The sequence below is a fragment of the Staurois parvus genome, unplaced genomic scaffold, assembly GCF_062004578.1.
Source record: "Staurois parvus isolate SC_StPar_1 unplaced genomic scaffold, SC_StPar_1.0 ptg000604l, whole genome shotgun sequence".
Lineage (NCBI taxonomy): Eukaryota > Metazoa > Chordata > Amphibia > Anura > Ranidae > Staurois > Staurois parvus.
In genome coordinates, this window is record NW_028318400.1 from 660,106 (window position 1) to 732,194 (window position 72,089).

The following is a 72,089-nucleotide window of genomic DNA, read 5'->3' on the forward strand; positions in this document are numbered from 1 at the left end:
CCCGGCCAGCTGACTCTTCGACCCTGGGTCAGGGAGCCCGGGAGCGCCAGGAGACCCACCCTGCATCCCTGGGACGAAGTCTAGAGAGAAAAATCGAGGTACAGAGTTGGAAGCCCAGAGGAATCCCCCCCAGGACAGAGCTGCTGTGAAGACCTTCCACCCAAGCTTGGAGCCATCATCCTGGGAAGAGAAGGGTGAGTGAGAGCTGCTGGGGGTCTATTGTATAGTGGACTCCTGAGTGACATTGGGGAACAAGGGGTTAAGGAGGAGAGGGGAGGATTCCCTGGGTTCAGAAAAGAAGAGTCCCATGTGCCCCTAGGAGAGCACAAGCAAACTCAGTAAACCTGTCTGGATCACAAACCATAGAGGAGAGGTACAACCCCAACTAGAGAATATAGAAGACAAAAGACTTATAGAGGATATGAAGAATAAAGGTCCTAAGGCAGCAGGGCTCAAAGGGTCTCAACCAGGCACGATAAAGAAATTTACATCATATGAAAACATTACGCCAGAAAGGGCCCAAGGCGCAAGCGCTAAAGGGGAAATGGACACTAACTTAGGAAACAGTCCGAGACTATCACTGGGTATGAACAGCAGTTGTAGCCAACAAATAGCGGATGGCTTGGGAAAAAAAGAACTTGATGGTGAACTACAAGTACCGAAGATAGAAATGTTTCAAAGTTTGGAGAAAACGATAAAACATGAAATGACAGCTATTCGAAACGATTTAGGGCATCTGCTAACAAGAATGGAAGAAACACAGGAGAAAGTTAAAACCCAGGCCCAAACTATAGATAATCTAAGGAAAAAAATAACCCATTTGGAGAAAACCCAGAAAAAATTGTCCTATAGGATGGAAATTCAAGAAAATAAAGAAAGAAGGTCTAACCTTAGGGTACGAAGAATTCCAGAGTCTGCAAAAGGGGAAACATTATATGAACTAGTTAAAAAAATCTTAAACTCCATAAGAGACAGACCTGAAACAGAAGTGATTGAACTGGATGGAGTGTTCAGAACAGGAAAGTTCAAACAAGATACTGAGAGGGAAAGACCGAGAGATATAGTTGTCCAGCTCCAGAAATTTGGGGTCAAAAATGAGATTTGGAAGAAGATCAAGGGAAGACCGTTAATTAAGTATGGAGATTTGACTATTCAAATTTTTGCGGATTTAACATCAGAGACTCTATGGAGAAGGAGATCCCTGAGACCCCTGTTAGGGCAAATGAGAAAACAGAACGTCCAATATAGATGGGGTACTTCAGTATCTCTAATCGGCTGGGAGGGGTTGTGGGGCTAATATTCTGCAAGCCATTCGGGCCTAATAGGAGGAGACGAATTAGAAGAGAGATAGACAAAATCAAGAAGGATGGAAGAAATACAGTTTATAACATATAATGTGAATGGGTTGAATTGTCCTGGGAAAAGATTTAAGTTGTTTAAAGAGCTACATCACAGGGCAACGTCAGTGGTATTTTTGCAGGAGACACATTTTGAGATAGAATCAAATGTGAAACTAAAATCCAAATATTATCCAACATGGTTCTACGCTGACTCTCCAATTAAAAGAGCAAAGGGGGTGGCAATAGGATTGGCAAAGAATATGAGATTTGAGTTGGAAGATAGAAGGACTGACCCGGAAGGGAGATTCCTGTTCTTGAAAGGTAAACTACAGGGAATTGAATGTACACTAGCCAATATATATTGCCCCAACAAGAAACCTGAGATCTTTCTGAAGGGTTTGCTTAAAAAATTGATAGACTTTAAAAAAGGGCGTTTGATAATAGCAGGAGACTTAAATCTTTGTATGGACCCACAAAAGGATGCAACCTTCCTTGTGCAGAGAGAAGGGGGTAGGTCCCTGAGAGCTTTGAAGAAGGTGATCCACGAGTACCAACTGGTGGACACATGGAGAATGATGCATATGAAAGACAGAGACTATACCTTCTTCTCTAATGCACACGAGATATACTCAAGACTGGATTACATTCTAATAGATCATCAACTCATTGAAATGCTGGTTAAAATAGAAATAGAGACAAGAACTTTTTCGGACCATGCCCCAGTCGTAATGAAAATGGGATGGGGAAAAAGGTGGACGGGAGGCTTAGGATGGAGGTTAAATGAGGCCCTTCTCTTGGATGAGGATATTGTGCAGAAGATCAGGGAAGAGATTAAGGTATATTTCAAGGAGAATGAGACAGAGGAAGTATCGACAGCTACAGTATGGGAAAGTCATAAGGTATATATAAGGGGAATCTTGATTGCGATGGGAGCAAGGAAGAAAAAAGAAAGGAGAGAGTTAGTGGACTCTTAAAGGAAATCCTGGATTTGGAGCAGATACATAAGAAGAAAATAACAATAGAAACAAGACAGAAGTTAAGGGATAAAAAAGACGAATTAGAGAGAATGATGGAAGAGGAGAGGAGAAGAGTATATAACAAAGTATTAAGTGAAAGATATAGATCGGGTGATAGACCAGGAAAATACTTAATGAGAGCCCTGAATAAAAAGAAAAACAGGAATTATATAGAAAAGATAAAAAGCCCTAAGGGGGAGTTGGTCCACTCAACTAAAGAAATCATTAAAGTATTCACGGAGTATTATAGAAAGTTGTATAACATCAGCCACCAAGGTTCACCAAAAGAAATTAGAGAAGGTATTAACGAAAAAAGGATTATATATTTAAAAAATGCGGGATTGCCAAAGCTCAGTGAAACACAATTGAACTCCTTGGATGTAGAAATTTCCCAGGAAGAAATAGAAGCAGCATTAAGAAGTACAGGGGGAGGGAAAAGCCCAGGCCCGGATGGTTATACAGTTAAGTATTATAAAAAATTCTGTGAAGTACTGTTACCAAAGTTAAAGAAATATATGAATGACTTGGGAGGTGGGATGGAGGGGAGGAGGGAATTGGAGAGAGAATGCGTGAGTGGATAGGTAAATTATATAGGGAGCCCACCGCAATCATCACGGTAAATGGGGAGAGGTCGGAGTCCATTGGGATGTCCAATGGAACAAGGCAGGGATGTCCATTGTCCCCCTTGCTGTATGTATTGACATTGGAACCCCTGCTATCAATAATAAGGAATAGTGGAGCGGTAAAGGGAATACAGATAGAAAATATAGAACATAAAGTAGCGGCCTTTGCGGATGACCTACTGTTTTATGTAGGCAACCCCCGAATAACAATACCAAGTATAAAGAAGATCCTGAAGGAATACGGTGAACTATCAAATCTAAAAATTAACCCAACAAAAACAGAGATTCTGAACATTAATATACCAAAGAGCAAAAAAGAAAAGCTACAAAAAGAATTCCCCTTTATTTGGAGAGAAAAAGATATAAAATACCTAGGAATAAAACTTGCTACCTCATATAAACAACTGTATAGACTAAACTATATTTCTCTGATAAATGAGATTAAGGACGAACTAAAAAGATTAGAAGGAGGAAATCCATCATGGTTAGGACGTATAAACCTAATTAAAATGGTAATTATACCCAAAATACTCTATAGATTTCAAATGATCCCAATCAAACTCCCAGAGGCGTTTTTTAAGATAATGAGAAAAATGTTAACAAGATATATATGGAGGAATAAAAAAACAAGAATATCATATGAAACACTAAGTAGGACTAAAGAGAAAGGGGGGATGGGACTACCTGATGTCAAGAGATACTACAAAGCAGTAATGTTAGCAAGAATTTATGATTGGACTTTTAACCATAAGGGGAAAAGTTGGGTAAAAATAGAAAATGAACTGAGTGGAATTAATCTGAGTAAGATGATATGGGTTCCAGCACAATATAGAAGAATTAAAGAAAGCACAAGCACTTACACCATAAATGTTTTAAGGATATGGGATAATTTACATAAACACATGAAATGGGAATTCAACTCTGTATTAATGCCTCTTGCAAACACAGAGTTTTTCCCTCCAGGAAAAGATGAGATATCAGGGAGATGGTTTAAAAAGGAAGATATCCAATTGAGAGACGTATTGGTAGAGGGGGAATTGAGAACATTTAAAGAATTAAAAGAGATGGGAGGAGATATGTTTACTAGAATTGATGAGTGGAAATACCACCAACTAAAATGTTTTATTGGAACTCTCCCAAAACCCTTGAGATTAAAAAAGGAGTGGAATATGTTTGAAAGGCTATTAGAAACACGTAGAGATGGGAAACACGGTGTTACAAAAATGTATAGAATACTCACAGAACTAGACACAGACACAAAGTTAATCTTTATAACAAATTGGGAAAGAGATATGGAGGTGGTGATAGATGAAGATCAACAAAATAAGATATTTAGATTAGTTCACGAGAGTGTTAGTATGAGAGACGTTGAGATTAACTATAAATGTTTGACACAATGGCATATCACACCGAGCACTGAGCACAGGATGAGGGGGGAGAATTCAAAAATGTGTTGGAGAGGATGTGGGGAAGAGGGTACGGTGTTCCACTTATGGTGGCAATGTCCAAAAATTCAGGTTTTCTGGAAGACAATAGTCAAATTAATTGAAATAATAACTGGAAATGACATAGGATTAGACCCAACCATGTGTCTCCTACATAATGTTGAGACAGCAGTAAATAAATATAAAGAATCAGGTGTATGGTACTACTTAAGTGCTGCAAAAGGGTTGATTCCCAAGTTTTGGTGGAAGACAGAAGTGCCGAAGGAGGAGGATTGGATCAATAGGGTAAACAAGATTAGCAGAATGGAAAAATCTTACCATATTCAGGAAGATAGTTTGAAATTATACTATTCGCGATGGGAAAAATGGGAAAAATCAGGATTGAAAGAGAAATATAGAAAACTCTAAACTAGGAAGTTATTTGAAGTTATTGGGCCTAGAGAGATTGGAGAGCTTGCTGTGGGGAGGGAGGGAGGAAGGGGGGAAAAGGTGGCTTGGGAGGGAAGGGGAAGAAAAGAGGTAAATAGAAGGGACAAAGTAGAAATATATTGATTATTTATATGTATTGTGTCTCTTTTTATGGAATTTTTGTAATAATATGAAAAATTAATAAATATTTAAATTTAAAAAAAAATATATCAAAACAGAACTATTACCTGAAGGGATACTGTTCCCATCCATTGGCTTGTATTGACACTAAAAGAAGCTTGACCGTTGTTGTCTGTCATCAAGGTTTCATTGATTAACTTTTTATAACTTGTTAGATAAACCTTAATGCCTGGGATAGGGTCATCATTAGCATCCACCACTTTGACCTGAAAGAAGACATAATAATTAGAGGTGAGCGAATCGAACTCGGCGAAGTGGAATTCGTTTAGAATATTAGGAAAATTTCGATTCGCGACGAATCCGAAAATTAGCAGACTTCGGATGCGCGAATCAAAATTTTTCCTAAAGTGGCGGCGACATGTGCGGCAACGGAAGTCTGGGAAGGCGCGCAGACAAGGCGCGCTGACCCATAATGCATTCATTCATGACATGTGATCGCATTAGCCAATCAGCAGCCAGCCAGCCAGCACTGTGTAATGGTCGAGCTATAAATGGCGGCCATTTTAGAATTCTCCATTTGCCTCCAGTCATTCAAGAGAGGCAGAGCTGTCTGTATTGAGGGAGAGAGTTAGGGACACAGAAACGTTACTTAGGGCCAGAGAAACGTTACTTAGGGCCAGAGAAACGTTACTTAGGGACACAGAAACGTTACTTAGGGCCAGAGAAACATTACTTAGGGCCACAGAAACGTTACTTAGGGCCACAGAAACGTTACTTAGGGCCACAGAATCGTTACTTAGGGACACAGAAACGTTACTTAGGGACACAGAAACGTTACTTAGGGCCACAGAAACGTTACTTAGGGCCAGAGAATCGTTACTTAGGGCCACAGAAACGTTACTTAGGGCCACAGAATCGTTACTTAGGGCCACAGAAACGTTACTTAGGGCCACAGAAACGTTACTTAGGGCCACAGAATCGTTACTTAGGGCCACAGAAACGTTACTTAGGGCCACAGAAACGTTACTTAGGGCCACAGAATCGTTACTTAGGGCCACAGAAACGTTACTTAGGGCCACAGAAACGTTACTTAGGGCCACAGAATCGTTACTTAGGGACACAGAACCGTTACTTAGGGCCACAGAAACGTTACTTAGGGACACAGAATTGTTACTCAGGGACAGACACAGAATTGTTACTGAGGGACACAGAATTGTTACTGAGGGACACAGAATTGTTACTCAGGGACAAACACAGAATTGTTACTCAGGGACAGACACAGAATTGTTACTCAGGGACAGACACAGAATTGTTACTCAGGGACAGACACAGAATTGTTACTGAGGGACACAGAATTGTTACTCAGGGACAGACACAGAATTGTTACTCAGGGACAGACACAGAATTGTTACTCAGGGACAGACACAGAATTGTTACTGAGGGACACAGAATTGTTACTGAGGGACACAGAATTGTTACTGAGGGACACAGAATTGTTACTCAGGGACAGACACAGAATTGTTACTCAGGGACAGACACAGAATTGTTACTGAGGGACACAAAATTGTTACTGAGGGACACAGAATTGTTACTGAGGGACACAGAATTGTTACTCAGGGACATACACAGAATTGTTACTCAGGGACAGACACAGAATTGTTACTCAGGGAAAGACACAGAATTGTTACTCAGGGAAAGACACAGAATTGTTACTCAGGGACAGACACAGAATTGTTACTCAGGGACAGACACAGAATTCTTACTGAGGGACACAGAATTCTTACTGAGGGACACAGAATTGTTACTGAGGGACACAGAATTGTTACTGAGGGACACAGAATTGTTACTCAGGGACAGACACAGAATTGTTACTGAGGGACACAGAATTGTTACTGAGGGACACAGAATTGTTACTCAGGGACATACACAGAATTGTTACTCAGGGACAGACACAGAATTGTTACTCAGGGACAGACACAGAATTGTTACTCAGGGACAGACACAGAATTGTTACTCAGGGACAGACACAGAATTGTTACTGAGGGACACAGAATTGTTACTGAGGGACACAGAATTGTTACTGAGGTACACAGAATTGTTACTCAGGGACACAGAATTGTTACTCAGGGACAGACACAGAATTGTTACTCAGAGACAGACACAGAATTGTTACTGAGGGACACAGAATTGTTACTGAGGGACACAGAATTGTTACTGAGGGACACAGAATTGTTACTCAGGGACACAGAATTGTTACTGAGGGACACAGAATTGTTACTCAGGGACACAGAATTGTTACTCAGGGACACAGAATTGTTACTCAGGGACACAGAATTGTTACTGAGGGACACAGAATTGTTACTCAGGGACACAGAATTGTTACTCAGGGACATAGAATTGTTACTCAGGGACAGACACAGAATTGTTACTGAGGGACACAGAATTGTTACTGAGGGACACAGAATTGTTACTGAGGGACAGACACAGAATTGTTACTGAGGGACACAGAATTGTTACTGAGGGACACAGAATTGTTACTCAGGGACACAGAATTCTTACTGAGGGACACAGAATTGTTACTCAGGGACACAGAATTGTTACTCAGGGACAGACACAGAATTGTTACTGAGGGACACAGAATTGTTACTGAGGGACACAGAAATGTTACTGAGGGACACAGAATTGTTACTCAGGGACAGACACAGAATTGTTACTCAGGGACAGACACAGAATTGTTACTGAGGGACACAGAATTGTTACTGAGGGACACAGAATTGTTACTGAGGGACACAGAAGTGTTACTGAGGGACACAGAATTGTTACTCAGGGACAGACACAGAATTGTTACTCAGGGACACAGAATTGTTACTCAGGGACACATAATCGTTGAATTAAAGAGTATGTCAGACAACATGCAGAGGAGTGGCAGAGGAGGCAATGTTTTAGGAGTGAGCAGACGTGGCAGCAGAGGAAGGGGTCGAGGCAGCACTAGTCGCAGCCAGAGGCAATTGCTCCCGGTGTCATCCAGCGGTCGTGTCTCCACCGACAACCCTGCCGTCATCGATTGGTTGGCTCGGTCGTCTTCCTCTTCCCAGGTCACCTCTGACACCTACAGCCAACGGTCGGTGGGTACGTCAGACACAACCGTTAGTTGGCATGGCCCGGGAGCAAGCCCACTGAAATCACGTGTCCTCTACCTGCCCCTGTCCTTTGGTGTTCCCTCACCAAGCGAAGTATCGCATGCTGTGGGCTCAGTACCACTGTACAGTGAGGAAGAGCTAACAGAGGGCGGTCAGGAACGGGGGGAGACATCCGCCTCTTCAGCAGCCAGGCGAAGAAGTAGTGGCGAGGAGAGTGGCTCGGTAGCCGGTCTAGAGACAGGTCTGTCTCCTGACCCACACGCAGCCGAGGGGGCTAGTAGTGAGGCGGAGACCCTAATTGATGATGATGAGGCTGATCGCACTTGGCAGCCTCGTCGTCATCAGGCTATTGCTTCCGCATCATTAGGAGAAGAGGGTGGCAGCTTGGCAGCGAGCAAAACAGTCGGTGGGTTGCCCAGGAGTCAGCAGGGTCGCAGCAGTGTCAGTGGAGGCAAACGGCCACGGAGTAGAGCACCAGCTCCACTGCAGCCTACCACCACGGCCAGTAGTGGTGCCGGTGTGCACGGAGGAAGTAGCAGTCAGCCAGTGAGGAGTAGCGGGGGCAAAGTTTCCTACTCGGCGGTGTGGCAATTTTTCGTCAAGCCGCCCGAGGAAGTAAACGTAGCCGTATGTCGACTATGTGGCCAGAAAGTCAAGCGTGGCCAGGGGGCCCATGTTGGGACTACAGCGTTGCGGCAGCATATGCACCGTCGCCATTTGGTGGCCTGGGAAAACCGTGATAAAGATACGGCGGTTCTGCCTGCCCCAGCCCCCGCTCCATCACCCGCTCCGTTACTTGCTCCGTCACCGGACGTCAATCGCCCTGTATCAGCCAGTCAAGGCTTCAACACCTCTGCTGAGGGGAGTTGTCGCTCGTTGGCATCTTCCGCTCGTTCAGATACTCCTTCTCCTGCTACTCCTCTTCACGGATTCCGTCAGCAGTCTTTCTTGGAATCCGTTTCCAAGAGACAACAGTTTGCGAGCACGCACCCGACGGTGCAAAAGCTGAACGTCCTCCTGTCCAAGTTGCTGGTGCTGCAGTCCCTCCCGTTCCAAGTGGTGGACTCAGCACCTTTCCGAGAAATGATGGCTTGTGCCGTGCCGCGGTGGAGAGTGCCAAGCCGGCATTTCTTCGCCAAAAAGGCAGTGCCAGCCCTGCATTCACATGTAGAAGAGATGGTGGGCCAGTCTTTGAGCATGTCGGTCTCTGCCAAAGTGCACGGCAGCGCCGACGTGTGGAGCTGTAACTACGGTCAGGGACAGTACATGTCATTTACGGCCCACTGGGTGAACGTGGTGCCGGCACAGCCGCACCAGCAACTTGGACAGGTCACGCCGTTTTTGCCTCCACGTTTGCACGTCCTTGGTCCACAAAAGATGTCCGCCTCTACCACCTCTTCTTCCGCCGTGTCCTCAGCCGCTACCCCTGTGCCAAGTCCCATTACCCGACCGGCATATCACATGTGCAGGGCGCAACGGTGTCACGCTGTGCTGCACCTGGTATGCCTTGGCGAACGTAGTCACACAGGGGAGGAACTTCTGAGTGTAATGAACAGAGAAATCGACAGATGGCTGTCTCCGCGCAAACTGAAAATCGGAACCATGTTGACCGACAACGGAAAGAACATGGTGTCTGCTCTGCGTCAAGGAAGGTTGTGCCATGCGCCATGCATGGCTCACGTGTTCAATCTGGTTGTCAAGCGGTTCCTAAAATCCACCATCCCACTGCAAGACATCCTTAAAATGTCACGTAAACTTTGCATGCATTTCAGCCATTCCTACACCGCAAAGCACACCCTCCTTGAGCTGCAGCGGCAGAACGGAATTCCACAGCATCGCCTGATCTGCGACGTTGCAACAAGGTGGAATTCAACCCTACACATGTTAGACCGCCTTTACGAACAGCGAAAGGCCATCACCGATTTCCTGATGTTACAAGCGGATAAAGGTACTCCCCTGTGTAACTTCGATGTAAGCCATTGGCAGCTCATGCGTGACACCTGCCGCTTGCTCAGGCCCTTTGAGGAGGCCACGCTATTCGTGAGTCGGCAGGACTATGGGATGAACGACGTCATTCCTCTGTTGCACGTCCTGGAACAAATGCTGTTAACAATGGCTGGTCAGGGTGCGGTAGACGTGGCGCACAGATCTCAACGCCACATGACCCCTGTGGGGACAGGACAGGAAGAAGAGGAGGAGGTAGAGGAGGACATTTGTGCTCAGGAATTATTGAGTGAAATGGGTGGTTTTTCCACTCAGCGGACAGGAGTGGAGGAGCAGGAGCATCTGGTAGAGGAGGAGGAGGAGGAGACAGAGGACCCAGACGCACCGTGGCAGTATGTGTAGATGGAGGCAGGGAGTCCCTCGCATTCCTTGGCACAAATGGCCCATAGCATGCTCGGTTGCTTGCGTAGCGACAGCCGAATAATAACCATCGGACAGAGGGATGGCTTTTGGCTGTCCACCTTGTTGGACCCTCGCTACAGTTCAAAAATGGTGGCCTTTTTCACACCTGCTGAGAGGGAGGCCAAAATAACGTACTATAAAAAACACCTATGTAGTCAGTTGGTCTCTGCCTTTGTGCGCCAACGTCCATCCTCAGACACTGTGGGCCCTGTGCGCTCGCGTTCCGCTGCCATGGCAGCAGGGGAGGGGTGGGGTGGTAGGAGCAGTGGCAGCTCCACCAGCAGCGGCTGCCTCAGTCTGCAGTCGATGATGAGTAGCTTTCTTCACCAGCGCAGTGAGGAAACTACTAACCAGCCGCAGCAGCAGCAGCAGCAGCAGCAGCAGCATCAGGTGGACCTGGAGCAGGACCTCAAACAACAGGCTTGGGCCTACTTGGACAGCACCCTGCCAACCGAGGTAGACAATCCCCTTGACTACTGGGCAACGAAACTTGACCTTTGGCCCCAACTAGTTGAATTTGCCCTTGAAAGGCTGTCATGCCCGGCCAGTAGCGTGGCATCGGAGCGCGTGTTTAGTGCGGCAGGAGGTATTGTAACTCCGCGGAGGACACGACTGTCCACCCAAAGTTTGGAGAGACTCACGTTTGTGAAAATGAATCAGGCGTGGATTAGTCTGGATTTCAAACCACCAGTTCCTGACACAACTGACTAAATCCGCCATGAATCATGTCCCAAACATGTGCCACTTTCAGGTCTCCTCACACTGCTGGTGTGTTCCATTTTTTGTCATAGGGTGCTGGCAGATTACGGGCCTCCCATTGCTGCTGCCAGGCCCGTAATCTGCCATGGGCCCCTGTACCGCCTCCTCATGCTGCTGCCAGGTCCAGAGTCTCTCATGGGTCCCTGTACGGCCTCCCATTGCTGCTTTCTCCATCGCCACACTCTGCCATGTGCCACTTTCAGGTCTCCTCACACTGCTGGTGTGTTCCATTTTTTGTCATAGGGTGCTGGCAGATTACGGGCCTCCCATTGCTGCTGCCAGGCCCGTAATCTGCCATGGGCCCCCGTACCGCCTCCTCATGCTGCTGCCAGGTCCAGAGTCTCTCATGGGTCCCTGTACGGCCTCCCATTGCTGCTGTCTCCATCGCCACACTCTGCCATGTGCCACTTTCAGGTCTCCTCACACTGCTGGTGTGTTACATTTTTTGTCATAGGGTGCTGGCAGATTACGGGCCTCCCATTGCTGCTGCCAGGCCCGTAATCTGTCATGGGCCCCCGTACCGCCTCCTCATGCTGCTGCCAGGTCCAGAGTCTCTCATGGGTCCCTGTACGGCCTCCCATTGCTGCTGTCTCCATCGCCACACTCTGCCATGTGCCACTTTCAGGTCTCCTCACACTGCTGGTGTGTTACATTTTTTGTCATAGGGTGTTGGCAGATTACGGGCCTCACATTGCTGCTGCCAGGCCCGTAATCTGCCATGGGCCCCAGTACCGCCTCCTCATGCTGCTGCCAGGTCCAGAGTGTCTCATGGGTCCCTGTACGGCCTCCCATTGCTGCTGTCTCTATCGCCACACTCTGCCATGTGCCACTTTCAGGTCTCCTCACCCTGCTGGTGTGTTCCATTTTTTGTCATAGGGTGCTGGCAGATTACGGGCCTCCCATTGCTGCTGCCAGGCCCGTAATCTGCCATGGGCCCCAGTACCGCCTCCTCATGCTGCTGCCAGGTCCAGAGTGTCTCATGGGTCCCTGTACGGCCTCCCATTGCTGCTGTCTCCATCGCCACACTCTGCCATGTGCCACTTTCAGGTCTCCTCACACTGCTGGTGTGTTACATTTTTTATCATAGGGTGCTGGCAGATTACGGGCCTCCCATTGCTGCTGCCAGGCCCGTAATCTGCCATGGGCCCCTGTACCGCCTCCTCATGCTGCTGCCAGGTCCAGAGTCTCTCATGGGTCCCTGTACGGCCTCCCATTGCTGCTGTCTCCATCGCCACACTCTGCCATGTGCCACTTTCAGGTCTCCTCACACTGCTGGTGTGTTCCATTTTTTGTCATAGGGTGCTGGCAGATTACGGGCCTCCCATTGCTGCTGCCAGGCCCGTAATCTGCCATGGGCCCCCGTACCGCCTCCTCATGCTACTGCCAGGTCCAGAGTATCTCATGGGTCCCTGTACGGCCTCCCATTGCTGCTGTCTCCAACGCCACACTCTGCCATGTGCCACTTTCAGGTCTCCTCACACTGCTGGTGTGTTAAATTTTTTGTCATAGGGTGCTGGCAGATTACGGGCCTCCCATTGCTGCTGCCAGGCCCGTAATCTGCCATGGGCCCCTGTACCGCCTCCTCATGCTGCTGCCAGGTCCAGAGTCTCTCATGGGTCCCTGTACGGCCTCCCATTGCTGCTGTCTCCATCGCCACACTCTGCCATGTGCCACTTTCAGGTCTCCTCACACTGCTGGTGTGTTCCATTTTTTGTCATAGGGTGCTGGCAGATTACGGGCCTCCCATTGCTGCTGCCAGGCCCGTAATCTGCCATGGGCCCCTGTACCGCCTCCTCATGCTGCTGCCAGGTCCAGAGTCTCTCATGGGTCCCTGTACGGCCTCCCATTGCTGCTGTCTTCATCGCCACACTCTGCCATGTGCCACTTTCAGGTCTCCTCACACTGCTGGTGTGTTACATTTTTTGTCATAGGGTGCTGGCAGATTACGGGCCTCCCATTGCTGCTGCCAGGCCCGTAATCTGCCATGGGCCCCCGTACCGCCTCCTCATGCTGCTGCCAGGTCCAGAGTCTCTCATGGGTCCCTGTACGGCCTCCCATTGCTGCTGTCTCCATCGCCACACTCTGCCATGTGCCACTTTCAGGTCTCCTCACACTGCTGGTGTGTTACATTTTTTGTCATAGGGTGCTGGCAGATTACGGGCCTCCCATTGCTGCTGCCAGGCCCGTAATCTGCCATGGGCCCCAGTACCGCCTCCTCATGCTGCTGCCAGGTCCATAGTGTCTCATGGGTCCCTGTACGGCCTCCCATTGCTGCTGTCTCTATCGCCACATTCTCCCATGTGCCACTTTCAGGTCTCCTCACACTGCTGGTGTGTTCCATTTTTTGTCATAGGGTGCTGGCAGATTACGGGCCTCCCATTGCTGCTGCCAGGCCCGTAATCTGCCATGGGCCCCTGTACGGCCTCCTCATGCTGCTGCCAGGTCCAGAGTCTCTCATGGGTCCCTGTACGGCCTCCCATTGCTGCTGTCTTCATCGCCACACTCTGCCATGTGCCACTTTCAGGTCTCCTCACACTGCTGGTGTGTTACATTTTTTGTCATAGGGTGCTGGCAGATTACGGGCCTCCCATTGCTGCTGCCAGGCCCGTAATCTGCCATGGGCCCCCGTACCACCTCCTCATGCTGCTGCCAGGTCCAGAGTCTCTCATGGGTCCCTGTACGGCCTCCCATTGCTGCTGTCTCCATCGCCACACTCTGCCATGTGCCACTTTCAGGTCTCCTCACACTGCTGGTGTGTTACATTTTTTGTCATAGGGTGCTGGCAGATTACGGGCCTCCCATTGCTGCTGCCAGGCCCGTAATCTGCCATGGGCCCCAGTACCGCCTCCTCATGCTGCTGCCAGGTCCATAGTGTCTCATGGGTCCCTGTACGGCCTCCCATTGCTGCTGTCTCTATCGCCACATTCTCCCATGTGCCACTTTCAGGTCTCCTCACACTGCTGGTGTGTTACATTTTTTGTCATAGGGTGCTGGCAGATTACGGGCCTCCCATTGCTGCTGCCAGGCCCGTAATCTGCCATGGGCCCCAGTACCGCCTCCTCATGCTGCTGCCAGGTCCAGAGTCTCTCATGGGTCCCTGTACGGCCTCCCATTGCTGCTGTCTCCATCGCCACACTCTGCCATGTGCCACTTTCAGGTCTCCTCACACTGCTGGTGTGTTACATTTTTTGTCATAGGGTGCTGGCAGATTACGGGCCTCCCATTGCTGCTGCCAGGCCCGTAATCTGCCATGGGCCCCTGTGCCGCCTCCTCATGCTGCTGCCAGGTCCAGAGTCTCTCATGGGTCCCTGTACGGCCTCCCATTGCTGCTGTCTCCATCGCCACACTCTGCCATGTGCCACTTTCAGGTCTCCTCACACTGCTGGTGTGTTCCATTTTTTGTCATAGGGTGCTGGCAGATTACGGGCCTCCCATTGCTGCTGCCAGGCCCGTAATCTGCCATGGGCCCCTGTACCGCCTCCTCATGCTGCTGCCAGGTCCAGAGTCTCTCATGGGTCCCTGTACGGCCTCCCATTGCTGCTGTCTTCATCGCCACACTCTGCCATGTGCCACTTTCAGGTCTCCTCACACTGCTGGTGTGTTACATTTTTTGTCATAGGGTGCTGGCAGATTACGGGCCTCCCATTGCTGCTGCCAGGCCCGTAATCTGCCATGGGCCCCCGTACCGCCTCCTCATGCTGCTGCCAGGTCCAGAGTCTCTCATGGGTCCCTGTACGGCCTCCCATTGCTGCTGTCTCCATCGCCACACTCTGCCATGTGCCACTTTCAGGTCTCCTCACACTGCTGGTGTGTTACATTTTTTGTCATAGGGTGCTGGCAGATTACGGGCCTCCCATTGCTGCTGCCAGGCCCGTAATCTGCCATGGGCCCCAGTACCGCCTCCTCATGCTGCTGCCAGGTCCAGAGTCTCTCATGGGTCCCTGTACGGCCTCCCATTGCTGCTGTCTCCATCGCCACACTCTGCCATGTGCCACTTTCAGGTCTCCTCACACTGCTGGTGTGTTACATTTTTTGTCATAGGGTGCTGGCAGATTACGGGCCTCCCATTGCTGCTGCCAGGCCCGTAATCTGCCATGGGCCCCTGTGCCGCCTCCTCATGCTGCTGCCAGGTCCAGAGTCTCTCATGGGTCCCTGTACGGCCTCCCATTGCTGCTGTCTCCATCGCCACACTCTGCCATGTGCCACTTTCAGGTCTCCTCACACTGCTGGTGTGTTACATTTTTTGTCATAGGGTGCTGGCAGATTACGGGCCTCCCATTGCTGCTGCCAGGCCCGTAATCTGCCATGGGCCCCTGTACCGCCTCCTCATGCTGCTGCCAGGTCCAGAGTCTCTCATGGGTCCCTGTACGGCCTCCCATTGCTGCTGTCTCCATCGCCACACTCTGCCATGTGCCACTTTCAGGTCTCCTCACACTGCTGGTGTGTTACATATTTTGTCATAGGGTGCTGGCAGATTACGGGCCTCCCATTGCTGCTGCCAGGCCCGTAATCTGCCATGGGCCCCAGTACCGCCTCCTCATGCTGCTGCCAGGTCCAGAGTGTCTCATGGGTCCCTGTACGGCCTCCCATTGCTGCTGTCTCTATCGCCACATTCTGCCATGTGCCACTTTCAGGTCTCCTCACCCTGCTGGTGTGTTACATTTTTTGTCATAGGGTGCTGGCAGATTACGGGCCTCCCATTGCTGCTGCCAGGCCCGTAATCTGCCATGGGCCCCAGTACTGCCTCCTCATGCTGCTGCCAGGTCCAGAGTCTCTCATTGGTCCCTGTACGGCCTCCCATTGCTGCTGTCTCCATCGCCGCACTCTGCCATGTGCCACTTTCAGGTCTCCTCACACTGCTGGTGTGTTCCATTTTTTGTCATAGGGTGCTGGCAGATTACGGGCCTCCCATTGCTGCTGCCAGGCCCGTAATCTGCCATGGGCCCCTGTACCGCCTCCTCATGCTGCTGCCAGGTCCAGAGTCTCTCATGGGTCCCTGTACGGCCTCCCATTGCTGCTGTCTCCATCGCCACACTCTGCCATGTGCCACTTTCAGGTCTCCTCACACTGCTCGTGTGTTCCATTTTTTGTCATAGAGTGCTGGCAGATTACGGGCCTCACATTGCTGCTGCCAGGTCCGTAATCTGCCATGGGCCCCCGTACCGCCTCCTCATGCTGCTGCCAGGTCCAGAGTCTCTCATGGGTCCCTGTACGGCCTCCCATTGCTGCTGTCTCCATCGCCACACTCTGCCATGTGCCACTTTCAGGTCTCCTCACACTGCTGTTGTGTTACATTTTTTGTCATAGGGTGCTGGCAGATTACGGGCCTCCCATTGCTGCTGCCAGGCCCGTAATCTGCCATGGGCCCCTGTACCGCCTCCTCATGCTGCTGCCAGGTCCAGAGTCTCTCATGAGTCCCTGTACGGCCTCCCATTGCTGCTGTCACCATCGCCACACTCTGCCATGTGCCACTTTCAGGTCTCCTCACACTGCTGGTGTGTTACATTTTTTGTCATAGGGTGCTGGCAGATTACGGGCCTCCCATTGCTGCTGCCAGGCCCGTAATCTGCCATGGGCCCCTGTACCGCCTCCTCATGCTGCTGCCAGGTCCAGAGTCTCTCATGGGTCCCTGTACGGCCTCCCATTGCTGCTGTCTCCATCGCCACACTCTGCCATGTGCCACTTTCAGGTCTCCTCACACTGCTGGTGTGTTCCATTTTTTGTCATAGGGTGCTGGCAGATTACGGGCCTCCCATTGCTGCTGCCAGGCCCGTAATCTGCCATGGGCCCCCGTACCGCCTCCTCATGCTACTGCCAGGTCCAGAGTATCTCATGGGTCCCTGTACGGCCTCCCATTGCTGCTGTCTCCAACGCCACACTCTGCCATGTGCCACTTTCAGGTCTCCTCACACTGCTGGTGTGTTAAATTTTTTGTCATAGGGTGCTGGCAGATTACGGGCCTCCCATTGCTGCTGCCAGGCCCGTAATCTGCCATGGGCCCCTGTACCGCCTCCTCATGCTGCTGCCAGGTCCAGAGTCTCTCATGGGTCCCTGTACGGCCTCCCATTGCTGCTGTCTCCATCGCCACACTCTGCCATGTGCCACTTTCAGGTCTCCTCACACTGCTGGTGTGTTCCATTTTTTGTCATAGGGTGCTGGCAGATTACGGGCCTCCCATTGCTGCTGCCAGGCCCGTAATCTGCCATGGGCCCCTGTACCGCCTCCTCATGCTGCTGCCAGGTCCAGAGTCTCTCATGGGTCCCTGTACGGCCTCCCATTGCTGCTGTCTTCATCGCCACACTCTGCCATGTGCCACTTTCAGGTCTCCTCACACTGCTGGTGTGTTACATTTTTTGTCATAGGGTGCTGGCAGATTACGGGCCTCCCATTGCTGCTGCCAGGCCCGTAATCTGCCATGGGCCCCCGTACCGCCTCCTCATGCTGCTGCCAGGTCCAGAGTCTCTCATGGGTCCCTGTACGGCCTCCCATTGCTGCTGTCTCCATCGCCACACTCTGCCATGTGCCACTTTCAGGTCTCCTCACACTGCTGGTGTGTTACATTTTTTGTCATAGGGTGCTGGCAGATTACGGGCCTCCCATTGCTGCTGCCAGGCCCGTAATCTGCCATGGGCCCCAGTACCGCCTCCTCATGCTGCTGCCAGGTCCATAGTGTCTCATGGGTCCCTGTACGGCCTCCCATTGCTGCTGTCTCTATCGCCACATTCTCCCATGTGCCACTTTCAGGTCTCCTCACACTGCTGGTGTGTTCCATTTTTTGTCATAGGGTGCTGGCAGATTACGGGCCTCCCATTGCTGCTGGCAGGCCCGTAATCTGCCATGGGCCCCTGTACGGCCTCCTCATGCTGCTGCCAGGTCCAGAGTCTCTCATGGGTCCCTGTACGGCCTCCCATTGCTGCTGTCTTCATCGCCACACTCTGCCATGTGCCACTTTCAGGTCTCCTCACACTGCTGGTGTGTTACATTTTTTGTCATAGGGTGCTGGCAGATTACGGGCCTCCCATTGCTGCTGCCAGGCCCGTAATCTGCCATGGGCCCCCGTACCACCTCCTCATGCTGCTGCCAGGTCCAGAGTCTCTCATGGGTCCCTGTACGGCCTCCCATTGCTGCTGTCTCCATCGCCACACTCTGCCATGTGCCACTTTCAGGTCTCCTCACACTGCTGGTGTGTTACATTTTTTGTCATAGGGTGCTGGCAGATTACGGGCCTCCCATTGCTGCTGCCAGGCCCGTAATCTGCCATGGGCCCCAGTACCGCCTCCTCATGCTGCTGCCAGGTCCATAGTGTCTCATGGGTCCCTGTACGGCCTCCCATTGCTGCTGTCTCTATCGCCACATTCTCCCATGTGCCACTTTCAGGTCTCCTCACACTGCTGGTGTGTTACATTTTTTGTCATAGGGTGCTGGCAGATTACGGGCCTCCCATTGCTGCTGCCAGGCCCGTAATCTGCCATGGGCCCCAGTACCGCCTCCTCATGCTGCTGCCAGGTCCAGAGTCTCTCATGGGTCCCTGTACGGCCTCCCATTGCTGCTGTCTCCATCGCCACACTCTGCCATGTGCCACTTTCAGGTCTCCTCACACTGCTGGTGTGTTACATTTTTTGTCATAGGGTGCTGGCAGATTACGGGCCTCCCATTGCTGCTGCCAGGCCCGTAATCTGCCATGGGCCCCTGTGCCGCCTCCTCATGCTGCTGCCAGGTCCAGAGTCTCTCATGGGTCCCTGTACGGCCTCCCATTGCTGCTGTCTCCATCGCCACACTCTGCCATGTGCCACTTTCAGGTCTCCTCACACTGCTGGTGTGTTCCATTTTTTGTCATAGGGTGCTGGCAGATTACGGGCCTCCCATTGCTGCTGCCAGGCCCGTAATCTGCCATGGGCCCCTGTACCGCCTCCTCATGCTGCTGCCAGGTCCAGAGTCTCTCATGGGTCCCTGTACGGCCTCCCATTGCTGCTGTCTTCATCGCCACACTCTGCCATGTGCCACTTTCAGGTCTCCTCACACTGCTGGTGTGTTACATTTTTTGTCATAGGGTGCTGGCAGATTACGGGCCTCCCATTGCTGCTGCCAGGCCCGTAATCTGCCATGGGCCCCCGTACCGCCTCCTCATGCTGCTGCCAGGTCCAGAGTCTCTCATGGGTCCCTGTACGGCCTCCCATTGCTGCTGTCTCCATCGCCACACTCTGCCATGTGCCACTTTCAGGTCTCCTCACACTGCTGGTGTGTTACATTTTTTGTCATAGGGTGCTGGCAGATTACGGGCCTCCCATTGCTGCTGCCAGGCCCGTAATCTGCCATGGGCCCCAGTACCGCCTCCTCATGCTGCTGCCAGGTCCAGAGTCTCTCATGGGTCCCTGTACGGCCTCCCATTGCTGCTGTCTCCATCGCCACACTCTGCCATGTGCCACTTTCAGGTCTCCTCACACTGCTGGTGTGTTACATTTTTTGTCATAGGGTGCTGGCAGATTACGGGCCTCCCATTGCTGCTGCCAGGCCCGTAATCTGCCATGGGCCCCTGTGCCGCATCCTCATGCTGCTGCCAGGTCCAGAGTCTCTCATGGGTCCCTGTACGGCCTCCCATTGCTGCTGTCTCCATCGCCACACTCTGCCATGTGCCACTTTCAGGTCTCCTCACACTGCTGGTGTGTTACATTTTTTGTCATAGGGTGCTGGCAGATTACGGGCCTCCCATTGCTGCTGCCAGGCCCGTAATCTGCCATGGGCCCCTGTACCGCCTCCTCATGCTGCTGCCAGGTCCAGAGTCTCTCATGGGTCCCTGTACGGCCTCCCATTGCTGCTGTCTCCATCGCCACACTCTGCCATGTGCCACTTTCAGGTCTCCTCACACTGCTGTTGTGTTACATTTTTTGTCATAGGGTGCTGGCAGATTACGGGCCTCCCATTGCTGCTGCCAGGCCCGTAATCTGCCATGGGCCCCAGTACCGCCTCCTCATGCTGCTGCCAGGTCCAGAGTGTCTCATGGGTCCCTGTACGGCCTCCCATTGCTGCTGTCTCTATCGCCACATTCTGCCATGTGCCACTTTCAGGTCTCCTCACCCTGCTGGTGTGTTACATTTTTTGTCATAGGGTGCTGGCAGATTACGGGCCTCCCATTGCTGCTGCCAGGCCCGTAATCTGCCATGGGCCCCAGTACTGCCTCCTCATGCTGCTGCCAGGTCCAGAGTCTCTCATTGGTCCCTGTACGGCCTCCCATTGCTGCTGTCTCCATCGCCGCACTCTGCCATGTGCCACTTTCAGGTCTCCTCACACTGCTGGTGTGTTACATTTTTTGTCATAGGGTGCTGGCAGATTACGGGCCTCCCATTGCTGCTGCCAGGCCCGTAATCTGCCATGGGCCCCTGTACCGCCTCCTCATGCTGCTGCCAGGTCCAGAGTCTCTCATGGGTCCCTGTACGGCCTCCCATTGCTGCTGTCTCCATCGCCACACTCTGCCATGTGCCACTTTCAGGTCTCCTCACACTGCTCGTGTGTTCCATTTTTTGTCATAGAGTGCTGGCAGATTACGGGCCTCACATTGCTGCTGCCAGGTCCGTAATCTGCCATGGGCCCCCGTACCGCCTCCTCATGCTGCTGCCAGGTCCAGAGTCTCTCATGGGTCCCTGTACGGCCTCCCATTGCTGCTGTCTCCATCGCCACACTCTGCCATGTGCCACTTTCAGGTCTCCTCACACTGCTGTTGTGTTACATTTTTTGTCATAGGGTGCTGGCAGATTACGGGCCTCCCATTGCTGCTGCCAGGCCCGTAATCTGCCATGGGCCCCTGTACCGCCTCCTCATGCTGCTGCCAGGTCCAGAGTCTCTCATGAGTCCCTGTACGGCCTCCCATTGCTGCTGTCACCATCGCCACACTCTGCCATGTGCCACTTTCAGGTCTCCTCACACTGCTGGTGTGTTACATTTTTTGTCATAGGGTGCTGGCAGATTACGGGCCTCCCATTGCTGCTGCCAGGCCCGTAATCTGCCATGGGCCCCTGTACCGCCTCCTCATGCTGCTGCCAGGTCCAGAGTCTCTCATGGGTCCCTGTACGGCCTCCCATTGCTGCTGTCTCCATCGCCACACTCTGCCTTGTGCCACTTTCAGGTCTCCTCACACTGCTGGTGTGTTAAATTTTTTGTCATAGGGTGCTGGCAGATTACGGGCCTCCCATTGCTGCTGCCAGGCCCGTAATCTGCCATGGGCCCCAGTACCGCCTCCTCATGCTGCTGCCAGGTCCAGAGTGTCTCATGGGTCCCTGTACGGCCTCCCATTGCTGCTGTCTCCATCGCCACACTCTGCCATGTGCCACTTTCTGGTCTCCTCACACTGCTGGTGTGTTCCATTTTTTGTCATAGGGTGCTGGCAGATTACGGGCCTCCCATTGCTGCTGCCAGGCCCGTAATCTGCCATGGGCCCCTGTACCGCCTCCTCATGCTGCTGCCAGGTCCAGAGTCTCTCATGGGTCCCTGTACAGCCTCCCATTGCTGCTGTCTCCATCGCCACACTCTGCCATGTGCCACTTTCAGGTCTCCTCACACTGCTGGTGTGTTCCATTTTTTGTCATAGGGTGCTGGCAGATTACGGGCCTCCCATTGCTGCTGCCAGGCCCGTAATCTGCCATGGGCCCCCGTACCGCCTCCTCATGCTGCTGCCAGGTCCAGAGTCTCTCATGGGTCCCTGTACGGCCTCCCATTGCTGCTGTCTCCATCGCCACACTCTGCCATGTGCCACTTTCAGGTCTCCTCACACTACTGGTGTGTTACATTTTTTGTCATAGGGTGCTGGCAGATTACGGGCCTCCCATTGCTGCTGCCAGGCCCGTAATCTGCCATGGGCCCCAGTACCGCCTCCTCATGCTGCTGCCAGGTCCAGAGTCTCTCATGGGTCCCTGTACGGCCTCCCATTGCTGCTGTCTCCATCGCCACACTCTGCCATGTGCCACTTTCAGGTCTCCTCACACTGCTGGTGTGTTACATTTTTTGTAATAGGGTGCTGGCAGATTACGGGCCTCCCATTGCTGCTGCCAGGCCCGTAATCTGCCATGGGCCCCAGTACCGCCTCCTCATGCTGCTGCCAGGTCCAGAGTCTCTCATGGGTCCCTGTACGGCCTCCCATTGCTGCTGTCTCCATCGCCACACTCTGCCATGTGCCACTTTCAGGTCTCCTCACACTGCTGGTGTGTTACATTTTTTGTCATAGGGTGCTGGCAGATTACGGGCCTCCCATTGCTGCTGCCAGGCCCGTAATCTGCCATGGACCCCAGTACCGCCTCCTCATGCTGCTGCCAGGTCCAGATTGTCTCATGGGTCCCTGTACGGCCTCCCATTGCTGCTGTCTCCATCGCCACACTCTGCCATGTGCCACTTTCAGGTCTCCTCACACTGCTGGTGTGTTACATTTTTTGTCATAGGGTGCTGGCAGATTACGGGCCTCCCATTGCTGCTGCCAGGCCCGTAATCTGCCATGGGCCCCTGTACCGCCTCCTCATGCTGCTGCCAGGTCCAGAGTCTCTCATGGGTCCCTGTACGGCCTCCCATTGCTGCTGTCTCCATCGCCACACTCTGCCATGTGCCACTTTCAGGTCTCCTCACACTGCTGGTGTGTTCCATTTTTTGTCATAGGGTGCTGGCAGATTACGGGCCTCCCATTGCTGCTGCCAGGCCCGTAATCTGCCATGGGCCCCTGTACCGCCTCCTCATGCTGCTGCCAGGTCCAGAGTCTCTCATGGGTCCCTGTACGGCCTCCCATTGCTGCTGTCTCCATCGCCACACTCTGCCATGTGCCACTTTCAGGTCTCCTCACACTGCTGGTGTGTTCCATTTTTTGTCATAGGGTGCTGGCAGATTACGGGCCTCCCATTGCTGCTGCCAGGCCCGTAATCTGCCATGGGCCCCTGTACCGCCTCCTCATGCTGCTGCCAGGTCCAGAGTCTCTCATGGGTTCCTGTACAGCCTCCCATTGCTGCTGTCTCCATCGCCACACTCTGCCATGTGCCACTTTCAGGTCTCCTCACACTGCTGGTGTGTTACATTTTTTGTCATAGGGTGCTGGCAGATTACGGGCCTCCCATTGCTGCTGCCAGGCCCGTAATCTGCCATGGGCCTCCGTACCGCCTCCTCATGCTGCTGCCAGGTCCAGAGTCTCTCATGGGTCCCTGTACGGCCTCCCATTGCTGCTGTCTCCATCGCCACACTCTGCCATGTGCCACTTTCAGGTCTCCTCACACTGCTGGTGTGTTACATTTTTTGTCATAGGGTGCTGGCAGATTACGGGCCTCCCATTGCTGCTGCCAGGCCCGTAATCTGCCATGGGCCCCTGTACCGCCTCCTCATGCTGCTGCCAGGTCCAGAGTGTCTCATGGGTCCCTGTACGGCCTCCCATTGCTGCTGTCTCCATCGCCACACTCTGCCATGTGCCACTTTCAGGTCTCCTCACACTGCTGGTGTGTTACATTTTTTGTCATAGGGTGCTGGCAGATTACGGGCCTCCCATTGCTGCTGCCAGGCCCGTAATCTGCCATGGGCCCCAGTACCGCCTCCTCATGCTGCTGCCAGGTCCAGAGTGTCTCATGGGTCCCTGTACGGCCTACCATTGCTGCTGTCTCCATCGCCACACTCTGCCATGTGCCACTTTCAGGTCTCCTCACACTGCTGGTTGGTTCTATTTTTTGTCATAGGGTGCTGGCAGATTACGGGCCTCCCATTGCTGCTGCCAGGCCCGTAATCTGCCATGGGCCCCAGTACCGCCTCCTCATGCTGCTGCCAGGTCCAGAGTCTCTCATGGGTCCCTGTACGGCCTCCCATTGCTGCTGTCTCCATCGCCACACTCTGCCATGTGCCACTTTCAGGTCTCCTCACACTGCTGGTGTGTTACATTTTTTGTCATAGGGTGCTGGCAGATTACGGGCCTCCCATTGCTGCTGCCAGGCCCGTAATTTGCCATGGGCCCCTGTACCGCCTCCTAATGCTGCTGCCAGGTCCAGAGTGTCTCATGGGTCCCTGTACGGCCTCCCATTGCTGCTGTCTCCATCGCCACACTCTGCCATGTGCCACTTTCAGGTCTCCTCACACTGCTGGTGGGTTCCATTTTTGTCATAGGGTGCTGTATGGCCTCCCATTGCTGCTGCCTCCACCGCCGCACTGTGGCTCCACACTCTGATTTTGGCCCCGTGACTGCCCAAATGAGTGAAGTGTGCGGTGATTCTAAGATCGACGGCACTCATCTGCATGTCATACTGACTGACAGTATTATTTCTCTTCCCCAGCAGACTCCAAGGGCATTTAAATTAAAGGTACAGTGTTCTGCACTAATATAAAGGCTTTCTGAAGCCTAGAAACACCCTTTTATAAGTTAAAATCGCAGCGAATATATTTGTACGAATCAAATTTATTCCTCGAATTCGCCGAATCAGCCGAATCGAATTTTTGAATACTTCGCTCATCTCTAATAATAATATATCACAAACAGAGTTTATTAGATTTGTAGCGTTTACCCCCGAAAGAACCCGAAGGGATACTGTTTCCATCCATTGGCTTGTATTGACACTAAAAGAAGCTTGTCCGTTGTTGTCTGTCATCAAGGTTTCATTGATTGAATTTTTATAACTTGTTAGGTAAACCTTAATGCCTGGGATAGGGTCATCATTAGCATCCACCACTTTGACCTGAAAGAAGACATAATAATATATCACACACAGAGTTTATTAGATTTGTAGCGTTCACCCCTGAAAGGACCCACTGTTTAGGTTACAAGGTTCTTTCCCCATAGGTACACTAGCAGCCAGGAACACTGTCACTCTTCTGGCTTCACGACCAGTCTAGGGGTATTCTTTTTTTATGCTTTATTGCAAAAATTGAAACTTGGATGAGTGCAGGATAAATTTAGGATATACTTAAAGTAGTGTTCATGCGCTTCTGGATGTGCAATACTTAACAAACATAAAAATGGATTAAACTATTGCAGCAGTCCTAAACTTGTGCACTGTGCCACAATACATGAATAATAAAAATTAAACAGACCACGCATTAGTAATAAACATAGCATTCAAACAATAACATACAGCTTAAGTTGCCGTTAATAAAGTTCCAAATTGTGAAACAAGTGCATATGCATGTGCTCCAGCCTAATTGAAGTGCTTATTTTCTTCAAGCAATTCAAAGTGCTCCACTGTGCTCAACATGGTGCCCCACATGGACTAAAACTCACCCTTAGCCAATGACCATCTATTTCTCGAGTGGTCTATAATGCTTGTGGGGCATTCCCCAATAGAACAGCTGTCTCCAGATCCCTGCAAGTTTAGGATAGGCATATCACCAAAAAAATCAAAGAAAGAGGATATCCCATAGTGTAAAACCGTAAGATATTTTATTGAGGGGTAAATGTACAAATATATCACCTTAGGCACCTTATTTGCGAGTGATATTTTTTTACATTTACCCCTCAAAAAATATCTTACGGTTTTACACTATAGTGTGAACATACAAACTTCAGGCAGGAGGTACCGTGGTTGGGATCTGAACCAACAACCCTACTACTGCCAGGTGGAAGTGCTAACCATTTAGCCGCTGTGCAGTTAAGGATCATAAACAAAGTTAATTTGTTTGCATTTCTGCTCATATAACGTGTTTAATGCAACATGGAGACTCTAAGCAGTTTCTGCAGCAATTTCAGAGGTAGCTGAGAGGGTGATTTTGCTCAGAATCCACCAACATTTATTCTTATTGTTAGCAAAGAAATCATGGAAAAAGGGGTCAGGCACAAGGATTTCCAGATCATGGGCCCAAAAGTGGATATGTGGAAATGAATATGAGGTGCCCTTTGTGCTTCGCTGATCTAAGTTTTACTTTGTGACTAGGGCCTAAGCTTTTCTGCCATTCACCATTCCCTTATCCAATGAGATTTCCTTAGTGGCCAGTAAAGTCACTCTCATCAGAGAGAGGAATAACAATCCTTGAAGCTTATCCATGAAATCAGAGAGGGGCACCAGAACAGGTTCTTCTGGCGAATAAATGATTGCATGCATATTTTGGGCTATGCCCGTAGGCAAGACTTTTTTTAATGTTTAAAATGGAGCTTAGGTACTGTATGTCCACTCCAGTGCCTTTCAAATACTAACATTTCCTTACTGGGTGAACTGACCATTTAAAACTAACCACTAGCCCAAACCCCATAACAGATGTACTGCTACAGGGCGGCTGCTCTGTGCAAAATCATGTAAATATACGTGATTTTGCATTTCTGGATAGAGGGCATGCGTGCTGCCCTACCCGTGCTGCTATTGCTAAGGATGTCAGTCACCGAGTCCTGGGCAATGATTCCCGACCAGGACTCGGTGATCGTCGGCGAAGCTGACAGGGGAGAGATCTGTGTGTAAATAACACAGGTCTCTCTCCTGTCAGCATACACGTGCTGCTTTCTAAGTGCATAGCAAAGGGATAGAAAGCAGCATATCTCCTTAGTAAAACACAACACAGCACACAGTCTAATCATGCAGTTAACCCTTTGATTGCCCCAGATGTTGACCCCTTCCTACTCAGTGTCATTAGCACACTGTCAGTGCTTTTTATTAGCACTGATCACTGTATTAGTGTCACTGGAGATGTCAGTGGCAGTTAGTTCCCACCCAGTGTCAGAATGCCCACCACAGTCCCACTCTAAGTCGCTGATCACCATTATTAGTAAAAAAAATAATTCCAGTATATACAGTTGCAAGAAAAAGTTTGTGAACCCCTTGGGATTACGTGGAGTTTTGCATGAATTGGGCATAAAATGTGCTCTGAAAGTCATCTAAGTCACAACAATAGAAGAACACAGTCTGCTGAACATAATACTACACAAACATTAGATGTTGCCATGGTTTAATTGCACATAACATGTAAACATTCACAGTGCAGGGAGGAAAAAGTATGTGAGGCCCTAGCCTAATGACTTCTCCCAGAGCTAATTGGAGCCAGGAGTGAGCCAACCTTGACTCCAATCAGTGTGATGATATTGGGTGTGTTGCTAACAGCTGTCCTGCCCTTAAAAAACACACACCTGTTTTGGGTTTACTGGTTTCAAGAAGCACTGTCTGATGTGAACCATGCCTCGCAGAAAAGAGCTCTCAGAAGACCTACGATCAAGAATTGTTGACTTGCATGAAGCTGGAAAGGGTTACAAAAGTATCTCCAAAAGCCTTGATGTTCATGTGTCCATGGTAAGACAGACTGTCTACAAATGGAGAAATTTAGCACTGTTGCTACTCTCCCTAGGCGTGGTCGTCCTGTAAAAATGACTGCAAGAGCACAGCGCAGAATGCTGCATGAGGTAAAGAAGAATCCCAGAGTGTCAGCTAAAGACCTACAGAAATCTCTGGCACATGCTAACATTTTTGTTGACACATCTACAATAAGGAAAACATTAAACAAGAATGGAGTACATGGGAGGACACCACGGAGGAAGCCATTGCTATCGAAAAAGAATATTGCAGCTTGTTTGAAGTTTGCAAAAGAGCACCTGGATGTTCCACAGCACTACTGGCAAAATATACTGTGGACAGATGAAACCAAGATTGAGTTGCTTGGGAAGAACGCACAACACTATGTGTGGAGAAAAAAAGGCACAGCACACCAACATCAAAACCTCATCCCCACTGTAAAACATGGCGGAGGGAGCATCATGGTTTGGGGCTGCTTTGCTGCCTCAGGGCCTGGACGGATTGTTGTCATTGATGGGAAAATGAATTCCAGAGTTTATCAAGACATTTTGCAGGAAAACGTACGACCATCTGTCCGCCAGCTGAAGCTCCGCAGAGGATGGGTGATGCAACAGGACAATGACCCAAAGCATACAAGTAATTCAACAAAACAATGGCTGCAACAGCACAGAATACGCCTTCTGGAGTGGCCCAGTCAGAGTCCTGACCTCAACCCGATTGAAATGTTGTGGCAGGACCTTAAGAGAGCGATTCGCACCAGACATCCCAAGAGTATTGCTACACTGAAACAGTTTTGTGAAGAGGAGTGGTCCAAAATTACTCCAGATCGTTGTGCAGGTCTGATCTGCAACTACAGGAAACGTTTGGTTGAGGTTACTGCTGCCAAAGGAGGGTTAACCAGTTATTAAGTCCAAAAGTTCACAAACTTTTTCCTCCCTGCACTGTGAATGTTTACATGTTATGTGCAATTAAACCATGGCAACATCTAATGTTTGTGTAGTATTATGTTCAGCAGACTGTGTTCTTCTATTGTTGTGACTTAGATGACGTTCAGAGCACATTTTATGCCCAATTCATGCTAAACTGCATGTAATCCAAAGGTGTTCACATACTTTTTCTTGCAACTGTATACCGCCATTTGTAGACTGTATAACTTTCATGTAAACCAATTAATATACACTTATTGGGATTCTGTTTAGCAAAGACATGTAGCACAATAAAATTGGGCCTGTATTTATGAAGACTTTTTTTTTTTTTTTATTGAATGTTTTATAGCAAAAAGTCAAAAATATTGTGTTTTATTTTTCAAAATTGTCAGTCCTTTTTTGTTTATAACGAAAAAAATAAAAAACATAGAAGTGATCAAATACCATCAAAAGAAAGCTCTATTTGTGAGACAAAATGACATAAATTTAATTTATGTACAATGTTGCATGACCGCGGAATTGTCACTTAAAGTAATGCAGTGCTGTATCGCAAAAAAATGGCCTGGTTGGGAAGGGGGTAAATCATCCGGAGGGCAAGTGGCTAATAATAATAATAATAATAATAATAATGTCTTCACCCACACTTACATTAGTATTTTAACCAGGATTCAGCAGAAACCTATTACTTAGATTAGCGAAGTGCTGCATTGTCCAACACTTTCTGCTTAGAGGCGTATTGCATTTAAAATGAATTAACTCAAAAGTACGTAGCTGTATTAGGCTCAATGTACTAATTGCCATTTAGTGTCCACACTTAAAATCTTTTAAGTCATTTTCAGACAAGTGACTGTTATTTTTAGCTCTCATTGGTTGTAACAATTTTTAAGGCAAAATAATATCATAATTACAGCATATTTTGCTAGTATTAAGCAACTCACCACTCCATTGAATGGAATCCCAGATTTGTAGTTACTGTCAGCATCAACAAAGGACACCTTGTTGATTATATTGGATATAGAAACCTGACTGACTGTAGATAATTCAATTCCTACCAGAAGAATCATTGAAAAGAAATAGATCAGCTTTGGGAAATCATAGGATCCACCATTATTCTAACCATAAAATCCATGTACATTACATGTTCCATTTATAAGCAAGATAGAGGAAAGATGAAAGCAGAAGTTACCAATCCCATCTTCAGTGATGGAGGCCTGTCCATTCAGTCTACGCTCCCAGTCCATATTCCTCAGTTGAAAGACCGTAGAATTAACCTCTATGGCATCACATCCTTGTCTATCCAGCTGTGAGTGAGACAGAGAGGCACACATTGATCAAGTATTAGTGATCAAGTAGAGGACTTTAGGGTTGTAAACATATCTACATAAAGGATCAATCCACCAGAACCAACATTCCAATTTAAAGCCAGGAACAAAAATATAATGTATGTGTAAATGTAAGTCCTTAGATGCGGTAGCCGAGTAGCTTTCTTTTTCTAGTTTGTTTTCCTTTATTTTTACTTATTAATCCTGCGTGGAACAAACTTCCAGTCACTGAGTGAAAACACTTATTATAGTGTGTCTAACTCCACTTAAAAAAGTGTTTTTGCTTGCATATGATTGGATGATGAAAGTCAATAGAGCTTCACCTCATTTACTAAGCTAAGAAAAAATTCAGTTGCTAAGCAAAAACGTCTATTTGCCTTCAGCATATCAACATAATCAAAAATATTGTTTTTTTTCTCAAAATTGTTAGTCTTTTTTATTTTATAGCGCAAAAAATAAAAAATGCACAGGCAATCAAATACCATCAAAAGAAAGCTCTATTTGTTGGAAAAAAAGGATGTAAATTTATTTTGTGTACAGCAGTGCAATTGTCAGTTAAAGTAATGCAGTGCAGTAACGCAAACAATGGCCTGGTAAGGAAGGGGAGTAAATCCTCTGGAGGGCAAGTGGTTAAACAATGTAGTAATGTTGGGTCATGTATCTGAACTCAGTGTTCAGATTGTGTCTGTAACAGATTATTTATTGATCTGTTACGTTATTCTTACGTTTAGTTAGTGCACCAGCACTATCTCTATCATATGAGCTACCTACTGTATACACAAAGTACTTACATAGTTACATATTTAGTCTGGCTGAAAAAAGTCCATCCAGTTCAACCATTAAAAAAAAGGTATAATCCTATACTCACAGTTGATCCAGAGGAAGGAAAAAAAAAACAGCAAAGGATGATCCAATTTGCTCCTGCAGGGAAAAAAAATCCTCCCTGATCCCCTGAGAGGCAAACGGGTATTCCCTGGATCAAGTTTACCTATAAATGTTAGTATCCAGTTATATTCTGTGTATCTAGGAAAGAATCCAGGCCTTTTTTAAAGCAATCGACTGAGCTGGCCAGAACCAACTCTTGAGGTAGTCTATTGCACATTTTCACAGCTCTCACTGTGAAGAAACCTTTCCGTATTTGGAGATTAAATCTCTTTTCCTCCAGACGTAGAGAGTGCCCCCTTGTCCTCTGTGATGACCTCAGGGTGAATAACTCTACACAGAGTTCACTATATGAACCACTGATGTATTTATACATGTTGATCATATCCCCCCTTAATCTCCTCTTCTCAAGAGTTCTTCTTCAGTTACTACTGTAGCGTTGTAGAAACCAAAAGCTGCAATAGATTGTTACTATAAAAAAAAAAACATTTTATTTGTGAGATCACAGATCCAATAAAAAGTTTTTTTTTACAAATGTTTTTGTATTTCTGTATAAACAGATGCTTTAGAAAGCAATATGGATGTTCATTGACTTAAGCTGCCTATACACTAGCAGAATTTCATTTGAAAATTATTAAACTTCAAACAAAACTTGATGTTCGTTTTTGACCACAGTGAAAATTCGAACGAGCAAGATGTACATTTTTTCTTGGAGGCACCAATTTCTAACATTGTATATGGTTTTCATTTGGTAGAGTCCATTCACTCCAAAACTGAATGTGAAAACCAAACAAAATGCTGGACTACTTTCGAACAACATTTGTCAATCTGTCACATGTACTGAGAATTTTTGTACATATTTTTGTACGAATTTTAGGACAAATTTACATTTGAAAGTCTACAAGTGTATAGCCAGTAGCTAGTAAAAGAACAATATAGAGATGCACATGAAAAAGGGAGGAGAAAAAAAATTGTTCAGATAAAATCCACTGTTTTCTGTAAAGATGAGTTTGCAGATAGAGATACCAGATGTCTATGACTATCCTTACAAAAGTTTGTCATAATGTACAGCAAATTCTGAGCTCAAACAAACGTTTCTCTGCAGCATATTGACACTTTCAAATGATTTATAGTTTGTTTTTGAGTTCATTTGGAGTGGGAGACGGAGTCCTCTTCCAAATCATATGCTTGACAGACTCTCTTTAAAATTGTGAAGAGGCTCCTCAGTTTGGTATTCATTGCTCATTTCTGATCTAACTGCCATTCCATTGCACGTACCTTTCCACTGAATGTAGCACAGATATCAGGTTTGGGTTTTCCCGTTCGTCTCCACCAGTATACATGATACATTTAGCACACAGTGACTGTATAGTTGCCTTGAACTGGCTTCCCATAAGTGTATCTAAAAGACATAACATATTTCTACAAAGTGTTATTATTGATAATGCATTATTTGGGGAATATCATGTCATATGTTCTCTTCCCTCCAATAACTTAGCAGGATTTGCAATAACCAGAATTTGGTGGTGTCTGTGTATTGTTCATTCACTTTATTGGAGTTCAGACTCACCTTTCACATATGCGAAGTGGAAACTGTTCACTGTTAAGGATTAAAACCTCGGGGAACTGAAGGGTAACTTCAAACTTTGGAAGAACTGTAGAGAAAGATGTAATAAACGTTGGTTATGTTTATAGATGAGCAACCCAATATGTGCAAATTACAATGTGAGTCAAAGTGGTAGAACAAGCTTTACACTGATATTTGTGGATAATGAGCAATTCATGGTACCACAGTTTAGTGTGTTTTGGAAATGTGTTGTGATGTTGGCAGACACGCTAATGCTCCCATGTGAACAGCACCATGTGCTGCAATATGCAGAATTTTTTCAGGCGTTTGGGAAGTGGTAAAAATGCTTCCCAAACGCCTGTCTGCAGCTTGCAAACAAGGCTAGTGTGAACGTAGCCTTAGAAGTCCCTCATTTCTTTATGACGTACATTTTTCTTGCTTGTGTTGGAAGTCCTTCAAGTTATATTAATGACTTCAAGTCCGGACACTTTTACTCCCTATGTTCAGGCCAATTTTCAGCTTTCAGCGCTATCACACTTTGAATGACAATTGCGCACTCATGCAACACTGTACACATATGAATTTTTTAGCATTTTTTTGAGACAGATAAAACAATATTTTGGTGGTATTTATTCACCACTGGAATTTTAATTTTTTTTGCTATATAAATGAAACTGTCCAAAAATTTTGAAAAAAAGTGATTGGCCAATCAGTGATCACATGATCGGACCTCACGCAGAGGTCCCATACAGCGATTGGTGTCCCAGGGAGCATGCACAGCTTAAAAATGCGGGCGCTGTTTATGAACAGCAACCCGCTCCTGCACTGCTCCCGTCTGGACGTTTATATACATGGGCCGGATGGGAAGTGGTTAACAGCTCAATTTCTATTTTTAGAAATAAAAGACATATCATACTTACCTGCTCTGTGCAGTGGTTTTGCACAGAGGAGCCCGAGTCCTCCACTTCTCGGTCCCTCGACAGCACTCCTGCCCCCCCCGCTGCTGAATGCCTCCATAGAAAACCAGTAGCTATGGGAACACTCTTATGTGCTCACATCCTAGGCCCACTCTGTGTGTCCTTTGACACACAGAGCAGGGCTTAGCCCCACCTCCTCACTGGCTCTGATTGACAGCAGCAAGAGCCAATGGCTCCCATTGCTGTGTCTGAGCCAATAAGGAGGAAAAGAACCAAGAGGGCTGCTGCTCCCATGCACATTGCTGGATCCAAATTGGGTTCAGTTAAGTATTGGGCTGAAGAGGGAGCAGCACACAGAAGGTTTTTTTTTATCTTCATGCATAGAATGCATGAAGGTAAAAAACCTTCAGCCTCTTACAACCACTATCATTTCTTTATAACATAAATATTTCTTGCTTATGTTTGAAGTCCCTCATTTCTTTACAACATAACTGTTTATTGCTTGTGTTGAAAGTCAATGATTCCTTTATGACATAAATAATTCTTGCTTTTGTTGTAAGACCCACATTTGTTTTTAACATACATATTTCTCGCTTATTTTGGTAGCCTCTCATTTCTTTATGAATTAAACATTTCTTGCTCATATTATAACGTCCTCATTTTTAGTAACATACATCAAAATTACAATACAGCATACTTCCATACAAAGAAAGCTTTTTAAATGCTTTATAGCCCATCTAGTATATTTGAGATTCACAGGGCTGAGATTTGACTCTGGTTTGAGATTGTCAAACTTTAGAATCACCAGCGGAGGAAGGTTTTAATAATTCACTGATCTCTAAAGATAAATGACATAACCCAATAGTAATACTGTATACACAGAGTTGTAGGAAAAATTCTCACCATATTCCTCCACGGAGATGGTATGAACTGTATCCTTCCACAATGGTGGAATTTCCCATAAGCGTTATTTGGGGAAGGGGGGGGGGGTCATCTTTTTTTTTTTTCATTTGTGTGCTACAAATGCCTCACTGACAATGAATAAATGGTATTAAAGGACCATGACATTTAACTTAAAAGAACGTAATTGCTTTAAGCTGATTTAGTATTGGTTGTTGTGGGTAACCATGTAGGTTATTGCACCTTTTACAAAACAACTAGGACTATGCAGCTCTGACACAAACATTGAGAAGGTAAAGAACAATTGTACTGACTACATCAAATGCAAGCTTTCTTAGAAAATGAGCAAGCACAAACTAGGAAATAACTTCAATGTAACAGAATGAAATACTTAAAATACATTAACACCAAATGTTTTACCTGCAGTTCTACAACTGGAAGCTACAAAAGAAAGACAAAAGAAAGATATTCAAAATTTTGAAAATATTACAAATTTTAATTTGTATATACATTTGCTTTTAATGGTAACTGATTTCATGGTTGTAATATTCAAGAAAATGTTTTTCAGTAATTCAATTTTAAACGGTTAAATTTTTTTGTCATTTTAAAGTGATTTTCTAAATGTATGTAAATAAGTCCTATGGATCTATTTATAAATGTTTTGACTCAAGATTAAGACAATGCTCACTCAATTACAAACATTTTTCTAACTGATTCTAATATAGTTACGTAGTTAGTCTGGCTGAAAAAAGACAAAGGTCCATCTAGTGCAACCATAAAAATAAATACTCCTCTCCTCCATCCCCAAAATCTCCTCTCTCTACCCCCCTACTCCCCCAAAACAACTATACTTCGCTCCCTCACTGCTTCCATCTCCCCACTATGGTTTTCACCACCTGCTCCTAATACTCCACTCTCCCACCGACCCACAGGCCACCACTAACAGATTTACACGCTCCTGCACATCCCGCTCCCATGCCACCTTTCTTACCCTTCTTCTTCTCCTATCCACCGGGGACATCTCCCCGAACCCTGGTCCCCCACCACCTCACTCACCCACTAAGCACCCTCCTACTCCCACAAACTGCCGAAAAACCCTCAACCTAATACCTGTCCCCCTGCTCCCCACATCCACCCCTCCATTCTCGTGTGCACTCCTGAACGCCCGATCGGTCTGCAACAAGCTTACCGCCATCCATGACCTCTTTATCTCCCACTCCCTCAACCTCCTAGTGGTCACCAAAACCTGGATCCAAGCCACTGACTCTGCCTCCCCTGCGGCACTCTCCCATAGAGGTCTCGTCTGGATCCATTCACCCAGACCGAACGGTCGTAGAGGTGGTGGGGTCGACATGCTCTTGTCACCGCTGAGCACCTTCCAGGTCTTCCCAAACCCCCCCTCTCTGTCCTTCTCCTCCTCTGAGGTCCACTGCATCCGGCTATTCTCTCCCACCCCTCTCAGGATTGCAGTAATCTATCGGCCTCCTGGACCCGTATCCTGCTTCCTTGACGATTTCTCCGCTTGGCTTCCCTTCTTCCTCTCCTCTGAGCTACACACCATCATCCTTGGAGACTTCAATATCCCTATCAACGTCAACAACCCGGCTACCTCCCAGCTCTTCCACTTAACCTCTTCTTTTGCACTCACACAGTACACACAGTCCTCCACCCACACCGACGGGAACACCCTGGACCTCGTTTTTTCTCATCTCTGCTCCGTCTACAACCTCACTAACACCCCTTTCCCTCTCTCTGACCACAACCTCATTACGTTCTCCGTCTTCCCGTCCTCAAACACCTCCCCCACAAATGTCAAACCATCACCAGCCGTAACCTCCGCAACCTGAACCCGGCCCCTCTCCACTCCGAAGCTGACCGTCTGTATGACAGTATCCTTCCACTGCCCTGCCCTGACCTGGCCACTACTGTGTATAACAACTCGCTGTCAGCTGCCTTAGACTCCCTAGCACCCCTAACCACATACAGCATTAGACCTTAACCGCTTCAACCCTGGCAGAACGACCGCACCAAAAATCTTAAACGACGCAGTCGCGCGCTGGAGCGATTATGGCGCAAAACCAGATCCTCTCAAGAGTACACCCTTTACAAATCCGCCTTCCTCACCTACACCTCCTCCCTCCACGTTGCCAAACAAGCCTGCTTCGTAACCCTCATCAATTCCCTCTCCTCCAATCCTCGCTGTCTCTTCTCTACCTTCAACTCTCTACTTTCTCCCCCCCCCACCTCCACCCAGCACCACACTCACCGCCCATGAGATTGACAACCACTTCCAAAACAAGATCGACGCAATCCATAGGGACATCGCCAATGCTCAATCTACCGCCCCACCTAGCCTCCCTCCCAATATAACCCCTGCAACTCTCCCCTCCTCTGACCTCACAATCGCCCTGACCCCCATCACACCTAACATCCCGCACACCAAAGCCTTCCCAACATTCCACACCTTCAGCCCTGCTACCACTGAAGAGGTCACTAAGATCTTCACAGAAGCCCGCCTCACCACTTGCCCCCTTGACCCTGTCCCCACACAACTCCTCCGGTCACCCTCCTCCTCCATCCTACGCTCCCTCACCCACATATTTAATCTCTCCCTCTCTACTGGCGCATTCCCCTCCCCCATAAAGCACGGGCACATCACTTCCATACTCAAAAAACCCTCCCTGGACCCCTTCGACCTGAGCAACCTTAGACCCATCTCCCTGCTGCCATTTACATCCAAGCTCCTTGAGCGCTTAGTCTACAATCGCCTAATCTCCCACCTCAATGACAATAACCTACTTGATCCACTACAGTCTGGCTTTCGTCCCCTACACTCCACCAAAACCGCCCTACTCAAAATCCCTAATGACCTGCTAACCACCAAAGCTAATGGCCACTACTCAGTCCTCTTACTCCTCGACCTCTCTGCAGCCTTCAACACAGTTGACCACCCTCTCCTCCTTAATAAACTACACTCCCTTGGCATCAGAGACTCCGCTCTCTCCTGGATCTCCTCCTATCTATCCCAACGCTCCTTCAGCATTACCTATAACGCTGCCACCTCCCCCTCTCTCCCCCTATCTGTTGGGGTTCCCCAAGGCTCTGTCCTCGGGCCCCTTCTCTTCTTCATCTACACCTCCTCCCTTGGCCAACTGATACACTCCCACGGCTTCAACTACCACCTCTACACCGATGACACACAAATCTACCTCTCCACCCTTCGCCTCACCCCCTCAGTCTCTGCTCGTATCACCCACCTACTGAACGACATCTCAGACTGGATGTCACTCCACTTCCTCAAATTAAACCTTACCAAAACCGAGCTCCTAATTTTCCCCCCAGCCCGTGCCCCCCCCCCATCCTCTCCATCATGACCAACAACGCCACCATCAGTCCCAAAGTCCTAGGTGTCACTCTAGACTCAAACCTGTCCTTCAAACCCCATGTCCAATTGCTTCCAAACTCATGCAGGCTCCACCTCCGCAACATCTTCAAAATGCACTCGTTCCTAACCCCAGACACTACTAAAAAACTCATACACTCCCTTATTTTCTCACGACTCGACTATTTCAACTCCCTCCTCACCGGCCTACCCCAACACAGGCTATCCCCACATCAGTCTATCCTGAACTCAGCGGCCAGACTCATCCACCTTACCAACCGCTCCGCATCTGCCACCCTCCTCTGTCATTCCCTCCACTGGGTTCCGATTGCCCAATGCATTAATTAAAACTACTAACACTGACGTACAAAGCCACTCATAACACTGCCCCAAACTACCTCACCGACCTGATACCAAAATACCACCCAACCCGCACTCTTCACTCCTCACAAGACCTTCTACTTTCTAACTCCCTGGTCCCCTCCTCCCACGCCCGACTGCAGGACTTCTCCAGGACTAGCCCCAACCTCTGGAACTCACTACCCCAATCCATCAGACTGTCACATACCCTTCTCACCTTCAGGCGCACCCTCAAAACCCATCTCTTCAGGGAAGCCTACCCCACCCTCACCTAACAGCCGATCTCCTCCACTCCTCCAACCACTCCACCCCCACAGCCACTTCCTCCCGTGCCACTATCTCCTCCCTCCTAGATTGTAAGCTCGAAAGAGCAGGGCCCCCGAACCCCTCATGGATTGTTTTGTTACTGTATTGTCTCATGTTCTGTCCCCCACTACTCTGTACAGCACTGAGCAAACTTTTTAGCGCTATATAAATACTGTATAATAATAATAATAATATTCCTATACCCACAGTTGATCCAAAGGAAGGCAAAAAAAACCCAGCAAAGCATGATCCAATTTGCTCCTGCAGGGAAAAAGATTCCTTCCTGATCCCCAGAGAGACAATCGGATATTCCCTGGATCAATTTTACCTATAAATGTTAGTATCCAGATATATTCTGTGTATCCAAGAAAGAATCCACGACTTTTTAAATCTACTGAGCTGGCCAGAACCAAGTCTTGAGGGAGTCTATTACACATTTTCGCAGGTCTTTCTGTGAAGACACTTGTCCATGTTTGGAGATTAAATCACTTTTCCTCCAGATGTATAGAGTACCCCCTTTTCCTCTGCTATGACCTTAAGGTGAATAATGTTGTTTACATACAGACCTCTCCCCTGTCAGTGTTCCTTGGTGATCGCCAGGTGCCGGTGGGGAATCTCTGGCCAGGACAGCTGTAGCCGCCAATGACGACTTGGGTAGGGTGGCCGGGTGGAGCGGTGTGCGCGCCCCCTATCCGGAAATGCGAAATCACGCTTATATAAGTGATTTTGCGCAGCCCTGTCGCCCTGTAGCAATAGTTCTGCTATAGGGTGTCAGGAAGTGGTTAAACACTGTGGTGATGCAGGGGTTGGGAAAGAGGCAATGTGGTTAACCTTAAAGGCTCTCTACCCAAAACTCCTGGAAGTGTCAATTTTGCACTATGATTTCCACAAAGATACAGTATATATGCAGAATGCACAATACCAAAAAAAAACATTTGTGCAGGCACAAACAATAATGAAGCAACACACACTCACAAAGGTACAGAATAAAAATATTATACAAATTTTATTATACAAAATTGTTTGACAGAAACACATTAAGATAAATCTAAGCGGCTGACATTGTAATGGTACATTATAATTAGACGTTTTATGTGAATACTGTGTAGACCACACGCCCACATGGAAGAAAAATATATTTGAAATATATTTTAAAAATATTCTTCCCAAATATATTGCCATATATTTGAAATACTACAATTTCGGCCATATTCAATATATTTGAATCTGAAGAATATATTTAAAATATATATATTTTTAAAAATATATTCTTCAGATTTGTTTTAACATATAAAAAAGTCATTTTAACATATATTTTTACATATATTTGTAAATGCATTCCAAAGATGTAGATTTGTATTTTTTAAGACATACAGTATATTTGAAATGTATTTTTAAAAATACTTTTCATATATGTTGTAATAACGCATTTCAACATACAGTATATATACATATATATATATATACATATATATTTATTTTTGAAATATATTGAATATGGCCAAAATTTTAGTATTTCAAATATATGCCAGTATATTTGGGAAGAATATTTTTTAAATATATTTTTCTTCCATATCGGCGGCCAGGGATATTTAATAAAGGCCAGACCCTTATGAGGTAGTGAATACTCTATGGACTTTGTTAAACAATTTTGTATAATATTTGTAATACATATTATACTGTACCTTTGTGAGTGTGTGTTGCTTCATTATTGTTTGTGCCTATAATGTCCCTTCCACAAGTGTTTTCTTTTGTATTGAGCATTTTGAGGATGTGACACATTGCAACAATTAATATTTCCATATAAATATGGCTATGCAGAATGTATTAAAATCATTACAGCCAGGAGGGTATCAATAAGTACATCTAATACATATTCCTTGCTTGTCTGTAGGTTTCAGAGTAGCAGGTGGCAACAGGGCCTCTTTAAAGTACATCTGTAGTAGAAACTCATAATAATGAACCATTGGCAACATCAGTTGCGTGGACAGTAGAGACTATGTTCAACGTGCATCTGTTGCATCTTCATAGCCTCAAGATGTCCCAAATAAATTCTGACTTTACAGAACATTAAGTATAAGCACACTTCACAATATAATGGACTTATGACATAAGACACCTGAAAGTATTGGGGAATGCAGTGTCTAGAAAAAAAACAGAAGCTCTAAAATCCTATGAAGCTCATAATGGTTAGTGTTCGGGTTACAGGAAGAGTTGCCTTAGGGTAGGACATCACTTATTGTTGAAATTTGATGAAGACACCTTTCCCAGCATAATGTATTGCAGTCTTGTGTAATTTGGGCCTGTGTTTATGAAACTAGTTTCAGCAAGAGGTGATGGCTGCTTCTGCTGTCAGTTATTTTTCCCATTTTCTTCTACATACAGGTTCACTTTAAAATGCCAGTTGCTAATATTTCTCGGAAGAATTAAAAAAAAAAACTTTACTCACTTACCACAATGTCTCTGGGTTGAAGATCTTTATTTATAGACAGAATTCTGAACTTTACTGCAAAAGATGATATAATATATCATTTTTATACTTCCTTTCCGATATTAAAGTTTTTTGTTTTTATTAACATACTAAATATTTCTATGTATCTACATTATGTATGAATCTTAGATCTTCAAAAAGTCTGCAAATCTACAAGTTCATCAATTCAATAAAAACAATGCATCTTCTTGTGGCTGATATCTTAATAGATGTTCAGTAGTTAGGTGTCCATGTACACTGGAACGCCTCTAGACGTTAGCTTTCCTGGCAGCAGAAAAATGCTAAACATGGCAAAAACGCATGCAAATGCAGTACCGTGTTTTCCCATTTTTAGCTCTCAGATGTTTATTAATTTAATTGGCCAGAGTAGTCATTGAAATGAGTAAACGCCTAAGTGCTAAACAATGCTAACATTTAGGCGCATTTACATGTGTTTTTGCTGAGTTCGGCGTTTTTGGGCCAAAACGGTCTTCTCCTGAATGTGATTCTACTGCGTTCAGTAGAGGAACATGTAATTACCCCCTAAACTCTACTGCTCCTAAACTTGGTAAAAGCCTATGTGTGCCTGCACTGCTGCATAGTAGTAAATAATAGTAAATAAACTCCATAGGCTTTTATTGAGTTGAGTTCAGGGGCTTTGGCAAAAAAACAAAAAAATGGCAAAAGCTCCTGAACTCACGTTTGGGGGCAGCAGTGTGCATAAGGCCTTAGAAAGAGTCATTGCAGTGAATGATCTTTTCTGCCTCTAGTGCCAAATCTCAACATTTACTACAATAACAAAAGTATGAAAGATAAAGCATGGGGGTTAGGCTTTAACCCTTTCACTGCCAGGTCGGTACGACATACTGACCTACAGAATTGCTTCCAGCTGGTCAGGTGAGTACGCCTCAGCGATGTGGTATTCCTCCTCTTTTAATAAGCTCATGGTCACTTCAATGACCATGAACCTATAGCCAAACTGTTCAGCAGATCCAGTAGCTGTGATAAGTGGCTCCAAATCCACTGATTACAGATATTTGCCTAAAATGTGACCCCCCCCCCCTCCAACACTGCTGCCCTGTATCTCCCATGCAGTTGCGGGCTTCTATTCCTCTCCCCTCCCTCCAGATTTGGATGCTGTAGGGGAGTTACAGGGGATTTAACTCTGCAAATAGATCCCCCCAGTTGCTCTGACCTCCCCATTTTGTCCCCACCCTCACCCATCCCCCGTTTCTCCTTCCCTGCAGCACTACTCAAAGGCTTCCCTCCTCCCCCTCTTGCTGGCTTCAGTTACAGCAGAGGAGCCTCAGGGGACATAAAATGCACCACATGTATTCCCGCCATGGCTCTCCAACCTGGAATTCCCCCCCAGCAGCACCGAACCCCCGCAACCCCCCAATCCCTGCAGCAGCGCTGGCTAGCTTACCCTTCTCCCACCTGTTGCATAAGCTGCTGGGGTGGGAGATCAGTATCAGAGTGTAGAGCGGGGGGTGACTGGTAAACATAGCATGTTTACCAACCCCTTTGTGAATGAACACAGTGAGCAATCAGTACCGATCACTCCTATGTTCATTCATCAATAAATTATTGTAAACTTTTAGTTTAGTGTAAAATGATTTTAGTGCATTTTTTTTTACTGAAAATGGTAATTTCATAAACATTTGCGCAAATATCGCGGGGCCAAAAATAATCAGTAGCAAATTTTTTCATTCTATGGGTCATGTGCTTTCAAAAAATTTTAAAATTCAAAAAAATTATGACCTCCAGATTTTTTAAATAAATTGCTTAAAAACAGTTTTGAGTATCTTTGATTTTTACCATTTCGCAAAAAAGGCACAATTTAAGATTTACAAATATTTGTTATTTATTAACCTCTTGCTGAACGCCGGCGCCAAGGGGTTAACTCAATACAGTTGTAGATTTTATATTTAGAGGGGTTTTTCAGCTGAATTGTGTGTTTTTTCCTGTGTTTGTGTCCACTAATAATGATTTTAGTGTATTTTTAGCAAAAGTATTGATTTGATTAACATTTGCACAAATATCACAGGGCCTAAATAATAAGTAGTACCTTCTATATATTCTACTGGTCCTATTCTTTTAGAAAATGTATGGTTTGGAGGGGGTCTTTAACAAACTCTGAAAGCTGTAAGCTCAATATTAAAAAACAATGGAAAAATTGCAGAAATGGTCTAGCCACCTGAACTTTAAAGGTGGAGCTCAAGTCCTCCATCTAAAGACTCTAGGTTTTTTCCTTTCAGAGTGTAAAACAGGCATTTAAAGGCATATAAAGTCCTCATGCACACTGGACATTTTGATAATGCTGGTAACATTAGCTGTGTAAAGTCAAGTTAAAAACGTGCGTTTTTTAGCATTTATGCATTAACGTTTAGCAGCATTTTGCCATGTTTGGGCAAATATCAATATTAATTTTGTCAAAAAAGTCCAAAAACACCAGTTTGCGGCGTTTTACCGTGTTTTGCTGCGTTTTTCAGCATTAGACCCTTTCTACAGCTAAAAAGATCCTCTAGAAACCCACTAGTCCGGGGTTTTTTTTACAGCCAAAAAATGTTGATTACAGTCTATGTGTGCATGGACACATAGGATAACATGCCGGTGGGGGTTAACTAGCTGTAGAAAAAAACGTCAAAAGCCAAGAACAGCAGCTGTAAAAACGTCCAGAGTGCATGAGGACTAAATGTCCAATGGCAAAGTCAGCAGGTATTTATGATTAGTTCCAGGGGGACATAGAAAAAAAAAGCCCTATTATTTTGGTATGGGCAGCCTACATCTTGAAAGTGATTGTTTTCTTTACAGTACCTTTATTAACTTTATAATGTGTAGTTTGTAGTTAGGTGACTTCCAGTATTTCCTAAATGGTACTCCTTCTGTTTGATTTTACTTATTAGCTAACATTGCTTTTCAAAAACAAATATGAATTTATAATTTGCCAAAAGAGCTGTTTATAGACTAAGCAATTACCAGTTTGTCCCGGCTTGTACACGGCCTTGTCTGATTGAACCAAGAGGCTGGATTTCGTCTTCTTCACCAGAACGTTACTGCTTTTCACTATAGTTTGCCCTGCATTTTCTATGGAGATGTTCAATGTGCCAACCACTTCCATCTGTTCAGGCATGAACCTGAGAAAGAAGCATAAAACATATTACATTGCAAAAGACAGCATGGATGTTCAAGTGTCTATGGGGGTTGATTAACTAAAGGCATTATCCTGTTCATTTTGGAAATAAAGCTGCATTTTAAAAGAGAATAATACTAGAGCTTAGCGAATGAGGTGACTGCTGACTTTCATCATCAATCATGTTCAAGCAAAAATGTAACTCTTTGCAAAGAAAAATGATATAACATTCACTTAGCTCTAGGGCAAATTCCCTTGCAAGTGAACAGCCCATTTGCCTTTAGTAAAGCAACCCTACTTATCCAAAGCAGAAAACTGCTCTGAAGTGGAAGTCTGAGTGGGCGGAGCCTAAACATGGCGGCGTCAGAGAGCACGATGTGAGTGCTCTCCGATAACCTTCCGAGCTGACCACCCCGAGAACCCTCATGATTTGAAGTGCGGAGCCCTACCTGAATGAGGAGGTCTCCAAAGGGGGAGAAACCGGCACAGTAAAGGGAGAGGAGAGCGAGAGCGGGCACGGAGCTCCGGGAGGTGATCACGCTGCGGAGACCCGAGATCAGCTGTCGGGTTGCCGGGGAAACGGAGCAGTGCGGCGTGAGCACGCTGGTGGCCGCAAAGGAGCTCTGGGAAGCAGAGACGCCGGCCGGTTCCCTGACAGAAGCCGGTTCCCTGACAGGAGAGAGGAGACACCGGACCAATCCCTAAACCTGCTGCACAGTAGAGCAAAAAAAAAAAACAGGACACATACACACAGGCCACAGGAAACCCTGTAGGAATCCCCCAGAGACACAAGCCAGGAGTAACAAGCGGACGGCAGTGGATTTGGGTCGACTCACTTGGTGAGTGAGTGAAAAAGGGTGAGTGAAGAAGCCACATGTAATTGTATAAGTGTTCTGGACTGTGGGAAATGACTTTAAATTGCCTATAAAAGAGAGAAGGAGGATTCCCAGGGGATCTGGAAAGTGAAAAAAGAAAGAAGAGGGAAAGAGAAATTGTTAAGTGGCCCTAGAAGAGAAGTGAGAAAAGAAAAGAAGTGTTAAATTGATAGAGATTTGACTAATACCAATACCCCAATATACAGCCTAAAGTTGCCCTCTGGTTAAAGAGTATAGCCTGCACAGAAGATATGAAGAATAAAAGCGCTAAAGGAAGCGGGCTTAAAGGGTCCCAGACGGGTACAGTTAAAAAATATACTTCCCAGGGGAATGCGACTCCAGAAAGGGCCTATAGTGGAAATGAAAAAGGGGAAATGGAAACCAGCTTGGAAAATAGCCCCAGAATGTCATTGGGCCTGAATAGTAGCAGTCAACAGTTGATAGAAAATCCAGAGAGGAAAGATCTTGAAAAAGATTTACAAGTGCCGAATAAAAGAGAGATGGCCGAAATGTTTAAAGATCTGGAAAAAACTTTTAAGCAAGAAATGACAAATATACGACAGGATCTAGGGCACCTGCTAATGAGAATGGAAGAAATGGAGGGAAAAATTAATAAACATACCCAATTCATTTCAGACTTAGAAAAAAGGTCCGCTATGATGAGGAATACGCAGAAACAATTGCTGTATAAAATAGAAGTACAAGAGAACAGGAATAGGAGAAGCAACTTGAGGATAAGAGGAATCCCAGAAATCCTGAAAGGGGGAGAACTGCAAGAAATAGTCTGTAAAATGTTAAACTCCATTATGGACAGACCTGAAATAGAGGTAATTAAATTGGATGGAGTATATAGAATAGGAAAGTTTCACCAAGGTAACGAGAAGGAAAAACCAAGAGATGTGATTGTTCAGTTGCATAAATATGGAGATAAGGAAGAGATTTGGAGAAGGACTAAAGGAAGAACAACTATTAAGTATGGAGATATAAATATTCAGATTTTTGCGGACTTATCGTACGAGACATTGTGGAGAAGGAGAGCCTTGAAACCCCTATTAGAGCAGATGAGAACACGGAACGTACAATATAGATGGGGTAACCCAGAGTGTTTAATCGGATGGAAGAACGGTGTTACAGCATATTTGAGATTTCCCGAGGACTTAAGAGACTTCTGCGATAGACTGGAATTGCAAAGAATAAGGATTACTGGGTGGGAAACAGAGGTAGAAATAGGCATTGGGGGAAAAGAGGAATAGCAGACAGTAGGCAGGGGGGAGGTAGGGAGGAGTTAGAGGGGATAACGTGTGTTTTTTTTTTTCCATATATATATTCCTCTCTTTCTCTTTCAATTGCACCGTTAAAGTTAAAAGAAATAAAGAAAACGAGGGAAATCGGGGGTGGTTGGAGGGTGGGAAAGCCGTACATGGGAGGAGTTCAACCCCAAGGTTTAAAAAAATCAAAGGTGGTATTATCTCCACAAATGATTGATAGGCAAATTGAAGGCCTAAAAAGTAAGGGGGGGGGGGGTGGGTAGATGGAGAGGGAGGGGGGAGGGGGGAGGGGATCAGTGGGAGAGGGGGGGAGGGATATGGTCAGAAAGATGAGAGGGTTAGGGGGGGTTTTAGGGACAATACTCTGCACGATAGAAGGGGGAAAAAAATAGCGATACAAGACATATGGAAAATTTGCGATTTATAACATATAATGTAAAAGGATTGAACTGTCCTGGGAAGAGATTTAAATTATTCAAGGAGCTGTAGCACAGAGAGGCTTCGGTGGTTTTTTTGCAGGAGACTCACCTAGAGATCAAGTCAAATGTAAAGTTGTACTCGAGAAATTACCCAACATGGTTCTATGCTGATTCCCCGATTAAGAGAGCTAAGGAAGTAGCAATAGGGTTTGCAAAAAACATAAGGTTGGAGATTGAAGAGAGAGAAATAGATCCGGAGGGGAGATTTTTATTTTTGAAGGGTAGATTACAAGAACAGAAATGTACAATTGTGAATACTTATTGCCCAAATAAGAGACCAGAGGTATATCTGAAGGGAATCTTGAGAAAACTGATGGCCTTTAAGGAGGGACTTTTGATAGTGGCGGGGGATTTGAATTTGTGTATGGACCCACAAATGGACACGACCTCTTCTGTGCAGCAAGAGAGAAGTAGAGCTCTGAAAATTTTGAAGGGGGTGATACATGAGTGTCAATTGGTGGATATTTGGAGAGTGATACATGGAAAAGAGAGAGATTATACCTACTTCTCTAATGCCCATGGGATGTATTCCAGATTGGACTACATATTGGTAGACCATCAACTCATAGAAATGGTGGATAAAATAGAAATAGAAGCGACGTCTCTCTCTGACCATGCCCGTTACATTGAAAGTGAGCTGGGGGAGATGTTCGACCAGAGGGATTGGATGGAAGTTGAATGAGGCTCTTCTTTTGGACCAGGAGGTTGATCAGAAAATTATAGAAGAAATCGAAAGATTTTTTCGGGAGAATGAGACAGGTGAAGTGTCGGTGGCTACAGTGTGGGAGTCCCACAAGGCCTACATAAGAGGTATATTGATTGCGTCCGGGGCAAAAAAGAAAAGGGGAAAGAAGAGAGAAACTTACTGGGCTGTTAAAAGAAATAAGTGATTTGGAGCAGATACATAAAAATAAAAGAACAGAAGAGATAAAACAGAAGGTAGTAAAAAAGAAAGAAGAACTAGGGTTAGTGATGGAGGAGGAGAAGAGAAGAGTTTTTAACAAAGTTTCAAGTGAGAGGTATAGATGGAGAGATAGACCAGGAAAATATCTAATGAGAGCCTTGAGGGAAAAGAAAAATAGGAACTATATAGAAAAAATAAGAAACCCTAAAGGAGAAATGGTTTATTCCACCAAAGAGATCACTAAAGTGTTCAAAAAATACTATAGTAAGCTGTATAATATTGCCTCCCAAGATCCAGTAACTATAAGTGGAAAAGAGAGTAGAGAAAAAAGAAGGGTATATTTAAAGAACGCAGGACTACCGAAGCTAAGTGAGGATCATTTGAATTCCCTAGATATGGAAATTACGCAGGAAGAAATAAAAAGTGCATTAAAAATTACCATAAAGGGGAGAAGCCCAGGCCCAGATGGTTGTACAGTGAGGTACTATAAAAAATATAGTGACTTGTTACTACCTAAAATGGAGAAATATATGAATGCCCTGGGAGGAGAGATGGAGATGAGACAGGAATCATTACAGGCCCATGTGGTACTAATCCAAAAGGAGGGGAAGGATGCTTCTCAATGCTCTAGCTATAGACCGATATCACTTCTGAACATCAACACTAAGTTATATGCAAAGGTTCTAGCAAATAGACTAAAAGATCTAATGCCAGAATGGATCCAAGCGGACCAGGTGGGATTTGTTCCAGGGAGGGAGGGTAGAGACAACGGGCTGAGAACTCTGTTGCTTATCCAGAAGGCTAGGAAGGGGAAAACTCCGGTAGTGGTGCTTTCGATCGATGCTGAAAAGGCATTTGATAGAGTAAACTGGAGCTTTATGATGGATACTCTGGAGACTTTAGGATTGGGAGCAAGAATGAGAGAGTGGATAGGAAAGCTGTACAGAGAACCTTCCGCGGTTATTATGGTTAATGGGGAGAGGTCGGAAACTATAGGAATGTCAAATGGAATTAGACAGGGATGTCCACTGTCCCCATTGCTGTATGTACTGTCATTGGAACCTTTACTGGCAACAATTAGGAAGAATATAGATATAACAGGGGTGCTGTCAGAGATCCCCTCGATCCCCGCCGCGATGGTCCCGGTGCAGGCGCACTGCACCGCCCTGTGCAGGGACACGGGCACTAGGTCCGGGCCGGCCGCGGCGTTCGAGTTCGCGCATGCGCAGTAGAAGCCACGGCCACCCGCTGGGCACTAATGGCAGCGCAGGGCGGGATATTTAAATGTCCCTGAGCTGTCATTTCGGTGCCTTCTGGTCTTACCTGTTTCCTGTGAATCTGAACCTGTGCCTTGTAAGTTATTTGACCCGGATTGCTCTTGACCTGCTGATTTCTCCTGCCCATACCCTTGCTTTGCCTGACCTCTCTTCCTGGATGCCCCTCATTAGATCTGACCTACTGTTGCTGACCTGGCGTGTGACCCGACGATTCTCTGCCCGCTCCCTTGTACCTTACCGTCCTCTACGTTACCAACTCGGCCTGTCTGACTTCACACTTACTCAGCCATCCATCCATCCCATCGGGATCACCCGACCTCCTCACATCTGGCTCTCCCTGGTTGGAGCCCCTGGCGAACACCCCTACCACTGACAGGTGTTCTCAGTAGTGGCGACCTGGTCCCGGGGTACTACAAGTCCATCCCCACCATCAGGGGCCCTGGTGAACAAGTACCCTGGGGCTTAGACTCCACGCTCTGGGCACGCCTGACCAGTGGAGTGCTAGTGGTGCCGCTCGGCGGTCCCTCACAGGTGCAGATAGGAGGAGATGAACTTAAAGTGGCAGCCTTTGCGGATGACCTGTTGTTCTATGTGGGAAATCCTAGGATAACTCTCCCTAATTTAATGAAGAGCTTAAAGGATTATGGGGAGTTATCAAACCTAAAAATCAACCCAACAAAAACTGAGATTTTAAACGTAAATCTTCCAAATAGCGAAAAAGAAAAAATACAAAAAGAATTCCCTTTTATATGGAAAAATAGAGAGATAAAGTATTTAGGGGTTAAATTATCTGCTTCGTATATGAACTTGTACAAATTAAATTATATCCCACTCTTAAATGAGATTAAGGAGGAATTAAGGAAATTGGGAAGAGGCAACCCGTCTTGGATGGGGCATATAAATCTGATAAAAATGGTAATTGTACCTAAAATCCTGTATAAATTTCAGATGATCCCAGTTAAAATCCCGGAGGTATTTTTTAAAGTAATAAACAAGATCTTAACAAGATATATATGGAAAAATAAAAAATCTAGAATATCATATGACTTGCTGAGCAGAAATAAGGAGAAGGGAGGATTGGGAGTGCCAGATATCAAGAGGTACTATAGAGCAGTAGTTCTAGCGAGAATGTATGACTGGACACATAACCCAGAGGGGAAAAGGTGGGTTAAGATTGAGAATGAATTAAGTGGAACTACCTTGAGTAAAACTATATGGGCACCAGCAAAATATAGAGGTTTAAAAGATACCACGAGTGTTTTTACATTGAATGTTTTAAAGGTTTGGGATAAATTGCACAAATTTATGAAATGGGATTTAAATCACAACTAATATCACTTAGGAACATGGACTATTTCCCTCCAGGTAGGGAGGAGAGTATAGTAAAATGGTTAAAAAAAGAGGATATTCAATTGAGAGATATTATGGATGGACAGGAATTAAGAACACTTAAGGATTTGGAAAAAGATAAAAGGGAACTTTTTATTAAAATAGACGAGTGGAGATATCACCAATTAAAACACTTTGTTAGAAACCTTCCGAAACCTTTGAGAATGAGAAAGGATTGGAATTTGTTTGAGAGGTTGTTGGATTCACGAGGAGATGGGAAACGGGGCACGGCTAAAGTATATAAGATTCTCACTGAGTTAGGCACACACACAAAGCCAATGTATATAGCAAAATGGGAAAGAGATCTGGAAATAGAGTTAGATGAAGATAAACAAAGGAAAATATATAGATTAACACACGAGAACATAAGCATGAGAGAGGTGGAGGTAAATTATGAATGTTTAACGAGATGGCACATTGCACCGAACGTGGAACACAGGATGAGTGGGGAAAATACGCCAGAGTGCTGGAGGGGATGCGGAAAGATAGGTACCTTATATCATTTATGGTGGGAGTGCCCAAAGATCCAAGGTTACTGGGAGAAAATGTTTCAATTAATTCAGACAATCACTGAGATAAAAATAGGATTGAACCCAGAGGTGTGTCTACTACATAGAACAGATTTATCAGTAAATAAATACAAGGACTCTGGTGTATGGGTGGTTCTTCGGGTGCCCATGTCACTGTTTGGGTGATGTGGACTCTTCCCATTGGCTGTCCATTGGCAGGGATCCTCACAGACAAAGACTGAAGTGGTGAGACGATGTCAGGATGAGGAAACCAATTGGCCACAGGCAAAAACTGCTGAGCTGGATCACTAGTCTCTCTTCTGGAACAGGTGCCAATAAGGATGATGTGCCAGCAGACTTAGTTGGGTAACAGGAAGTTTTACATTCTAATTTAAAAGTTGCTGAGTGGAGTGGAATAAGGTGTTGGAGGGGGGGGGGTTGGGTTTGTTGCCCCGAGATGAGTGTTAAGCATGTTATAGATGTGGACTTTGTTACCTGAATTGGAATACAGACGAATGCTGAGTCCTGTTTGAAGATCTTCTCTACAAGATTTGTATTCTTTCTTTCCATCTCTAAAGAGATCTGTATTCTGCTATCCTCCTGAGCCCCCTCCAGGTGTATACATATATTTTCAGAATGTTGGGAGTGAATTTCGGAGGGAAAGATGACCGCATAGTGCCTGAGGAGAGTAGAGTGAATATTAGAAACCACAAAGGGAGATATACAAAGAATTCCACAACATTTTTTCTGTATAGCATTCCCAGTTTACAAATGTGTTTGTGTAGCTTCCCAAAATCATTCAGATTTTAGTTTGAATTATTCAAGAAAGAGCAATTAAGTTTGGTGGGATAGAAATGCCCCTGGATATGATATCTTTTGGTATAGTTATGTCAAGAGTGTGTATGTCTCCTGCTCCATCACAGCTGCTGGTCTCATTCCAGCATCCTGGTTTTGGTTGTGATTCATTCTCCCTGTCTGTCTCTCCACCTACGAGGCAATTGATGTGGCCTGTCTCTGCGTGGCAACCAAACATGATTTAAACCAGCCAAGCCTGCAGTCTCATGCTTGTGATATTGTGTTTGTAATGTATGCTCCAAGCTCCCTGTTTGTCTGCTTTTTTCCTGTGCCTGCTAGTTTGGATTCCCTCATTGGTGACCTCAGATCGGATTTCGACTACACTCTGAACTCTGCCTGTCATTTTACTACAATCTTGACTCTAACTCTTCTGAACCTTGCCTGCCTTGTACCTGGACTGTCATTGAACTACTCTGCCTATCTGCCAACCGCAAGTACCTGTTTGCTGTACTCAGTTCGCGCTTGCCCCAGCGTGGTAGCCAGGCACTATATAATTGCGTATAAATCCTTGGGGCAACCGGGTATAAGCAGGCCTGCTAGCCTTATGGGAAAGGGGGCTGCTATAGTTGAAGAACACAGCAGCCAATTATAGTGTCTGACCACCTGCGTAAGGGGTAAACACAAGTTTCCACCATGTCAGTGATCATTTGGTTGTTTGGGCAGTCTCTAGTGAAGCTTTCCTTAGTTTTAATGAATATCAAAATTAGCCACCTAAAATTGTGTTATTCTTTGGGCCAATTCAAACACTTGTATTGTGGTAAAGCATGGAGAAACACATGTTTGATTGTATGTTAGTGTAATGTGCAGTACTGCATTATCCAGAATGCGGTGTCTTGAGATGCCATCCCAATGCACAACTACAGCACTGGGCAGCACACTCATGCTACAGCTGCAGACACAGATAGATGGCATGACTGTGTATGAAAAGCCACATATTGCCATATCAAATTAACACAAATAACAGAATGCTATGGGTAGAAGTTCACAATTTAAGTAAATGTTTGGGGGGGGGCTAGAGAATGTGACCACGTTTTAAGTCACACCCTGAGGCATGGTTCACACCTACGTATGTGTATTGCGACTGATGTGTTTTTCTGGCATGTTTTGCTGTGTGTTTTTGTTTTGGACTAGGTCACTTACAGACCATTTACCAAGATCTACCAGTGAGCCAAATTAATATGAGAATACGTGCACGTGGAAGTAAGACACTGACACTGTTGCAGTTTGTCAACTTCCTAAAATTCTGTTTTATTGAGGAACTAACAGTATCATTTATAGGGCATATGATGCAGGCAAAGCATATACATTGATTGGGTGAAAAGTCCACTGGGTTTCTGCGTGTTCTTCCATCCGTGTTGATATCTTCCAATCATTGTCCCCAAAAAGACTCATTCCCTTTTATGGGGGTTGTTTACATTAAAAGATACTTTTCTCCTAATGAGTTACCAAGGGCGAGACTCCGGATGAAGGCGCCATCTTAATTATCATCATTGTTCTGTCAACCTATATCTGATTGTTTACTTAAGAGAGAAAGGAATTTTTTTAAAGAGCAAGAATCATAAAGTAGCAAGACTATAAAATTGTCATTTTACTGATCATCTAATAAAACGTGGACTGTCTATCACAATCCACTACAATCCCCCCTTAAAATGGCTATTTTATTCCTGACTGTCCCTATGTCTTCTTATGTCCTAACTGCCTGGTGGCCCTCCCTCTGGAACTCTTTTAAGACGCATATACAGCCCCTGAGTGGCTAATCCATCCCTAGAGTCTCAATACGTCCTGAGAAGGCCACAGTCAGGCACTGTCTTTCCCTGCTTATAGTTGTCTGTTGGGGGGGGGATTTGTAGCATTCCCTTTTTTTTATAAGTCTGAAATATGATGATCAGGGGCCATGGTCTGTAAGGGAGTATAGGATTCCCTTTCTTCACGGGGGAGTTCAACATTGTTATAGTTCAGGAATGTAGGGGAGATCTCGTTCACAGCTTTCCCTATTAGCCTCTTAATACAAGGGATCACACAGCAGGCGACTATTGCCATTAGAATGATAATACCCAGGATAACCACCCCTGCTTGGGCGAGGGCTTTCTGCCAGCCACTCAGCCATCCAAACCACTGATCCCAGGGATGTGTAATACCAGAGTTTTCCTTAAGTTCATTTGACAGGTCCTCCAACCTCTTGATGGCCAGTGTCACCTTCCCATTTGGGCCTGTGTTATCTGGGATATACGTACAGCAAATCATGGTTTTTGGTATCATTTTACAGACCCCCCCTTTTTCAGCTAATAACATATCGAGTGTCATACGATTTTGAAAGACCATGTTAGAAGTAGCCTCCAACTGCTCTGCTATTCCCTTTAGGGCATCTCGTGTGTAGTTTACAAACTGTTGTTGATTATAGTAGATGTAGTTTATCCAGTCTACATTCTTGTTCTCAGTGATGAAGAGGAATAGGGATTCAAATCCTGCGGCCACCTGGTCTCTGGCCTTGAATTCATCGGGTACCCCCCTTGGGACTCCTATCGCATCTATATAGACATGGGGGTCAAAACTCCCTTGTGGGGCACTTTGTTTGTGCTTGGTTGCAAGGGGGGGTTGGGCGGCCCCTTAAGTAATGGATCTGAGAGGATGTGCAATGGCATTATGGCATTGGCAAGGGTACATTCCCCTCTCCATTTCCCTATCAGTCGGGTCCTAATCCTCTGATCCCCACAGATCCAGAATATATCCCCCAATGATATGACTTGGTTCTGGGTTAGATCTGACCGGGCTGTACTATAAGCAGCACAGAATCCCTTTGTGAAGTTCCCCAGGAACCTTCCTCCTCCCTCATAGTTGGCATAGCAGGTATAATTACCGGGATATATAGTTAAACCATTTGGGGCCTTTTCGTCTCCTTGGACTAGGGGGTAACGCTTCTTCCAGTCCTCACATAAAGACTGGTTCGTAGAGATGTTAGTATACAGGCTTAAGACACACTCCTCTATGGAATCTGGTAGGGTTAGTAGCACCATCCCCAGATGTGGTCTGACCACATGACCACACACGTAACAGTTGGACCTATTATGAGAGTTGGCATTATACCTCATCCATTCTAACCACAAGTTAATGTCTGAGAATCCTGTCTCTTCTGCCATAGTGTCCTCAAAGGATGGGTTTGCCAGAGCCACCATTTCTCCCAACTGCTGAAATTTAGGCATCAAGGGATTGGGAGAACGGAGAGAATGATTAAGGGGGGCCAACCACTCTTTTGAAAGGTATATATCTTTCAGTTGGAACTCACAATGGTGGATTGTGCCACCTCTGGGGTATAACACCCCTAGAAGGAAAGTTCCCTGATCTCCCAGACTCTCTATGGTCAGAGTAAGGGGGATGGCTATAGTGAATTGCTTGTTCATTTTTGTGGATCACCTATCTACCTTAGGGGTGGTAAGTGAGTGTCATTCGGGAAATTAGAGATTTTCCATACCGGTCTTTCCGCTCTACTGCACTTTGTGGCTTATACCCCCAAACCGGTCTCGTGTTCCATCCCACTGATCCCCAGTAGCCACAATCTGCTCCCCAATAATTATCTGTAACACATATATATATTGTGGAGGCAATGGGGACAGGTGTGTTCTTGCACAGGCTATGATTGAAGAAAAATGTTGCTACTTGTGTGTTGGATGAATTATACCAAAACTGGGTGGAGTCACCCTTGTGAGTGATGGCCACCTGTTGGTCCCCTCCCATTTCCACCAAAAAAGGATATGCAACACAATCATTGTGGTGTGAGTGACACGGACAGGGCCTCGTCCTCTGGAGCTGGAACCTTCTTGCAATGTGAGGCGTGTATCCAGGTGGACTTTCCCTCCAACTTCACTGAAGTGGCAGTCACCAGGAGCACCTGGAAAGGACCGTCATATCTGGGTTCCAATGTATGTTTTCGCAGAAACTTTTTGACCAAGACCCAGTCTCCAGGTTGTAAAGTGTGTGTTCCTATGTCCGCCTCAGGATCTGGAATGGAGGAGAATACTTGCACATGGATATTAGTCAACACACGTGTCAAAGATATCACATACTTTATCAATGAGTCAGACTGCAATTGTAATTGTTGAGGATAGTAGGTACCCAGTCTAGGGGCGGACCCAAACAAAATCTCATAGGGAGACAACCCATGACTTCCCCTTGGTGTGTATCTAACGCTGAAAAGAGCAATAGGCAAGCTGTCCGGCCATCCCATGCCTACCTCTTGGGTCATTTTTAACATTCTTGACTTCAGGACCCCATTCAGGCGTTCTACCTTCCCACTACTCTGGGGATGATAGGGTGTGTGAAACGCAAGTGTGACCCCCAGAGCCCCCCCAGATCTCTTTTGTGACATTGGCAGTAAAAGCCGGTCCCTGATCGCTTTCAACCACCTCGGGCACTCCATATCTGCAGACTATCTCCATGAGCAGCTTCTTGGCAGTGGTTCTTGCCGTCTGGTTGGTTACTGTGAATGCCTCTGGCCATCCTGAGAACATATCCACCACCACTAGGGCATATTCAAATCGTCCACTTTTTGGCATCTGGATATGATCTATCTGGATCCTCTGAAATGGATATAGTGCCCTGGCCAGATGTTTGCTTGGAGGTTTTTCAGGTCTTCCAGGATTGCACTTGGCACATACAACACAAGACTTACAGAATCTGTCTGTGTAAGCCGTAATTCCGGGTGCCACATAGTATTTACTGATCAAAGAGTTCATTAGCATCTTGGACAGATGCGACGCTCCATGTGCCCACTGCACTGTTGCCGGATATAAGGATCTGGGAAGCAAAACCTTCTTCCCCACCACCCACAATCCTTTGTCCTCAGCTGCTCCTTTCTGTATTCATTCCTTCCTTTCTTCTTCTGAAGCGTTATCCTGGGCTTCCTGGAGTTGATTGTCCTTGGGCTGATGAATTAGCACAGGCATCACCTCACTGCACATCTCTTCATCCTCTTCCTGCTCCCTGACCGCAGCTTGCTTAGCAGCCATGTCTGCCAGATGATTTCCTTTTGCTTCCATAGTGGTCAATTTACCGTGGGCCTTTATCTTCAGTATGGCCACTTGGGCTGGTAGTAAGAGTGCTTCCATAAGGCGGTTGATCGCCTTTCCATGCTTCACAGGAGTCCCAGCTGCCGTGAGAAAGCCCCTCATTTTCCAGATTAGGCCAAAATCAAGTGCAACCCCCAGTGCATATCTGGAGTCCGTGTAAATGTTAGCTGTCTTTCCTTTTGTTAATTCACAGGCTTTGGTGAGGACCCTTAGTTCAGCCTCTTGTGCAGACATAAAAGGTGGAAGAGGTCTAGCTTGCAGTACCATTGTGTCGGTAGTCACAGCATATCCAGTGTGGTAGGTGCCAGCAAATCTGCAAAGGACTGTTGGTAGGTGTGTAGTTTCTGCCTGCATAAGTTCCAAACAGTCATGTGCCATATCCTCTGCCATGTCTTCAGTGTCTTCTTCTGTTTCCTCCACCCCCCCCCCTGGAAGAGGGAGAAGAGTTTCAGGGTTTATCTGGGTGCATCTGACCAGGGTGACATGATCAGGTAAAAGAAGGGAGCCTTGCAGTCGCAGATGCCTGGCGGCAGATAGATGTTTTGGTTGGGTTTGGTTCAGTATTGCGGTAATGTCATGGGGGGCCAGAAGTGTGAGTGGATGTCCTAAGACCAAATCTGCCGTTTTATCCAGAAGAAGATGAGCAGCAAAAACAGCCCTCAGACAGGAGGGACCACCTCGTGCAACCGGGTCTAGCCTGCAGGAGTAATAACCCAGAGGCCGGAGGCGACCCCCATGGCGTTGTGCCAGAACTTCTGTTGCATGACCCTGTCTCTCAGCCACAAAAAGTTTGAAGGGCTCATCATAATCTGGTAGACCTAATGCAGGTGCAGTGGAGATGGCTTTTTTCAGGCGTTGGAAATCAAGTACAGCTTCTTCCGTCAGGGAAAAGGGTTCAGATTTCAGGGCATCATAAAGGGATTGAATCAAGATGGAGGCTTCTGGGATCCAGGAACGACAATAGGAAACCAACCCTAGGAAAGCATGCAGGGTTTTTGATCCCTGAGGTATTGGGACATTCTGGATAGCCCGTACTCTATCCGGCGTGAGGTGACGAGTAGCTTGCAATGCAATGTCCCGAGAAAATGACAGAAATTTGGCACCACTGTAACTTGTCCTTGGAAACTTTGCAGCCCTGTTCAGCCAGGTGGTGGCATTGCAGACTCTTCCCACCCTGAGTTGTAGTCATTGGGTCGCCATGGACGTCTGGGAGCTCTGCATTCCCTTCTGAAATGTTCTGGTTTTTCACAGTTGAAACAAACAAGTGAGTTTCTTCTGGAGACCTGCTCTCCAGCCGACAACATGAGTGGTGTCGGCTTCCGGGCCACCTGGGCGGTCTCCAGACCCTTTGCCACTAATAGCAGTATATCCAGGTGGAGGGTACGGTACTCTGGACGGGCAGTGATCAAACCCTTACAAACAGACTCCTTTAGTCCTGATGCGGAGGCCAGCATTTGAGTATGTACCTTGTTATGGACACTGAATCCCAGGTCTGTAAACACCTGTGTTAGTCTGGTATGGAACTTTTCCACCGACTCAGTCTCGTCTTGGGTAATGTCCTGCAACGTGGTGGCCTGGTCCGCCAGTCTCTCTCTGGCCCACTGCTGCAACTGGTCACAGAAAGAAATTCCCGAGGCATAAGTGGTGTCCTCATTTGGCTTTACTCTGGTGAGATCCTTTTCCATTATAGGCCAATATGCATCTCCAGCCTTGATCTCACACAGACTCACTAGGTCCCTCCAAGCTGTGGAATAGGTCTTGTGGATCTGGGCTATGCGCCGGTAAAAAGGCATCGGGTGTTTCTCCGGGTCTGGGAGAGTTGTGACTAGTGCGGAGGCTTGGGATGGAGTGAAGGCCACATACATGATAGGAGCATCAGGTAGGTTGGGCACCGGGCGGGGATGGTCTTCTTCAGATCCTTGGGGGCGATAGACAGGATTGTGGTAAGTGGAAGAAAAGGGATGAGGTGCTGAGTCTGCTCCCATTCCAGACTCATACATAGATAATTTTTGACGATGGGGTTGTGTGGTTGGGGGAAGTTGAACGAGTGGTTTGCTTTCTGGACCATGACCTTCTGAGAACCGATCATTCTGTTGGGAACAAATGGAAACAGCATCATCCTCTCGGGTATCCTGGCGGACTGCCGCAGCCACTGTCTTTTCTTGAGCCCATCCTCTTCTGTCTGGCAGAGAGGTAAGGGTCACCACATCTGTAAAATTCCAGCCCGGCCATTCTGTGGGTGTCTTCAGATCAACTTGGTCTGAAGCCTCTGTTTGTTTTGGTGGTGGTGGTACTACAGGCATTAGGGGTGTGTGGAGGGCCGAAGGTGGTTGGGAGCCAGAGACAGTAAGCACTGGGCAAGGGGGGGGCAGCTGGTATGAGGTGTGTATGGTGTATCGGTGTACTAAGCCCAGAGTCAACATGGCCAAAATGTTTTGGACTAGGTCACTTACAGACCATTTATCGTGATCTACCAGTGAGCCAAATTAATATGAGAATACGTGCACGTGGAAGTAAGACACTGACACTGTTGCAGTTTGTCAACTTCCTAAAATTCTGTTTTATTGAGGAACTAACAGTATCATTTATAGGGCATATAATGCAGGCAAAGCATATACATTGATTGGGTGAAAAGTCCACTGGGTTTCTGCGTGTTCTTCCATCCGTGTTGATATCTTCCAATCATTGTCCCCAAAAAGACTCATTCCCTTTTATGGGGGTTGTTTACATTAAAAGATACTTTTCTCCTAATGAGTCACCAAGGGCGAGACTCCAGATGAAGGCACCATCTTAATTATCATCATTGTTCTGTCAACCTATATCTGATTGTTTACTTAAGAGAGTAAGGAATTTTTTTAAAGAGCAAAAAACATAAAGTAGCAAGACTATAAAATTGTCATTTTACTGATCATCTAATAAAACGTGGACTGTCTATCACAATCCACTACATTTTGTGTTTTTGAACATGCATGTTGATGTGTTTTGCATTTTGTGGACTTTACAGTCTCTGGTACTCAAGGTTGCATCAAAGTAGTGCAGGAATCTTTTCAAAGTCGCTGCCACTTTGAAAAGTTCCTGCGCTACCTTGATGCAACTTTGATGGAACTGAGTGCCAGAGAGTATAAAGTCACATCAAAGTAGTACAGGAACATTTTCAAAGTTGCACCAACTTTAAAAAGGATCCTGGACTACCTTGATGCGACTTTAATACGACTTGAGTGCCGAAGAGTGTAAAGTCGCATCAACGTCACATTTAATACTTTCCTATTGGAAAAAAAAAGCAAAATACATAAATAATGCAACACTTGCATTTTTTGTTTAGTTCCATTGAAGTCTATTGCAATAAATACGAAATCTGCCGTGGGAAAAAAAAGTCCTTGACCCTTTACAAAAATGCAGTGGCTGAAAACGCATAGATGTGAATGTGTCCCATAGTTATCCATTTTAGATGGACTGCAGTGCATTTCTACATAATGCAAAACGCACTGAAAAACACATAGGCGTGAACCAGACCTAATTAAAAAACAAACACGCATACTTCCCTTTAAACCTGAGAACTGAGCAATCACATGACTTCTATTCATTCAATTCTCAGTGCAGGTTCACATACAGTTGCAAGAATAAGTATGTGAACCCCTTGGGATTACGTGGAGTTTTGCATGAATTGGGCATAAAATGTGCTCTGAACGTCATCTAAGTCACAACAATAGAAGAACACAGTCTGCTGAATATAATACTACACAAACATTAGATGTTGCCATAGTTTAATTGCACATAACATGTAAACATTCACAGTGCAGGAAGGAAAAAGTATGTGAACCTTTGGACTTAATAACTGGTTGACCCTCCTTTGGCAGCAATAACCTCAACCAAACGTTTCCTGTAGTTGCAGATCAGACCTGCACAACGATCTGGAGTAATTTTGGACCACTCCTCTTCACAAAACTGTTTCAGTGTAGCAATATGCTTGGGATGTCTGGTGTGAATCGCTCTCTGAAGGTCATGCAACAGCATTTCAATTGGGTTGAGGTCAGGACTGGGCCACTCCAGAAGGCGTATTCTGTGCTGTTGCAGCCATTGTTTTGTTGAATTACTTGTATGCTTTGGGTCATTGTCCTGTTGCATCACCCATCCTCTGCGGAGCTTCAGTTGGCAGACAGATGGTCGTACGTTTTCCTGCAAAATGTCTTGATAAACTCTGGAATTCATGTTCCCATCAATGACAACAATCCGTCCAGGCCCTGAGGCAGCAAAGCAGCCCCAAACCATGATGCTCCCTCCGCCATGTTTTACAGTGGGGATGAGGTTTTGATGTTGGTGTGCTGTGCCTTTTTTTCTCCACACATAGTGTTGTGTGTTCTTCCCACACAACTCAATCTTGGTTTCATCTGTCCACAGTATATTTTGCCAGTAGTGCTGTGGAACATCCAGGTGCTCTTTTGCAAACTTCAAACGTGCTGTAATATTCTTTTTGGACAGCAATGGCTTCCTCCGTGGTGTCCTCCCATGTACTCCATTCTTGTTTAATGTTTTCCTTATTGTAGATGTGTCAACAAAAATGTTAGCATGTGCCAGAGATTTCTGTAGGTCTTTAGCTGACACTCTGGGATTCTTCTTTACCTCATGCAGCATTCTGCGCTGTGCTCTTGCAGACATTTTTACAGGACGGCCATGCCTAGGGAGAGTAGCAACAGTGCTAAACTTTCTCCATTTGTAGACAGTCTGTCTTACCGTGGACACATGAACATCAAGGCTTTTGTAGATACTTTTGTAACCCTTTCCGGCTTCATGCAAATCAACAATTCTTGATCGTAGATCTTCTGAGAACTCTTTTCTGCGAGGCATGGTTCACATCAGACAGTGCTTCTTGAAACCAGTAAACCCAAAACAGGTGTGTGTTTTTTAAGGGCAGGACAGCTGTCAGCAACACATCCAATATCATCACACTGATTGGAGTCAAGGTTGGCTCACTCCTGGCTCCAGTTAGCTCTGGGAGAAGTCATTAAGCTAGGGCCTCACATACTTTTTCCTCCCTGCACTGTGAATGTTTACATTTTATGTGCAATTAAACCATGGCAACATCTAATGTTTGTGTAGTATTATGTTCAGCAGGCTGTGTTCTTCTATTGTGACTTAGATGACGTTCAGAGCACATTTTATGCCCAATTCATGCAAAACTCCACGCAATCCCAAGGGGTTCACATACTTTTTCTTGCAACTGTATATGCGGATTGGATACGGTTTGAATGGTTTGAACATGTGAAATAAGATTGCTTCCTATGATGCCTTTTCACATATATCTGGTGCACTGGTGGTGCGGATTCAGTGCAGTTTGAAAAAGAATCATGTACAATTTCTAAACAGTACGGTTCTTTTCAGGTGCGAATTACAGGATATTGACTTCTATGGGAATTGTTTCTAAACTGTACATGTGTGAACAAGATAATCATGAGAGCTAATCCTGTCCTGGACCTGATGTAAACCTGACATGAACCGCTGAACAACTACTCTATCAATTAGCCATGAAACCTGAGATTCAATCCTCACCGCACATGTGTGAATCAGCTCTGAGTCTGCTCAGAGCGGAGAGCAGTGGCTGCTCTCCACTTTGCTCCTCTGGTGCACAGGTCTGGAAAGGGAAAGGGCACAGTTGTGTGAATCCCAACAATATTGTTGGGATCCTTCCAGAGCCCGAAGTGGCCCTGCCACATCAGCTGATAGCAAAAGTAAGTGCACTCGTGTGACCCACAAGAAAAGTATGGCCAAAAACGTTTTGGCTATACTTCTCTTTTAAGATGAAACATAGTCAAAAAATGGACTTTAAAAAAAAAATTCTGGATTTCAGCTTTAATCAAGTTGCTACCTCACTGGCCCAAAATGCTGCTGAATCTCGTACGCTACAGTGGAGGTGACATCTCGCTGGTTTGGCATAGGAAAAAGTAAATGTTCATCAGTGACAATATTGCTGGAGAAACATGGCCCCTAGGCTTTGTGTACACTATGTTGGATGGAGGAGGACATCCAACAAAGTGTGTTCTATGGGCATCATTCTGAGCAGTAGGTAGGCTTGAAGAGACCAGCCACAGAAAAACAACAACAATCTGAATCCTGCAACAGCCTGTCGTGCCACCATGCCACACTACACTGGACTCAGTATACCATTTTAGTCCTAGTATTTGCAGTGAGCTCATTAGAGGTTAGAACAGCCTGCAAAACACCAAAACAAAGCAAAGTGAAGGAGCCTCCAATATTGCAGGGATGCCCGCAGTTTTCATGGGTCACCCCACAATCTTCTATATATATTACAGGATTCACAGCTGTTCATTACTGAGAGCCAAGGAGTACGTGGCTCTGTGGTGCCTTTCTTCTAGTAGGTGCTGTCAGTGGTGTAATGGCAGAAGTAGGGAGAGGTGTGAGTGTCATGGCAGAATGTGCTGGGTTCCCAGACATGGTTGGCTCAGTGCTACACATGGGGACTTTGTTGAGCTAAAGTCGGGGTTTGTTAGTAGTTCTCAGCTCACAAACTGCTGTTCTTAGATTTCTATGTCCTGTTAAAAGATAGGAAACACTAAGCCTGACATTAGTGTCTGCACTTGGAGTGCTCTCCTTTGAATGCTTGTTGCCTGGCTGTTTAACTGTCCTTCCAGCTTTAAGGGTCCATTCACACCAGCAAAATCAATTGTGGTGCATTAATTGTGAATTACCATGCCTCGCATTAGGGCAGCCCATTAATGTGAATGGTTGCCTAACACACGCTGTAGCAAAAATTATGCATGCAAAATTTCCAGCAATACACAGCAATGCATGTCAGGACTTGAAGTGAATGCAAACGTTTATTGGGATGGCATTCAGAATGAATAGCACTGCATTACATCCATACTGTCATGTGCGTTAAAGTATCTTGCATGCTACCACAGCAAGATGGTGTGAACAGACCTTAATGCAAACTGAATCTTAGACCTAAAAAAGTGTGCAGGTAGGGAGCCCAACTTTTCTGAGACATTCATGACAAGCATACTTTTTAGAGCCAGCAATTAGCAAAGTATTGAAACCGAGGTATGACACAACAGCCTGTGTGACAAAAAGACTGGTATAGCAGTGCACATGAGACCAGTCCGTATACCTTGCCTGTTCCCTGATCAGTTAGCATACACCTCACCTATTCCCAGACCAGAGAACTTCTGACATCACCTGAACTATATGTAGCCCAGCAAGGGTGGTTAGAAGAGAACAGAGTGGACCATGACATTGGGTGGCTTGTGGAAGGAAAAGTGTGCTCTGTTGGTGCATGAAAAGCCCTCCATGGTGGTCAGAGAATTGAGAAGGCCATGTTCCAGGTGTTGGAACCCAGGTTAAGCAATTTTAAGGTACTGTGTTGGCAGGCCATAGAACACTTCTGTGATCATTCAGAATTAATTGACAGAGGCAGCTGACTTCCTTTTGACTTGCATTTGACATGCATCAAGTGGGTTTTGCATTCCTGTATGGAAAAACAAAATGGTTGGCTGCACAAACAGCAATGTGGTGGATGAAATCCTTTATTGGAATCCTTTACATGCAATATGATAAGAACATGACAGCTCCAAGACAGGACAGAGGAGCAGTAGACGCATTTCACACGAACACGTGCTTAGTTATTACTAATGACTAAGCACGTGTCCATGTGAAACGCATCCACCACATTGCTGTCTGTGGGGCCAACCATTCTGTTTTTCCATTGCATCTGTGATCATGGATTGGGCCAGCACCTGCGTGTCTGTGAAGGGGTTATGCAGATTCGGCACTCGCCTGGAGTGGATCGTTTGCTTGTATAGGAATAGAAAAATTTGCAGGAAATTAACAAATGCTCTTTAACACAGGCCCTAAAGGTCCTTTCATTTGAAGCACATACATCACTGTTTTCCTCACCAAATCTCTTGGCCTGCAAGTCCTCCACCCATCTGACCTTTCTGCACAAGCCAACTGTGTTTAAAAAACAAAGGCTGATTTAGCCCTGCACGTACATGGTTTACATGGCTGCAGCATAACCTGTACAATGTAAACTGACCTCCAACCTTCTAATCTCTGAGGGTAGGTCCCATAAGCAGGTCAAAGTTATCTTAGGACATGGCTTCCCTACACATTACTGCTGTGCATCAGTGCAATGTGATCACCGGCATGAAAAACTCCTGTGTGACCTTGTCCTGTAAACTTGGCTGACCTCAGAGCTTCTCACACTAGGGATTTTGAAACATCTTAAAGCAGAACTCTATGCATTTTTTATGTTCAGTGTAACAAATAGTAAAAGTATATCTACCCCCCCACCCTTAAAATAAGTAATATATTACAACTTACCAATACCTACATGTGGCGGCTATATTAATTTTCTTTTTTTTCCTTTTTTTCACCTGATGATCCAGCTAGTAAGTCTGGTATTTCTTTAACAGACCAAGCTGTCCAGACAGTGTCTCTTAAAGGGTTGAGACTAAACACTTACCACTGACAGGGGTGCTTACAATGTTCAGCTTTTATTCCTGCAGATATGCAGAAGAAAAATAACTGTTTCTGTAACTCCTTAAAAAAGTGTTCGCTGAAATTCAGCTTTAATTTGTTAGTCACATATGTAAAGTCCATCTAAATCTACTAGTCCATCTAGTATACCTTCTCCCAGAATGCACCAGTGGCCATATTGGGCTGTCTGGAAGATATATAAACATTCCTAACCCAGTTTAGTTGTGCAATCTCATACTATGGCCTGTGGTACCAGAGACACCTAATGAAGACAGTGAGAAATGCACAACTCAAACCAAGGTTAGGGGAAAGCCAGATAAGAAACTATAATCAGTCTGAGCCAACCACAACCAAGCCAAATACTAGATTTGCATAATAGCCCCCAGGTTTGGACTGGGGAGCTACAGACACAAGGCAGCATCTTCTTTTTACAAGAACTCAGTTTACTGGATCAGTTTGCAGAATACAAATGAGGTAGTGCATTGTCACGGAATAATTCCTTCACACTAACAGCTGTGCTGTACACTGCATTTGGCTGTTCTGCGATTGGCTGTACTGTACACTACATTTGGCTATGCATTGATTTGGTGTGCTGCAATTGGCTGTACTGTACACTGCATTTGGCTGTGCTGCGATTGGCTGTACTGTACACTACATGTGGCTGTGCATTGATTTGGTATGCTGCGATTGGCTGTACTGTACACTACATTTGGTTGTGCATTGATTTGGCTGTGCTGTACACTACATTTGGCTGTGCATTGATTTGGCTGTACTGTACACTACATTTGGTTGTGCATTGATTTGGCTGTGCTGTACACTACATTTGGTTGTGCATTGATTTGGCTGTGCTGTACACTACATTTGGCTGTCCATTGATTTGGTGTGCTGCAATTGACTGTACTGTACACTGTATTTGACTGTGTATTGATATGGCTGTACTGTACACTACATTTGGTTGTGCATTGATTTGCCTGTGCTGCGATTGGCTGTACTGTACACTGCATTTGGCTGTGCATTGATTTGGCTGTGCTGCGATTGGCTGTACTGTACACTACATTTGGCTGTTCTGCGATTGGCTGTACTGTACACTGTATTTGGCTGTGTATTGATATGGCTGTACTGTACACTGCAGTTGGCTGCGCTGCGATTGGCTGTACTGTACACTGCATTTGGCTGTCCATTGATTTGGTGTGCTGCAATTGACTGTACTGTACACTGTATTTGACTGTGTATTGATATGGCTGTACTGTACACTACATTTGGTTGTGCATTGATTTGCCTGTGCTGCGATTGGCTGTACTGTACACTGCATTTGGCTGTGCATTGATTTGGCTGTGCTGCGATTGGCTGTACTGTACACTGCATTTGGCTGTGCAGTGATTTGGCTGTACCGCAATTGGCTGTACTGTACACTGCACTTGGCTGTGCTGTGATTGGCTGTACTGTACACTACATTTGGCTGTGCTGCGATTGGCTGTACTTTACACTACATTTGGCTGTGCATTGATTTGGCTGTACTGCGATTGGCTGTACTGTTTCCCAAGTGGTGCCACCCATACATTTAGTTAGGAAAGTCCACACAAATAAATTCCAATTAAAGTGCTTGTCCAAATTCATGTTCGAATAAATGGTGGTGTTGCTGGTAACACAGTTTACACAATAAATAGGTCCTTACTATACTGGTCCTATATTGGACAACACCATCTTGCCCTGTATATATGGCCTACAAGAAGAGCAGTGACACGCACTTATAGGGGAAGACATGTTGCAAAAACTATTTCACCCTTTAATGCATCAGCCAGCAATTACACAAACAAACCCCAGTGACAGTAATAACATAACATAATGTAGGCATCTAACCACATGTTACTGGCTGGATCACTAGGTAAAGAAAAAGGGAAAAAAGCCTTAAAGCAAAAAACTAAAGCAGCCACCACATTTAAGGTATGGTAGGCTGCAATATATTACATTTTTGTATTTGGGTTTCAGTATGTTTTAACTCTCATGATATACAGGATGTGCTACCTCCGGGATTGCTGCTGATTCATTATTATTTGATTTGATTGATGCCAGATCCTTCAGCTATTCCCAAAATATAAGGCATTCTGTGAATGGACAATGTGTGAGGTGGGCGGATAAACAAAAGTATGGCTTCTGTGTATGAGAGCTGCAGAGGGTCAGAGCTTTGCTATGTGGCATCATTGAAACTGTAATGAATGAATAAAGGGTGGAGGTGGCATGTATCTCATGAGTGCTACCTATTTGCTTTTTCAGCACATTTTAATAAAATCATTTTTGCCTGGAGTTGTGATCTAAATAAATTCCACTCTAAGGGCTCCGTCCATTAACACTAAAATAGTGCTTTTAGGTGGTTAGTACCCGCTGCTTCCTTAAAGGATAAGTTCACCTTTTGACAAAAAATATTACATGCACAATTTTTGCAGTTAAAAAAAATGTGCATTTATTTTTTTTTGTTGCAGAAGCCTGTAAAGCATTGCACCAGCAATCAGCAAATCGTGGGTGCCATACGGGTCTCCTGCAGATCTGTCAGTATATCTGCTTGTCTGTACAGGATGTCAAAGTGGGGAAGCGGGGGGGATGGGGGCTGGTCTATTCATAACATGTTACATGTTACACCCTGAATATGGGTGTAACATTAGTATGAATGGTGAACTTATCCTTTAATTTTAAAAAAGGTGTGTGGATCCCCCCTACAGTCTATACCAGGCCCTTCCGGTCTGGTATGGATTTTAAGGGGTACTCCACACCAGAAAAACACCCACAAATAGTGTGAGGTCCCCCCAAAATCCATACCAGACCACTCCTGTCACTTGCCTTGCACCAAATGGCACTTCGCTCTACTCCCACTTAAGTAAACAAAAAGCTGAGGTTACCCAGTCATGTCATTAACCATACATGGACATGCCCATATTTGGTCAATGACACCATAAGGGAAGTGGTCACCTGGTGCCATCATTGAGCATATATGGTCATGTCCATATATGGTCAATGACATCTCTGGGTGACCCTGTCCCATAGTATACTTAAGTGGCAGGTGGGAGCAGAGGATAATTCAGTGCAAGACAAGCAACAGGAGCAGTTAGGTGTTGGCGAGCAGTGTTTTTTTTTTCCGTGAGAGTTGGTGGCCCTAGCTAATTATGATTGATGTGGATCAACATTACTGGACAATGTGACAATGAATGAACATCGGAGGACACTTATTCACATGGGGATCAGGATCTGGGGCACCCTTATTGTTAAAGGGGGCCTCCAGATTTTGATATGCCCTCACCCACAGACCCTCACAGCCACCGGGCCAGGGTTTTTGGGAAGAGTCCCTTGTCCTCATCAACATGGGGACAAGATGCTTTGCTGATGGCCCACCCCCGGCAAAATACCCCCCATGTTGGGGGCATCTGGCCTATTATAGTTGAGCATGCTCATCTCCCTTTTCCTGGCCTGCCAGGCTGCATACTCAGATAAGGGTCTGGCTCCTTCCTGAATGGTTCCTCAGGATCACAAAAACAACCAACCTCTTCCCACTGGGACACTCTTTAACATATAACTCACAAAAAAATTAAAAACATTATCGCACTTTTCGCTATATTGAAACCACTTTTTGTTACAAAATATGATAAAATTGCACTCGCATAGTACAGTACACTTCAAACTAGTGCACCACATCACAGCATAGACCACCTTAAAAGCAATTGCACCCTTAAGAGAATTTCAGATCAGCAGCCTCCAGTATTCAGCTATTCCTCTGCTTCCTAGTATACTTTATGATGTCAAAGAATTTGCCCCTACCTGTTTCGTCACTAGTCATGACTTTTTCAATTAACAAATAGATGTTAATTCAGGACACCCACAAGAAAAAAATGGTGTGGGGGTTCCCACGTAATTCATACCAGGCCCTACACACACACACACACAGGTTTTGACAATACCTTTAATACACAAAAAAAATACAAAACAAAAAGTCCCATGCCCATTGTCAATCACGGTGTCAAGCTATATAGATCCCACCACTTGCTGACACTATGTTACCCCAATGTCACAGTGAAGTCATTGGCCAAATAAAGTTATATACAAATATGGTCAATTATGTCACCCAGAAAACCTGCCCCTTAATTTATATCAGCTGTTGACAGCTAGAGATATCAGAAGTGGACAAGCAGTCATCAGGTTAGGATGTGACAGCAGGTGTTATTTTTTTTTATGGGTCTGGAGTCCTTGGGCATTGTGGATTTTCATCTCTAGATGACATGGTTGACATGTTCTTTGCTTTTTTATTAAAGGACTTTTAAAAAAATGTGAGTGTTAATTTACTGTTTAAATTTTTTTGTGACAACATGGGAGTGGTTTCTAGGGCTCTCCCACTTATTTTTAAGACCCCCACATTCCCTGGGTCAAGGCTTTGGGAAGAGGCCATGTCATTATCAGTATGGGCAAGTCATGGCGCTTTGCTGAGGGATCCCCCCCCAGCAAATTTCCCCCCATGTTTAGGGCATGTGGCCTTGTATGGTTTGGGGAGGGGGCATGTTCCCCCCTCCCCCTTCCCCATTGGATGCATGGATTATTTTTGGAAGATCACACACTTTTTTCTTGATTTTTGCATGGGGCTCCCCAGTAAATTCATACCATGTTGGTATTCCAGTCCATGCTCTTATTCAAGTACCTCACCTTTATCTGTAGGTACTAGGTATCTGCTTTTGTGTAGAGATCCAATGTTTTCCATGTTTTCCAATTAAATATGTTGAAAAAGTAAAAAAAATGCCCATGGGTTTACTTAATATATCACACAATTTTATACATAGACGTTTTGGCTTGAGTTACAGTTTAGTGAAATATGATCACTTGAAAAATAAAGTACTCCAGTATCCAAGTGCCCCTGCTATTTTGGGATAGTAATGGAGTAACCACTGTAAATTGGGGGACAACAAAGCCTTAGACCCCGGACTATTAAATTAATATAATCTGTTTCATATCTACTCAGCAGTGTCAATATTTGCTGTAGTGTGATACCACACCAGAGCATTTCTGACAGTTGTTTTTCTTATTGTGCCATAAGGGATAAGGCAAGAACAAAAAAGTTATATATTGCATCTTTCCAGACAAAAGATGAGGTGGCAGCATTGGTTTGTATTTATCAGTCAAAGAATATTCTCAGTAAGTACAGAAAATGTCTTTTTATCTTGCTACAAATACAATGTGAGCTGAACAGATTGAAATTTTTTTTTTATATTTCTTATTAAAACTTCTAATCTCATCAACCCCCCATGTAATAGAAATACACAATGGCAGACATATTTAAAGTGGCATCCACAGCTTCCTCAAGAGATATAGTCCTTTAATAAAAAAATAGAAAACAAATGTCCCATATCCATCGTCAAGTGAGTGTAGTCATCCAGGGACAGGAGGTATGTATTTCACAGGATAATTAGAATTTAATAAAAAATCAAAATATGACTCAACCTCATTTTAGGACTAGTAAGCTGAAATATATAAAAGTTTTGTTTTGAGGTCTAGATATGTTTTATTCTAAAAGGCGTCTTACTTTCACTCATCAGAAAGCTGGGAGGAAGGCAAAAGCGACTGGTAAATGGTTTGTTTCTGGTACTAATGCTGCCTTGTTTGGGATTGTTTGTAATTACCCTCTGGAAACCTCTTCTGCCATAAGGCTCTTAGGCTAGGCATGTACATTTTTCAGGGTCATAATTTCATGATTGGGATGTCATGTCAGACAAGATTTTTTTTCTCAAAATAATCGTATGTGTGACCAGATCAGAACACTTGCCATGGACCTTCACTCTGAGATGAAGCAAAGATCCGATTCTAAAGGCTCAAGTCACTAATGAATATCACATGCTATATTTTAAATCTCAATTCACTATCAATGTATGTGGTAATAATAAGAAATACATGGTAAATGCCGCATAAACTGAAAGTAATTTCACTAAAAAAGATTAATAAATACTTTTATTAAATAAGTTGTAGTCAAGCCATGAGCCATTTGACAAATGTATGAAGTGAATAGCTGGTTATTAAGGAACTGCCCCCCCCCACCAGTATTCTAACAACCATTCATCTCTGGTGTCAGCCAGGGATTCTTTTCTGACAGCATAATGTACACAAAAGAGATAACTTAAAACCAACAAAAAAATAGTATGGGGGTTTCCCACAAGCCCAACTAGGTCCTTTGTGTCTGGTATGGATTTTAAGGAGAACCCCGCATAAAAAATAGTGGTTATATTGTAATAATGATTGTGAGGATAATGGGAATGTTGATTGGGAGTTATTTTGTTTTAAATTGCCTGGAGTTTTTAGTACACTAGACAGCAGTGTACATAATACAGAAAGGTGTTGGCTACAATAAAAGGACAACTGCAATATTGTTCAACTGAGCATCAGGTTGCAATGACAAAGTAAACAGTCTCCAGATATAAAAGTTACGTTGCGGTGCTCCATCCCCTGACAAGGTCACGTGGTATAGTGGCGCAATGTGTAGGAAGGAGCCCATGATGTCACACCACCCCCTTGTGACGTCACCACATTATCTAAGAACTGTCATCCTGGTGCAGCTGTCAAACGGCGGGAGCCAGCGTTGAGAGCAGAGCATTTTTTTTTCAGCAGTGGTGGCGGGCACCGTGATTGACGTTGGATCTACTTTGAGTGACTTTTTTTATTTTTGCTTTTCATAAAGGACTTGTCAAGGACTGTCTATTGTTATTTTTACACTACAGGTTGTTTTTTTTTTTGTGAATGGGTAGCAGTACCATGTACCCTCTACTTACATGGAGGGGTCGGGATCTGGGGGCCCCTTGTTAAAGGGGGCTTCCAGATTCCAATAAGCCCCCTGCCCACAGACCCCCACAATCACTGGCTATGGTTGTGGGGAAGAGGCTCTTGTCCCCATCAACATGGGGACAAAGTGCTGTGGAAGGAGAGCCTCCTTGCCCCACAGCACCCCCCCCCCATGTAGAGGGCATGTGGCCTGGTATGGTTTAGGAGGGGGGTTGATCGCTCATCACTACCAGGCTGCATGTTCGGATAAGGGTCTGGTATGGATTTTGGCGGGGACCCCCACATCATTTTGGGTGGGACTCCACACTGTTTTTTTTTGTTTTATTTAATTGCCGTGCAATGCCAACACTTCTTTTTACATTCAGCTGTGAGTGGGGAAGCCCACTGACAGCTGAAACATGAAAAAAAAAAATTCACTACTAAAATACTGCATGACTTAATAATATAACTCATGTGGTATTTTAGTAGCTTAGTGAATTGTCCCTGTTCAAAGTTTGTGGTGGAACTTTCGGTAGTTTTGAT

The 72,089-nt window shown here is 45.7% G+C and overlaps 1 protein-coding gene across 1 annotated transcript; it reads right to left on the reverse strand.

Moving 5' to 3' along the window:
- Positions 1 to 890: 890 nt before the first annotated feature.
- LOC149449764 (alpha-2-macroglobulin-like) lies at positions 891 to 32,023 on the reverse strand. Its single transcript, XM_089692797.1, has 6 exons — positions 31,898 to 32,023; positions 29,602 to 29,716; positions 29,354 to 29,463; positions 24,787 to 24,957; positions 5,081 to 5,239; positions 891 to 914 (listed from the first exon to the last, which is right to left on the reverse strand). Exons 1-6 carry the CDS (start codon positions 31,967 to 31,969, stop codon positions 891 to 893), a joined length of 651 nt encoding a protein of 216 aa, XP_089548923.1. The 5' UTR covers positions 31,970 to 32,023.
- Between the last annotated feature and the right edge of the window lie 40,066 nt (positions 32,024 to 72,089).

Coding starts and splice junctions, on each gene's coding strand:
- LOC149449764 (XM_089692797.1), bottom strand. CDS start 31,969: ATGTATCATGTATACTGGTGGAGACGAACGGGAAAACCCAAACCTGAT. Junction 29,717..31,897: donor GTGCTACATTCAGTGGAAAG/GTACGTGCAATG, acceptor TCTCACTCACAG/CTGGATAGACAAGGATGTGA. Junction 29,464..29,601: donor CATCACTGAAGATGGGATTG/GTAACTTCTGCT, acceptor TTCTTCTGGTAG/GAATTGAATTATCTACAGTC.